General features: G+C 40.8%; 1 protein-coding gene across 1 annotated transcript; it reads left to right on the top strand.

Annotated features, from left to right (window-relative positions):
• The first annotated feature begins 18,198 nt into the window (after positions 1-18,198).
• On the top strand, positions 18,199-57,255 carry LOC140454622 (hormonally up-regulated neu tumor-associated kinase). Its single transcript, XM_072549520.1, has 9 exons — positions 18,199-18,350; positions 26,283-26,575; positions 29,711-29,766; positions 32,364-32,496; positions 43,523-43,650; positions 47,542-47,677; positions 48,932-49,109; positions 55,119-55,353; positions 56,290-57,255. The coding sequence occupies exons 1-9, from the start codon at positions 18,216-18,218 to the stop codon at positions 57,036-57,038; spliced, it is 2,043 nt and encodes a 680-aa protein (XP_072405621.1). The 5' UTR covers positions 18,199-18,215; the 3' UTR covers positions 57,039-57,255.
• The last annotated feature ends 14,834 nt before the right edge of the window (positions 57,256-72,089 follow it).

Raw genomic sequence — 72,089 nt, 5'->3', positions numbered from 1 at the left:
GTATCCCATAGCCTAACTACTCACTATGTGAAAAAGCTGTGCCTTACATCACAGCTGCAAACATTTACTCCACTTGCTATGAGGAAAAAGCTACAGGATTCCACAGTTTGGAAAAAAAAACAAAAGTAAACTTTAGCTAAACAATAACAGAACAGAAATAGAACCTACCTTACATGTAAAACATATATTCTAACTTCCAGAATTAGCATATGATTAAACACAGCTGAGAGTGTGGTGCTGGAAAAGCACAGCAGGGCAGGCAGCATTCAAAGAGCAGGAGAATCGATGTTTCGGGCGAGATAAAATTTCCTTCTCCTCAGTTGTTCCCCGATCTGCTGTGCTTTTCCAGTACCACACTCTCAACTCTGATCTCCAGCATCTGCAGTCCTCACTTTCTCTGATATGATTAAACACACCACAGTGCAGATCAATTAGCAAGTGTGATCACAACAAGTTCCACAGACAGCCCAACAACATGCCCCAGACTTCAATGGCACAGGGAGTCATGAAAAATCGTTCAATTTAAAAGATTACAATTCTTCATTGTTGCTGATTTGGCCTTGAAACTCCCTCTCAAGATCCATTCTATCATACTCTGTCAGGGCAACCAGAATAGATTTGTAAAGACAAGTCATGATTAATAAATTGTATGGGGCTCTTTGAGGACACAAAGAACAAAAGAACTAGGAGCAGGTGTAGGCAATTCAGCCCCTTGAGCTTTCTCCAACATTTTATATGATCATGACTGATCTCATCTTAGTTTCATTTCCAATTTCCTGCCCACTCTCCATAACCCTTCAACCTGTTACTAAGTAAAAATCTGTCTATCCCCTCCTTAAATTTACTCAATGTCCCAGCATCCATTGCATTCTGGGGAAGTGAATTCCAGCTTCACGACCCTGTGAGAGAATTCATTTCTGTTTTTTTATATCTGCTACTCCTTATCCTAAAACTATGACCTCTCCTTCTAGATTGCCCGACATGAGGAAATATCCTTTCTACATCTCCGTTGTCAACTCCCTTCAGCGTCATTTATACCTCAAGTAGATCCCCTGTCGCTGTTCTAAACTCCAGAGAGTATAGGTGTAAAGAATTGTTTTGCATTTGTGCATTTTCAAAACAGTTTTAGTAAAGTAGCATTTCTGACAGTTATCAGTAAAATAAATATTAAAGGGAAATATTTTAACTTATTGAAAACTTATCCACTTAAACAGTTAAAATTGGTGTCAAGAAAAATATGGCCTTGCATGTTGCAACTGTAGCATGTGACACCATTAAGGTTGGTGGTGACTACATCTGCATTAGGTTTCTGCATCTTGGGAACTTTTGGATCTGAGTTGATTGGCTGGAGTCCAGGCTCCTGTGGTGCATTCGGGTTGGTGCAAGCTATTTGATCATTTTGTTCCAAGAGACAGTCACATCCCTTAGGCCAAGTCATTCTGACTTGTCCCCTGCCCCTTGCAATTGTCCAACAGTTTTTATGTGCTTGTAGTTTGTGTGGACAAGTGCAGGGACTACAGGGTTGATAGCCAAATTTCAACAGTGCAGAGCAGGGAGTTATTCAGGTCAAGTAGTAAAAACAATTGCAATAATAGAAGAAACTATCATTTGGGGATACTGTTCCCTGCCACCAAGAGTAGTAAAGGCTGTGTTGTCTGCCCCTCCATTACCTTCAGATTCTGCTGTGTAATTTGTATATTTCATTTTTAAGAGAAACATAAAGTATTTGTTCAATATCCCTGCCACTTCCTTAAACACAATGAGGAAACCATATGGAGTGTTGGTCTGAATTTCAAATGGTCCTGGATACAAGAATACAGCAGTCTTACAACAATTGCACAGGGCTTTGGTGAGATCACATCTGGAATACTGTGTGTAATTTTGGTCTCCATTGCTAGGGATGATACATTTGTACTGGGGCCTGTGGATCAAAGGATGGATGCTAGGAAGATATGGTTGCCCCATGAGAAAACACAGTAAGTAGTGTACTAATTGTCTGGAGTTTAAACAAATGTGGGAGTGATCCCATTGAAACATTCAAGAAGAGGTGTTTCAGGGTAGGTGTGGAGAGGTTTTTTACTTCTGAATGGGGAATCAAGAATAAGGAGGCACAGTGTCAGGTTAAGGGTCAATCATTTGGGACTGAGATAAGAAGAGATTTCTTCACATTGATAACCTTTGGAATTGTCAACTCCAGAGGGTTGTGAAGATGTTACTATTGAATCTCTTTGAGGCTGAGATAGACAGTTTTGGTTTTGGTCTCCAAGTTTATCAAGAGATATGTGGAGTGGAAGCCAAAGGTCGGCATGATCATATTGAAGAGCAGAACTAGCTCGTTCCGTTGTTTGGTGTTCCCTGCACAACTCCTTATGGCTGGATGGAAGAAGATCAAGGAAAAGATAGCAGACTGAAATAACTGCACAAAGGCTGGTGTCCCATCACCAAATGATCCTTTATTTACTAGTGCGCAGTACACTGGCTGTGGTCAGTCAGCTTGGACTCAGTTCTCAACTGAGGAGATTCGAATCCCCTGGTTATCTTGGTCAGCTGGGGCTTTCCTGAGTGGCCCAGGTTAACAATCCCAATCAACAACCTCCTAGTTAAGGAGGTCCACCTGGTCCCAATCACTACCTCCCAGCCAACTTTGCATACAAGTCCTACAGTATAATGCTTGTTTTCTTAATATTGATTTTCATACCTATACCTAGTTGCTCATTTCATTAAATAGGTGCACTATTCCCCTTCCTGGAATTGGCAAGGAAGGTAATGCAAGGGACCCAGAAGAGAAACTCACTCTCCTCTCATTACCTCAGCAATTAAAAGTTGGGAAAGAAGGAGTAGTGAGGACCTTCTCAAGGCACCTGAATGTCTGCAAAAAAAAGCTCACGGTGCAGGGAATAACGTGTTGTATGGATAGAAGATTGGCTGGCAAACAGGAAACAGATGGTAGGCAGCAACTGTTCTTTTTTCAGATTGCCAGCATGTAACAAGTGGTCTGACACATGGGTCAATGCTGGGGCTTCAACTGATTATTGTTTATTTATCTGACTTCTATGAAGGGATGGAAGCTATGGATTACAAACTTTCTGATGACACAAAAATAAGCAGGAACATAATTTTAAGGTGGGGGCTATTGTCCAATGGTGTTTTTGATAGGCAACGAATCAAGGAAATTAGTTAATATTCTGGGATCCCAGGTTCAAATCCCACCATGGCAGATGGTGGAATTTAAATTCAATAAAGAGCCTAGAATTGAGAATCTAATGATGATCAAGGAAACTATTGTCAGTTGTCAGAAAAAACCCATCTGGATCATTAATGGTCTGTAGGGAAAGAAATCTCTCATCCTTACAATGTCTGGACTCCATGTTATTCCAGACCCATGGCAACGTGGTTGCCTCTTAACTGCTTTCTGGGCAATTAGGGATGGACAATAAATGCTGATGTAGCCAGAGACACCCACATCCTATGAGTGAATAAAATAAAGGTGTGAAGAGTTAGGTTCAATGAGAGGCAATGATCTAACAAGTGGAGTATTATGTGAAAAAATGGGAAATTGTCCATTTTGGTAGGAAGAATAAAAAAGAGATATATTGTCTAAGTGGTAAGAGACAGCAGATCTCTGAAATATAGAGAGATCTGGATGTGCAATTACACCGGGTGCTGATCAGACCACATCTGGAGTACAGTGTTCAAAATCAGTTTTCCTATTTAAGGAATGGTACAAACACACTGGAAGCAGTTGAGAGAAAATTTAATACCTGGAATGGGCAGGAAGGTTGGTCATGCTAGGTTTGTATCCCATAGAGTTTAGAAGAGATAGAGGCAACTTCATTGAAACACATAGGAGTCTGAGATATCTTGAGAGGTTCGATGTGGACAGGAGTATTTAAAATTAGGCATCATTGGTTAAAAATAAGGTTGATGATTTAAAACAGATATGAGGCAAAAAGAAAATTCCCACGAAGGGTCATTAGTCATTGGAACATTCTTCCTAAGCTGGTAGTGGAAGCAGAGTCTTTGACTGTTTTTAAGGCAGAAGTGGATAGATTCTTGATAAACAGTGAGGTGAAAGATTATCAGACATAGACAAGCATGTGGACTTGAGGTAGTAATTAGGTTCCTTGTGATTTTATTAAATGTTAGAGAAACAGGTTTGAAAGGCCAAAATATCCTGCTCCTTGTGCATTTGTTCATCTTTGGAGATAGTGCAGAAAATTAGCATCGAGGTAAATGGCATCAGACATGATCTTGTTGAAGGGCCAAATGGCCTACTCTGACTCCTTTTTCCTATGTTCCATTTCTTATGCGACAATACAAATTGCATTAACTGCAAATGACAAGATCATTACAAATTGTGAAATTACAGCTACACTACAAATTTGAGAATCTATAAAGAATTAACAAATATCATTTCCCCTTTGAATTATAATTTTCTGTTGCAAGTCAGTAACCCGAAGCACTATTTGAACATTTGGGCTAAACACGTGGACATTGGCAATAAGTGCTGGGAGTTTTAATTCTTTAATTCATAGATGCGATAGCGAGTAAAATTGCTGATTTCTGTCATCAGTAAATGAAACCACAAGTTCCCATGGAATTAGAAGTGATTGGAGTACACAAAACATCCTGACATCCAACAGAAGCAATATTTCCAAAACCCTTCAGCAATTTAAACAGTCAGATGGTCATAACTGGGATGAATATTTACGCTGTTTGCTTATACATACTGGCAGCTTGTTAGGCATATTGTTATAGTTGTTGTGGTTCAGTTCGCCGAGCTGGGAATTTGCCTTGCAAACGTTTCGTCCCCTGTCTAGGTGACATCCTCAGTGCTTGGGAGCCTCCTGTGAAGCGCTTCTGTGCTGTTTCCTCCGGCATTTATAGTGGTCTGTCTCTGCCGCTTCCGGTTGTCAGTTCGAGCTGTCCGCTGTAGTGGCCGGTATATTGGGTCCAGGTCGATGTGTTTGTTGAGAGAGTCTGTGGATGAGTGCCATGCCTCTAGGAATTCTTCTCCCAAACTTTGAATATTGTTATAGGCACTTTCCTCCACAATCTTTACTTTCCCTTGTCATATGAAATGGTGCAGTGCAATAATTTCTCTGCAAATTTGAGAACTTTGGTATTGTATTTTATCTTTATGTCAGTAGGTCTGTCTACTTTTAAGAAATGGGCTCATAGTATCATCACTGTTTTGAAGTGTGTGAGCTGAGGATATCTTATTCTGGGATCACTTGAGGCACAACATGACATAATGCTGTGAAATCGTAAAGTAATAATGGTTAGCGGTAATGAATCTGTTGGATTCTTCAATGCTACACTATCTACATTCAGGTTCTTATGGGAAGATAACATAAGCATTTGGCAAAGTTATCGTGTTGGAAGATAAACCTTTTCATGGTTAGCAGTGAATATGCAGATACTTTGAAAATTAATTGAAGACATCAGAGTACTCAAATAATCAGTAGTTTCAGGCAATCATACAGACCTAGCAATATGACAGTGAACAATAAAACCAGAGCTAATTTACTTTTGACTAGAATATAATTCTTGCAAGATATAGGGGATTTCTACTCTGAGGGAGCTGGATCAGTGTCAAGGATTCTCTAGGTCTGAACAGAAGGTGACTTAGAGATAGGATACAGGCCTCTGTGCAGTTATTTCAATTTGCTTTTGATTTATCTTTCCAAAAGTAAAAAAGGCAGCAATTACAACAACATTAAAAATAGGGATTTCTAGGTGTGCTTTACTGAAAGACAATAAACGCAATCAAAGCTGTAAGGCTATAGGTCTGTACTGAAGCGCAGTGAGCACTCTGGTTCCCTCATTTTTTAAGAAATAGCTGAAAGACTGCTGACCTGATTTTAAAAAGAGCCCTGCAAGCTCACTTTCAAAGCTTCCTTCCAAGTGTGGTCTAACCAGGGTTCTATAGAAGTGCAACATAACCTCATGGCTCTTAAACTCAATCCCCCTGCTAATGAAAGCCAACACACCATACGTCTTCTTAACAACCCTATCAACTTGGGTGGAAACTTTGAGGGATTTATGGACATGGACCCCAAGATCCATTTGTTCATCCACACTGCAAAGAATCCTGCTTTTAACCTTGCATTTTTATTCAAATTCAAACTTCCAAAATAAATCACTTCACACTTTCCCATGTTGAACTCCATTTGCCACTTCTCAGTCCAGCTCTGAATCCTGTCAATGATCCATTGCAACCTGCAACAACCCTCCACTAACCTTTGTGTCATCGGCAAACTTACTAATCCACACTTGCACTTTCATTCCAAGTCATTTATAAAAATCAAAAAGAGCAGAGGTCCCAGAATTGATCCCTGTGGAAAATCACGAGTCACTGAGCTCCAGGCTGAATACTTTCTATCTACTACCACCCTCTGTCTGCTATGGGCCAGTCAATTCTGTATCTAGATAGCCAAGTTTCCCTCTATCCGATGGCCTCTTACTTTCTAAATGAGCCTATCATGGGGAACCTTATCAAATGTCTTTCTAAAATCCATGTATAGAGCAACCTCAATTATCCAAATGACACAGGCGGGGAGTATTTTGTTCAGATAATCAAATGTTTGGATAATACAATTTACCCAAGCACTGGGACCTTGAGATCTTGGTCAGATAATCTGAAATTTGGATAATCCAGATTGCCCTGTATGCCACATCCACTGTTCTACCTTCATCAATGTGTTTTGTCACATGCTCAAAGAATTCAATAAGGGTTGTAAGGCATGACCTGCCCCTCACACAGCCATGCTGACTATCTCTAATCAAACTATGGTTTTCCAAGTCATCATAAATCCTGTCTCTCAGAGTCCTCTCCAATAATTTTCCCACCATAAATGTAAGACTGACTGGTCTGTAATTCCCAGGATTATCCCTATTCCCTTTCTTGAACAAGGGAATAACATTTGCATGATCATCTGGTACTACTCCAGTGGACTGTGAGGATGCAAAGATCATCACCAAAGATGCAGCAATCTCTCCCCTCACTTCATGTAGTAACCTTGGGTATATCCCAGCTGGCCCAGGGGATTTATGTGTCCTTATGTTTTTCAAAATTTTCAGCATATCCTCCTTCTTAACATCAACCTGTTCAAGCATATCGGCCTGTTTCACGCTGTTCTCACAAATGTCAAGGTCCCTATCAGTAGTGAACACTGAGCAAATTATTCATTAAGGATGTCCCCTACTTCCTCCTACTCCAGGCACAAGTTTTCTCCACTATCCCTACTCTTACTCTGGCGATCCCTTTGTTCCTCATGTAAGTGTAGAATGCCTTGGGGTTTTCCTTAATCCTACCCACCAAGGCTTTTTCATGGCCCCTTCTCGCTCTCCTAAGTCCAATCTGCAGTTCCTTCCTGGCTACCTTGTAACTGTCTAGAGCCCTATCTCACCCTTGCTTTCTCAACCTTAAGTAAGCTTCCCTCTTTCTTTTGACCAGGTATTCCATATCTCTTGTCATCCAAGATTCCTTCAACGTATCATCCTTTCCTTGCCTCAGTGGACCAAATCTGTCCAGCACTATCAGCAAGTGCTCCCTAAACAACCTTCACATTTCTTTCATGCATGTCCCTGAGAACATCTGTTCCCAATTTATGCTCCACAGTTCCTGCCTAATAGCATTGTAATTGCCCCTCCCCCAATTAAATACTTTCCGATACCATCTGCTCCTATCCCTCTCCATGTCTATAATAATGGTCAGGGAGTAGTGCTCACTATCACCAAAATGCTCTCCCGCCGAGAGATCTGACACCTGACCTGGTTTGTTGCCAAGCACCAAATCCAATATGGCCTCCCCTCTAATTGGCCTATCAACATATTGAGTCAGGAATCCTTCCTGGACACCCCTGACAAAGTCTGCTCCATCCAAACTATTTGCACTAAGAAGGTTCCACTCACTATTAGGAAAGTTGAAGTCACCCATGACAACAATCCTGTAACTTCTGCACCTTTCCAAAATCTGACTCCCAATCACCTCCTCTGTCTCTGTTGCTATTGGGGGTCTATAGAAAACTCCCAAGGAAGTGACTGTTCCTTTCCTGTTTCAGATTCCACCCATAATGACTCAGCAGACAAACCCTCCTCGATGATCTCCCTTTCTGCAGCTGTACTACTATCCCTGATTAGCAATGCCACTCCTCCACCGCTTTTACCTTCCTCACTATTCCTTTTGAAACATCTAAACCCCAGAACATCCAACAACCGTTCCTACCCGTGATACCCAAGTCTCCATAATGGCCACAACATCATAGATCCAAGTACAGATCCATGCTCTAAGTTCATCACTCTTATTTCTGACACTTCTTGCCTTAAAATAGACACACTTCAACCCATCACACTGACTACAACTTTGCCTTATCAACTATCTATCCTTCCTCACAGACTCTCTGCATGCTGTATCTGCCTGTTCACCAGCTACCCCAACCTCAGATCCATGGCTCCACTACCCTCACTCTGGCCATCCTCTTGTTCCTAAATGTAGAATGCCTTGGGGCTTTCCTTCATCCTACCCACCCGGGCTTTTTCATGCCACCTTCTAGCTCTTCAAAGTCCATTCTTCAGTTGCTTTTTGGCCACCTTGTAACCCTCAAGAGCCCTATCTGATCCTTGCTTCCTCAACAACGATTATGGCCCAGTTGTGATCATGACACCAGACCCTGTCAGTCTGGTATGAGTCTGCCATCCAGTTCAGTGCAGTCTCAGTCTGAAGGAATGCACAGCAACACAGCAAGAAGTTGAATCACCTACTCCATTCTACCAGCATAAGTGCCACCATCTTTTCTCTAAGTTTTTTTTCTTTTTCTTTTTTTCCTTATCGTTTCTTTTTCTTTTTCTTTATTTCCCCCACCTCCCCCACACTACCATTTAACAGTGGTAGTGCTTATTCTAAGTTTTTTTAAAAAATCATTCATGGCACATGAACATCACTGGTGAGACCTGTATTTATTGCCCATCTCCAATTTTTCCCAGAGGATAGTTAAGAGTCAACCACATTGCTACGAGGAGCACAATGCACAAAGAAAGTGAAGAAGAACACTCCGACTGTAATGACTGTGCGATGATATATGAATAAATGAAAGAATGAATAATTTTACTGTCACCTGTATTTTCCAGTGAAAAACAAACTAAAATACAGAGAAAATGTCCGACTGCCACCATGATTCTGTCGCTGTTTTGAATAGTTTAAGAATAATTTTAAAATTTTTTTAAAAAGCTCAAAGACATTCCATAGCCCTACCACTACAACTTTGTAGTCACCAGCGCCGGACCAAACTAATATTGAAGTTGCCAATTCTCAGGCGCCATCTTTCACTGCTGGGCCTACTTTGCCAATGTCACCTACGCCAATGTCACAGCTGATACCAGGTCCTGGCTTACCCTCTGCCAGCCACCTCTTTGACGCTGCTGCCAAATTCCCGCTCCCAGCTTACCAGCCGTCTCCCACGCTCTGCCAGATTCCCGCTCCAGCATCACCAGCTGGCTCCCACCGTCTGCCAGAGTCCTGCTCCAGGCTCACCAGCCGGCTCCCACCCTCTGCCAGATTCCCGCTCCAGCATCACCAGCCGGCTCCCACCCTCTGCCAGATTCCCGCTCCAGCATCACCAGCCGGTTCCCACCCTCTGCCAGATTCCCGCTCCAGCATCACCAGCCGGCTCCCACCCTCTACCAGATTCCCGCTCCAGCATCACCAGCCGGCTCCCACCCTCTACCAGATTCCCGCTCCAGCAGCGCTAGCCGGCTCCCATCCTCTGCCAGAGTCCTGTTCCAGCATCACCAGCCGGCTCCCACCGTCTGCCAGAGTCCCGCTCCAGGCTCACCAGCCGGCTCAGTACTGTCTGCCAGAGTCCCGTTCCAGACTCACCAGTCGGCCCAATACCATCGCCGAAGTCCTGTCCTGTGCTCACCAGCTGCCTCAATGAAGACTCTGGACGTCAATGAAGCTGCCTTCCTACGACGTGACACCTTTCTCAGGCAATGCATCATCGCTAATGCTGCCACGACCAAGCTCTCTTAGAATGTAAGGAGAAGCAAAAACTAAAGAAGACATAAAATAAAAAGCCGATGGAAAAAGCACAGGTGCCCGGACACTGCCCACTCCATCGCTGCCATCTTGAAAACGTTATGTGACGAAACAAAACACTAAGGCAGCCAAGTTGTCAACCAAGTGCAGCAGAGAACAACGTGTACCTCTGCAGATGGATATATAATCACAAGATCAGGAAAAGTTGTCAAATGTCCAAAACATTAGCATTAACTTTGAAATGATATTGTAAATTCTCTTTTCCCAGTTTGTATAATTATCAAATTAACAATGTGTACTTATAGATAACCATTTATTTGCTTGGAATAATATTTTGTCTTTGGGAAATAGAGAACATTATGTTCGGACATCAGTATGCCAATATAGCTTCAAGAGACATTGTCACCATGATATCACTGTATGCGACTATAAAGGTTCCGCATTCCATCTTACCCAGGGTTCACTCGAAGCATGATACTGCTCTGTTGTAATCTAATGTTTGTATGTAATATTTAACTGTAATTTTTGTCTATTGGATTCTTCAGTACCACAATATCTACACCCAATCTTTAATGTTACAAGAGGCATTATAAGCATTGCTGCATCTACTAAAATACACTACTGGAGGAAAAGTCACAATAACCAGTTGATAGTGCAGGAATGTATTAACTGGCATTCATAGAAAATCAAAACAGGGAATATCACAACTACTATTCATAATTTAAAACAATTAATATAACATGTATATTTTCCAAAGTCTTACAGTTATTGCTAAAAATCACACATCACCATGTGGCAGGTACTCATGCGACTCAGCCAACATTGTCTACCTCATACGCTGCAGGCAAGGATGCCCTGAGGCATAGTACCTTGGCGAAACCAAGCAGAGGCTAGGAAAACAGACAAATAGATAACACATAACAATCAACAGACAAGAGTGTTCCCTCCCAGTCGGAGAACACTTCAGCGGTCCGGGCATTTTGACCTCGGACCTTCGGGTGACCATCCTCCAAGGCGGACTTTGGGACAGGCAACAACGAAAAGTGGCCGGGCAGAGGCTGATTGCCAAGTTCAGTACCCATAGGGAGGGCCTCAACTGGGACCTTGGGTTCTTGTCACACTATAGGTGACTCCACTGCACTATACACACACACATACACACACACACACACACACATGCAGACCCTCTCTCATACACTCACACATACACTCCCACACACACACTCACACAGACTTATACCTCTTTACATTCACACTCACACACATACACACACTCTCCCACAAACACTCATAACCCCCTCCCCCCAAACACACACAGACACACACATACACACGCGCACACACACACACTCATACAGACCCTCTCTTATACACTCACACATGCACTCCTACACACACACTCACGCAAACTTATACTCCTTCACACTCACACTCACACATACACACAGTCTCTCACAGACACTTATAACCCCCAGCCCCACACACACAGACATACACATATACACACAACCAACATGGTCATTCTAAAAGATCTCCAAATCATTCTGAAAGATGAGAGACTTAACAAACAATCCAGGTCTTTTTCAATATATAATTTTAGTTACATTGCACTGTAAACCTTTGCTATAAATTCTGTGTCTTACAATCTTAATCTCTACAACCACCTGATGAAGGAGCAGCGCTCTGAAATCTAGTGCTTTCAAATAAACCTGTTGGACTATAACCTGGTGTTGTGTGATTTTTAAGTTTGTAAACCCCAGTCCAACACCAGCATCTCCACACTATGTTATTGCAATAGGTACTAAACAATACCTCAGAATAAAACTGTCGAATTTATTTATAAACTGTCCAAATTTTCTGTTGATGAAATGCTGACTATCATTCAACAAATGTGTATTGTTCAAGCCATAATACTTAATCACTTGGCTTAGAAGCCATTATGAATTATTATGAACTAGAGAGGGCACTGATCACTGGTGTCTATGATAATTAGTGTAATGACAAGCAGGCTAGTAGGCTTCTCCGGATCATTATGTACCTTTGTAGATGTTTGAATTAAGTAGTTAAAAAATAGGAAGGTCAGTTATTTATTAAATTAAGTTCCTAAATCAGTTCCACAAACGTAGGGCCCATGAATCCTGGGCTCGAGAGAATTTTGCATTTTTTTTCTGGCATGCTGTCTGCTCTAATCTTTCAACAGGAATCAGTTGTTTGGTTATTTGGTTTGGTGGCTGTTTGGTTATCAACAGTGAGGTCATCATGTAGGTCCTGCCTTCTTGACCTTGCCTGTGGTGTGGTGACCCTCAGGTTAAACTCACTACCACTTGTCTCTCTCTAATGAGAGAGCAGCCCTATGGTCAACTGGGACTTTGGTGACTACTACAATCTTCCAAAATCCTTCAGAAAATATATCTCTTGGATTTTGTTTTACATCTCCTTCGTTATCTTTGTCTATCACTGTTCAGTTCTTATTAATAATTTTGAAAAACAACATTTCAGATTTATGAAGGACATGGGGACATTTTAATTACTTCAAATTTGCTGCTGGTATTCTTTTTGTGAACAATGGAAATATAATATGAAGCGATAGTATTTTTGAAGAGCAATATTCGTTAATACTGACTCAGCAAGCAGCAATTGTATTAAGAGTGAACGTATGTTAGTTCAAAATTCTCCACTGGTTTAAGAGTGTTACTAATATTTTAGTGAGTGGTACTTACTCGATTACAAAAGCAACTCCATCCCCAAATGCCTCTTCAACAACACTGAACCCAATTTATGTCTCTCAAATTGTTTGATCTTTCCACAGTGCAAAAACAAGCAAAGAAATTAAAGCAACAACTGACAATCAAAAGAGCACATCAACGTATCTTGAAACATGCAAACTGAAATAATATTGGCAGTCCTTTTTACATATTATTTCAGACATCTAATGTAAAGACATAAATTTAATGGCAAAATCAATCCACAGTTCGTGAGCATGCTGCACCAACAGTCAGACTGACAGCTTTGCACCATAAAAGCTTTAACAGTCTCCTCTATTTTAATGCCCAGTTAATGTTCTTATAAATCCCAATCTTCAGAATTTTAACACTGCTGTTAATCTGTTTCTGTCTGATGGGTTCATGACAGACTCTGTTTAGACAATGTAGACACAAATTTACACAAACCTGTCAACAGTGCCTTAACATCAATCCACTAAAGTAATTCAATCTAATCCACTCGAGCGCTAGTTCCTGTTGAAGCTAACCTTTAATCATCTCTCAGATATTCAGTAATGCCGACATTAGATACTATCAGTTTGTAATAATTTTGTGGAATGACACTTACTGTGTAAGTTCTGTCAATTGGTATAATTATCGTTCCCACTTGCTAAAATTTAAAAAAAATCACACAATACCAGGTTATAGTCCAACAGGTTTCTTTGGAAGCACTAGCTTTTTGAGTGCTGCTCCTTCATCAGGAAGTTAGTGCTTCCAAATAAACCTGTTGGACTGTTACCTGGTGTTGTGTGATTTTTAACTTTGTCCACCCCAGTACAACACCGGCATCTCCAAATCATGGCTAAAATTTTAAGCAGAATAATTTTAGTTTATTCTGATGAAGGTTTGCCTCTGTATATTATTAGCCTTCATTCATTTTTCAGAAATTGATCAACCTACCAGCACAGTCCAAATTTTCATTCATATTTTGTTGACACAGAGAAAAATGGAAATGACACTAAACTTACCATAAAGCAAAAGTATGTGCTCTGGTGAAAAAATTTATATGAATCTTAAATCTTAATCTTAGAGTCAATGAATTTTGCATTAACTAGAAATCATGTGGTGAAACAAGATAATAATCCATATTGCGTTATTTTACCATCACCCTTCAGCAGCACAATGAATGAGACAATAAAATTTTTAAAAAACATACATGTTGTGTAGGGTGTTCTGTAAAAGTTCATATTCATGGTACATTAACTCCATGCATTTTGTTGATATCACACTCAGCCTGTGGGTGGAGACAATAAGTCATGCTCCAGCTTTTGAAGGGAGTAGATGTATCTCAGCTCACTAATATGCTTTACCAGTGTAGTTGTACTTATTGCTACTTAAGCACAGTGCCTCTTGTATCGATACTGTATGGTGGTGCATCCTCTACTATGAATCTCTCAATAGACCCAAGACAAAACAGAGTAAAAAGAAGACTGGTGACAGCGAGCTACCTCATACAATCCTTACCCAGTACCACATATTGCTAAAGATAGAAAATACCACAAGATACAAGGAGTAGTTGCCTGAGTAAATCACAATGTAAATGTAAAAACATACAAATCAGGAGCAAGAATTGGTGACTTGGTCTCTCGAGCCCATTCTGTCCTTCAGTAAGATCATTGCTGACCTTATTGTACACATTCACATTGCTCTTTTCCCCCAGGTGATGATATGATGCTTTCAGAGGTGTTTTTTGTCTATTTTTAATGAGTGTTGAATACAGCAGTAACGAGCGGTCTGTTTCAAGCCAATAACGTAAACAGCTTGTGAGGCCTTGGTTTTTTTTTTAAATTGGAACAAAAGAAGTAGCATAAATGGTTGGAGTAAGGCTCTCACAGAACCATGGTTTAGTTTCACTTTCAGTAATTACTGGGCTTTTCGAACTGGCTGTTGAAGCTATATTTCTCTCTGTTATAGCTAAAAGCTGGATTCCTCTCCACCCGAATTTTCTCTTCATGTTCTTTCCTCCTGGACTGGAGAAATGTTGCATGTGAGACAATCTATTTTCCTGAATTTGCCTTTGCTAGGAGTGTGTTTATGGAATGTTACTTTATCGGAACAGTTATCGTTTAGTAGTTAAATAATCTACTTTTCTGTTAAATTTTCCAATTCTTCTTTCTTTTGTTTGTATTTTAACTGTAGGTTGAGAATAAAATGTGTTTTGCTTAAAGCCGAGTGGTGTAACTAATCTGTAACACAGCAACTTACACTTCTCTTTAAATAAGATAAAACTTAGGGAATAGCTGCCTCCTTGATGTAATTGAGGGGGTGTTGGTCTGGTCCATGAAAAATTGGAGCTCTTGTCAGAGTCAAAATCTCAAAATCCAGGTTCAGTTTTGGTTATTGGACTCAAAGTCAGTGAGTGGTGAGCGTTGGTATTTCTTTCAGGTGTTGTTTTTCTGTTTGTTTAAAAAAGATGTGCCTTGTGTAGTAATGGCTCTTTAAATTACTAAGAGTTTTCTGGGGGTGGAAGAGGTTACTTTGGGAGTTTTACAGCAAGTGAGCAAGGCAAAGCTTTTGGAATTGGCAGACAAGTTGACATCGGAGTTACCTGCATCTGTGAGGAAAGGGGAAATAATTGTGGCAATAACTCTACATTTACAATTGCCAGGAATGTAATTGGAATATTTGGAAATGGCTAAAATTCGATTGCAGGTGAAGCAGCTTGAACATGAAAAAGGAAATGAAACAGTTTAAATTACAATTGAAAGCAGAAGAAAAACAGAGAAAGAGAGAGAGAAGAAAGGGAGAGAGTTTTTGAACTTCAGAGGTTACAACTGAAAACTGAAAGTCGACTTAAAATGGTGGCGGTAGAGGTGAAATGTAGGAATAGTGATGAGGACAGTGATGGAGAGCAACCCTTTTGTAGCAAAAGTAGTGGTGGGGATTTATTTAAATATGTCCAAGCGTTGCTTAAGTTCAACAAGAAGGATGTAGAAGCCTTTATCATTTCATTAGAGAAAGTGCCTAAACAAATGAAATTGCTGGTGACCATGCCAGTATTGTTGATCCAAACAAAGTTGGTAGGTAAAGCTTGTGAGGTATTTGCATCCTTATCAAAGGAGATATCTGTGGAGTATGAGTTGATGAAAAAGGCCATCTTAAGTGCATATCAGCCCATGCCAGAGGCCTCTAGACAATGTTTTCGGAATCTAAAGAGGGAACATGGTCAAATGTACATAGAGTTTGAAATGACCAAACAAAATAATTTTAATAGGTGGATAAGGACATTGAAATAGATCACATAAATGATACTCTTAGAGAGACAATTATTTTGGAAGAGTTCAAAAAGTCACTCCTGAAGTAGTGAGAGCTCATATGGAAGAGCAGTGAGGTAAGACTGCAAGTTTTGCAGCTGAAATGGCAGATGAGTTGGTTCATAAGTCAAAGTTTGGCTTCTGACATCAATTTCCATCTATGAGGGAAAGAAACTGGGGAAAACAGAATTCTTCAGGTGGTAAAGGAAAAGTAGATCTCATTGAAGATAGTTAAGGTAGTTTACCTCAGGTTAAAAAGGAAACCCATGAGGAGGAAAGCAAAGTAAAAAATAACTCAGGTTCTTTCACTGCAATAAAGTAGGCCACATGGAGTTGCAGTTAGAGTCATAGAGTCAAAAAGAACTGTACAGCATGGGAACAAACTCTTTGGTCCAACTTGTCCATCTTGACAAGATATCCAAAATTAATCAAGGCCCATTTGCCAGCACTTGACCCATATCTGTCAAAACCCCTCTCTTCAAATACCCATCCAAATGTTTTTTAAATGTTGTAATTGTTCCAGCTTCCACCACTTCCTGTGGCAGCTCATTCCATAAATACACCATCCTCTGTGTGATAAACTAGTCCCTTAGCTCCTTTTTAAATCTTTCCACTATCACCTTAAACCTATGCCCTCTAGTTTTGGACTTCCTTTATCGATCAATTCATTGAGTATAGGCATTAGGAGGTCATGTTGTGGCTGTACATGACATTGGTTAGGCCACTTTGGATTACTGCAGTCAATTCTGGTCTCCCTGCTATGGGAGAGATGGAGAAGTTGACCTTTTGGGTATAACCCTTCTTTGATTACACCCGACTTCTCCACCCCCTGATGCTGCCTGGCTTGCTGTGTTCTTCCAGCCTCCTGTTTGTCTCCCTTGGATAGGGAGAATAGCCAAGCTCTGCTGGTGGTTTAGAAAAAGCACTGGGAAGACAGATGTGGGAAAACAGGATAAGCCAGTGTGTAGTGTTGAAGTGGTAAAGGGGATCCCAGTGGAAGTTAAAGAGCGGCACGGTGGCACAGTGGTTAGCACTGCTGCCTCACAGCGTCAGAGACCCGGGTTCAGTTCCCGCCTCAGGCGACTGACTGTGTGGAGTTTGCACGTTCTCCCCGTGTCTGCGTGGGTTTCCTCCGGGTGCTCCGGTTTCCTCCCACAGTCCAAAAGATGTGCAGGGTCAGGTGAATTGGCCATGCTAAATTGCCCATAGTGTTAGGTAAGGGGTAAATGTAGGGGAATGGGTGGGCGGCGGGTCGGTGTGGGCTTGTTGGGCCGAAGGGCCTGTTTCCACACTGTAAGTCTAATCTAATCTAAAAAAAAAGAATGCACAGCCTGAGCAGATCATTTTAAAGAATTGCCCTGTGTTGGGAAGGTTTACTCATGTGTACCAGGAGGGGTAATTTTAAGAGATAGGGGAGCAAGTCAATCTTTGATGGTGAGAGGTGTGGAGATACATAATACAGAAGAGGTACTGCCAGGGTAATATGTGGAACTCACAGTGAGAAGAGCGGGGTTCATTCGAGAAAGGAGCTAAACAAAAGGTCACCACGCCTGTACTGTCGATCCAAACAAAGTTGGTGGGTAAAGCAAGTCAGGTATTTGCATTCACTGTCAGAGATCTCTCTGGGGTATGAGGAAGTGGGAATCAATACTTTTGCAATCATCCCAATCATTGGTAAAGTGGGCTCTCCCAGGTCTCTTTAAGTGAGTTACTTCAAAGCGAATGGTCACCATCAATAGCCAGTTCAGTCACTGCACAACTGTCCCCACTCCACAGCCGATCATCCGAAATCTGTGCGTGTCACAAGGATGATCTCCACACGGGGATTGAATATCGGATGTGGATGGCCCGGGAGGATGTCAGCCTGGTTAATTATCTATGTCAGCGTTTTGCCTGAGGGGTCTAGTGTGCCTGGAGGGAAATCATTAACGGATCTGACAGAGAGGAAGCCGAGTGATGATGGGCTCGGAGCTCTGTGTCCGGGCGATGCTGCTCACCAAGCGAAGCTCGCTGCAGTGAAGTGTCGGGGTAAGGGGGCGGCTCACCCTGCCCAGCCCAAGGCCAGCCATGCCTGCTCTCGCTCGGGAACACACCAGGACACAGGAGGGAGAAGGGCAGCCCGCCCAACTCGGCAAGGACTCGCAAGTGCCCGAGTGTTTCATGAGCTTGCCTCAGGATCTGATGAGAAGCTTCTCTCACACCAAACGGGTCGGCGGTTACCTGGTGGGGAAGATGATTAACAAAGGCTCCTTTGCCAAAGTGATGGAGGGACTGCATATTCCAACAGGAGAGAAGGTAAATAAAAAAAAAACACCCGCATCCTGCTCTCAATGGGATGAAACAGTTACGTGCCGACAGGATTTTAAATTCATCTCCCAGGGCAAATTGCTCCAATAGAAAGCAGGTTAAAATATAATAAAAACAGACGAACCCAACACAGAAGGGTAAAACGAATGAGCCCAGATGAAAATTGCTTCAGATCTGAAGTCAAGCTGGCTGCCTCCGCTAGAGTTTATCAATGGTTACTATTCTCAGTCCGATTCAACTCAAATTCATTTGCCTTTCATTCTGCCCCTTATTCCAATTACATTGAAGTATTATCCCAGAACTAAGTGCAGGTGTAACACTCAATGATTGTGTGTCTGTACTGATCCCGGTCTGCCTCAGTGAGCCAGGGACGGTCTGAAATTGCATGCGGGGCATCAGAGTGATCCCTACTCGCGTTCCAAGCTATTCCGCGCGTTTCCCCTAACTGTTTGACAAGGGACACCATGTTTCCACAGGCTGAGAGTTTGCTTTCCCTTCTTAAGCTGAACGATGCGGAGGGGTCGGTGTTGGACTGGGTTGTAGAAAGGCCGAAATTAGACGACACCAGATTATAGTAGAGACGTCTATACATTCGGTGTCTGTGCTTCTCTCTCACTTCACCCAAGGAAGGGGCTAGGTACCGAAAGCTTGTGATTTCGAATAAACCTGTTGGACTATAACCTGGTGTTGTGTGACTCCTGACCCAGTGTACGAATACCAGGCTGTGTCAGTTTGACCCTGTTACTCCAGCTTTTGGTTTAGCCCCTTTCTGTACGGTTTCCCACATCAGGATCCAGGTCCTCTGGAGTCTGGATCATTGAAAAGTAAGGGCATGGTCCTACAATACAGCCAGGGTCCCACAGAAGTCCCAACACAATTGCCTCTTTGGGAGTTTTCTGGGAAGTTTGAATTTCTGACAAGCAATTCCCCTGTTCCCCAGGGGCCTACAAGTCAGAGTCAGAGATTTAAAAATATTCTGACATACTAACCTGGATTGTTATCTGGGAAATGTCAGACATACAAATCGTACGTCCACCCTCTGGATAACTACACAACTACCCAAAAGCAATCAGTTTGATAATCCAGACCATCTCTCCCCATCACCGAACCAGTGCTGACCCCACCTCACATTTTCCACACTGCACCTTATCCACCCACCCACCCATCCACCCACACCACTCTGCCTTTTGACTCAATCCTGATGAAGGGCTTTTGCCTGAAACTTCGATTTTCCTGCTCCTCGAATGCTGCCTGACCTGTTGTGTTTTTCCAGCACCACTCGAATCTCGAATCTATTGACTCATTCCTTGACTTACCCATTGACTAACCATCAATGTTTCACCCATTCATTAATATTCACCGTGGACATTTAAACTTATCTATGGGAGCTAGTGTAGTTAAAAAGGAAATTTTTTTTTCATTCTCCGTCACCCCAGCCCCATGTTGCTTCCGCTACTTTCCTACAATGGAGCTCTTAGTCAGTTTTGATCAACATTTCCGATGAAGCCAGGTATTGCTGAGCAACATCAAGGTGCAGAAAGGTAAGACCACAGCAGCATTCCAATGGTGACGGCTGCTCCATGGAAGTTCCAGCCCATGTTTTTTTTTAAATAGAATTAATATTTTGACTTGTGTTTTAGGTGTTAAAACAAGAACACCAGTTTGGGGTGTATGACGTCCAATACTCAAAATCATCTGGGAATAATATTGGCAGTCTTTTATGTCCCTTCAGTGATCAGTGGGTTGCTATTTAAAACAACCTTGGAGTCTATAGAAGAAACTCAAAGGTTGTCTGTAAGATCAACTTCACAGTAACCGAGAAGGAGCATGAGTATTCCTCCTGGATCCACATTAACACAGTGGATCATTGACTCCCATCAATGAAGATGGACGAGGGAGATCCAGTAGATGTAGTGTATCTGTACGTTCAGAAAGCTTTTGATAAAGTCCCACATAGGAGTTTAGTGAGCAAAATTAGGGCACATGGTATTGGGGGCAAAGTACTAACTTGGATTGAAAGTTGGTTGGCTGATAGGAAACAAAGAGTAGTGATAAACGGCTCCATTTCAGAATGGCAGGTAGTGACCAGTGGGGTACCGCAGGGATCAGTGCTGGGACCGCAGCTTTTTACAATATGTATTAATGATATAGAATATGGTATTAGTAACAACATTAGCAAATTTGCTGATGATACTAAGCTGGGTGGCAGGGTGAAATGTGAGGAGGATGTTAGGAGATTACAGGGTGACCTGGACAGGTTAGGTGAGAGGTCAGATGCATGGCAGATGCAGTTTAATGTGGATAAATGTATGGTATCCACTTTGGTGGCAAGAACAGGAAGGCAGATTACTACCTAAATGGAATCAATTTAGGTAAAGGGGCAGTACAAAGAGATCTGGGTGTTCTTGTGCACCAGTCAATGAAGGTAAGCATGCAGGTACAGCAGGTAGTGAAGAAGGCTAATAGCATGCTGGCCTTCATAACAAGAGGGATTGAGTATAGAAGCGAAGAGGTTCTTCGGCAGCTGTACAGGGCCCTGGTGAGACCACACCTGGAGTACTGTGTGCAGTTCTGGTCTCCAAATTTGAGGAAAGACATTCTGGCTATTGAGGGAGTGCAGCGTAGGTTCACGAGGTCAATTCCTGGAATGGCAGGACTACCTTACTCTGAAAGACTGGAGCAACTGGGCTTGTATACCCTTGAGTTTAGAAGACTGAGAGGGGATCTGATCGAGACATATAAGATTATTAAAGGATTGGACACTCTGGCACCAGGAAACATGTTTCCGCTGATGGGTGAGTGCCGAACCAGGCGACACAGCTTAAAAATATGGGGTAGATCATTTAGGACAGAGATGAGGAGAAACCTCTTCACCCAGAGAGTGGTGGCTGTGTGGAATGCTCTGCCCCAGAGGGCAGTGGAGGCCCAGTCTCTGGATTCATTTAAGAAAGAGTTGGATAGAGCTCTCAAGGATAGTGGAATCAAGGGCTATGGAGATAAGGCAAGAACAGGATACTGATTAAGGATGATCAACCATGATCATATTGAATGGTGGTGCAGGCTCGAAGGGCAGAATGGCCTACTCCTGCACCTATTGTCTATTGTCTATTGTCTAATTCACCATTCCTTGTCCCAATTATGCTCCCAGCTCCCTCAATCTGCCGTAGACCTTGATGAACAACTTTGTTCTTTCTTGTGACAGCTCTTTTAGAGTCATGCAGTACAGAAACAGACCCTTCAGTCAAACTCATCCGTGCTAACCAAACATCCCAATCTGACCCAGTCCCATTTACCAGCATTTGGCCCAGTTTCCGCTAAACCATTCTTGTTCATAAACCCATCCAGATAGCTGTTGAATGCTGTAATTGTACTTGCTAGTCTTCTTCTCAGGGTGTGATTGGTGCCAGCAGGAATTGATTGGTTCTCAAGCAAGAGAAGTGTTATTGCATGATTGACACACCCATCAGTTGAAGTGCATCAATTGCTTGTTTCAGTCAGTTCGCACCTAAGAACACGCACAAAACACATTCCAGGCTTTCTTACCTTCCACTTTTCAGTCTATCATATCGATTAAAAACTTCTACTGACAAGCTCCATTGCTAGAAATATTGCACTTTATTAAATAAAATGTAATGTCAGGTCCTGCTCGCTCCTTAGAAAGAGAGATGACTGGCGGTGAGTTTATCCTGGGTAGCAGCATGCTCCAAGTGAAGGAAGAGGTTGAGAAGGAAAATTCTTCAAATCAGCTCAGCCAGTCCAGGAATTGAATCCATTGTGTTGGCATCACCCTGGTAGGTGACTAGTCCAGACCTCTCCACGCTTCAGTGTCCCAGACCTTATAAAACACCTGTGGAGTCAAAGTGGAAAAGGCAATATTCTACTGGGGGTGTTAGTCTGAAACATTTATCATTATATTTTACTGCATTTACCAACGTGAAATATAATGAATTATTTAAATTACCATTTATTCAGTACAAAGTTAAAAATCGCACAACACCAGGTTATTGTCCAACAGGTTTATTTGGAAGCACTGCTTACGGAGCACCTCTCCTTCATCGGGTGGTTGTGGAGAATAAGATCGATAGGCACAGAATTTATAGCAAAAGTTTACAGTGTGACGTAACTGAAATTATACATTGAAAAAGACCCGGATTGTTTGTTAAGTCTCTCATCTTTTTGAATGAACATGTTTGTTTCAGTTCTTTCAAATGTAAATTGCAGAACTTTTTAAAAGTTACATTTTCAAGTGAACTTTAACAGTAGGTATTATGTCAGCCCAGATAATACATTTAAGGTGTGAGGTGCCTTGAGTGAGACTGTGCCATAATGTCCAGACTGATTCTAATCTAAAAAACAGATTTACAGAATCTTACATGGATTCATGCAGTTTTTGAGCAAACTAAAATATAATTCTGCAAGTACAAATTCACCCCACAAACTTATATATATGTGTGTGTGTGCGTGTGGATGTGTGTGTGTGGGGGCCTTATGAGTCTGAGAGAGTGTGTGTTATGTGTGTGAGTGTTAATGTAAAGGGGTATAAGTCTGAGAAAGGTGCATGTGGGAGTGTATGTGCGAGTATGAGAGAGAGCTTGTGTATGAGAGAGGGTCTGCATGAGTGTATGGGTCTGTCGGAGTGTGTGTGTCTATAGGAGTGTATGTTTGAGTGTAGGAGTGTCTGTGTGTGTATAGTGCAATGATGGTCACCTGTAGTGTGACATGAATCCAAGGTCCCGGTCGAGGCCATCCCCATGTGTACCAAACTTAGTTACCAGCCTCTACTCGGCCACGTTGCATTATTGCCTGTCCCGAAGTCTATCTTGGAAGACGGTCACCCAAAGGTCCGTAGTCAAATGTCCCAGACCTCTGAAGTGTTCTCCAACTGAGAGGGAACACTCCTGTCTGTTGATTGTTGTACAGTGTCCATTCATTCGTTGCCATAGCCTCTGCTCTGTCTCACCAATGTACCATGCCTCAGGGCATCCTTACCTGCAGCATATGAGATAGACAACGTTGGCTGAGTTGCATGAGTACCTGCAATGTACATGATGGGAGGCAATGGTGGTATCCATGTAGTAGTAGTAATGGTTTTTTAATCTGATTCGTAAATGATAAAATTTATTTGCTTATACACAAAAGCTTATAGATTCATGCTTTCAATAAATAACTGGGTAGCTGAAATTCTTTTTAAACATTAGTGATCTCCACAAAGATTATAGTAGCTTTTACCTGGCAAACACTAACCTTACCAAATTACCAGCTTGACATCAATGGACAGATTTTTTTCACTGGAAATTCCTAACTTTGTACTATAACTTGACCAAGATTCTGAGAGATAGATTATTTCAGTAGTTTCTGTGATCCTGTCTAACAACCAGCAATAATCCATCTCCTGTTTGCACTTATTTTCCATTTATCATTCACACTGAATTTAAATTCCTCACCTATGGCTCAGAAAAGCTAAAGTTTTACTCTTGAGCCACAGAGAAAAAAATACTCTGGACCTCTGCCAGCTCATCCAAGTGCAGCTCATCCAAAGTCCTCTCCTTCCACACATATTACTTAATGTATCACTCCTCCCAGGCTACGCTTGTCAGTTGCCTTAAAAAGGGAATTAGTTTCTTTCTCATTCTTCTCAGAGCTGGCAAACTGGATATAGTCAGTTGTTTGGCAACCAAAACTTGCTGGAGGAATTGAAATGAAATGTTGGCTTCTAAATTGTTCAAGTTGCATGTAGACAAATAGTTAATATATGATTCAGTCCTATGATTAGTAAAATACTCAATTTTCCACAATTTACCATGTGAACCTACCCTTCAGTTCCCATTATCGCATATCTTGCCTAACTGGTTTCCCACTACATATACTTACTCCATTTTTCTCACACGATCTCTGGCCCTTCCTTTCTGATACCCATCCTTTGTTCCTGGATGGAGCCAATGCTTGCAATGTTGCTGCTTTGGACTATCCATCAATATTCCCTGTTGATATGTTGGCATTTAGGCCTTTCTAACCTTGCCCAAACAAATACCCATGCTGGTTCTTAGAGGTGCTGACACTCATTATTGGACTTCAAGCACTTGGCCTTGAGTTATCTAATTACTTGTCCATTCTTTGCTCTTAAGTCTTCATCGCACTTCCCAGAGGATTACCACTTTTACTGGCACAGCATCGTCATTACATTTCAGGCCACCATCTGATTCCACTTCAGCGGACGTATCACTTCGGTTTAGCCACCTTCTATTTTAAGTTGCTTACCATACTTCTACTTTGCAATTGACAACATATGCATGTGATTTTTTTTTTAGAAAGGCTGTTTCCTAAAACAGTAAACATATAAAAATATATAAAAGAGTGCAAGAAGCTGAAGCGATTATAGACGGCTTAGAGACTGAGGATGAAGAAATAATAATAGGAAACCAGGAAACAGCAGAGTTGAATAAGTACTTCACATCAGTCAAGACAGCAGAGGACAATAATAGCATCTCAAAATTGCAAAATATTTAAGGGGCAAAAGGGGGAGAGGAAGTCAGTATAATAACTATCATTGGAGAAGAAAGTAATGCTGGGAAAACTAATAGGGCTAAAGACTGATAGGTCACCTGGAATTGATGGAATGTATCTATAATAACAAAGAAAGTAGCTACTGAGATAATGGTTGAATTGGTAGTAGTTTTCCAAGAGTTCTTAGATTCTAACCAGTTCGCTTAATGTCTGCTATCGGGAAAATGTTGGAATCTATTCTAAAGGATGTAAGAGCAGAGCATTTAGAATTGCATAATATCATCAAGCAGAGTCAGCATGGCTTTATGAGAGGAAATTATGCCTGACAAATTTACGAGAATTCTTTGAGGAGGTAACAAGCAGGATCGATAAAGAGAAGCATGTAATATGGTTGAATTTTCGGAAGGTGCTCGATAGGTATCATAAAAAAAAGGGACACATCAAAGCTCCTCACAACCTGAAGATGTGAACACTCAGCAGGAAATTCAAAAATATCAAAGATCTCTGACTTGTTAATACAGTTTTGAAAGCAAAGGAGAAGATAGCACATCAAGATAATCTTCATAATAAAACTAATAGACTGGGCTCGATGTTGCTGAGGATGTAATGACTCATGGCAGGTAGACAACACAAGACATCATCAGTTTGTAAATTCAAGGTTGCAGGAAAAAGGTTCTTTCTAATGATGCGCAGGTAAAACACTCCTTCAGATAGAGCGAGCCAAACACTGTTGCATCAAAGCATCTCCACATCACTCAACAGATTACCTTTGCAGTGTAGTGACAATACTATATTGATTTGAATGAGTAATTAATCTATTTTAGCCAATTTCTTCAAAAGAGGATGATTAATCCATGGAATACATTGCTGCAGAGAGCTGGAAAGGCCAAGTCATTGAATGTATTTAAGATAGGTTCTTAATTGCTAAGGTGATCAAAGGTTATGGAGAGAAAGCAGGACAATAGGAAAATGGTGGAGCAGATTTAATGAGCCAAATAGTCTAATTCTGCACCTATACATTTTGGTCTTATGATCTAATCTGAATAAGCAAAAAATAAAAATGCTGATCAAATGAGCCCTTTGCTCTTCTATGCCATAGTGCCATTGCTTCAATTCAAATGGCATCTTTGGTTCATTGTATTATACAAGGGATGATACCAACAAGAATGGGACCCTAATTAAATATTATAATGAGATTTTAACATACAGTTAGCATGAGACCTGGACACTTATACTGAGAAGCTGGATCCAACATGATGGGAGGTTGACATTTGGTAAAAAATAAACATACATCACCACCTTACTGAATGAACCTTAGACATCTTTTTAATAGCCTTGGAATAGCTTGGGATAGAATAATCATATTGCTCCCAACATCTGTACGTGTTCATTAATTGAATTTACTTAACTTATCAGGTAGCCATCAAAGTGATTGACAAGAAGAAAGCAAAGCAGGACACCTATGTGCATAAGAACATGAAGAGGGAGCCCCGCATCCACCAAATGGTCAAGCACCCAAACATTGTTCAGCTATTTGAAACCCTGGAGACGGAGAACTCCTACTACATGGCAATGGAGTTATGCCAGGGAGGAGACCTGATGGACAGAATCTGTGAGAAGAAGAAGCTAGAAGAAAGAGAAGTGAGAAAATACACCAGACAGATCTTGTCAGCGGTGGAACATCTCCATCGTCACACAATAGTACACAGGTAGAACTGGAATTGTTGCCTGTCCATCAGCAGGGTCAGATACTGCACCTCATGTATCTATTCTGTCTCAGTTGTGGAGCTATTTAGACTTTACACACCAAGCTGTTTATTGATTCTGTCCCACCTTAGGGAAGTTTGGGAGGGTGCTGTGCACCAGTATTTTAAATGGTAATGAGACGGCCCTCTTGAATTTCAGACACAGCTGCTAAGAGTGTAGAATCAGAAAATAATCCTCAAGTATTAATATAGGACACTCGTAGTAAACTGTCGATGGAATTTCTTTCTGACTAAATCAAGTAAACAGTGAGAATGAAACATATACTCAATTTAGGAACGACATGAATATAAATGGCTCAAATCCAGCTGTTAGGTTAAGTTATTATCCACCAGTGGGATGTGTATAGACTTTGAGTAGTTTTTGTCAGTGCAGATTCTATGGGACAAAGGGCCTCTTTTGTACCGTATGATTCTATGAATCAAGGCACCCTGCCACAACTTTGAACACCCGTGTTTTTGTTCCTTGATTTAACATCTGTGATTGGCAGTAACCTGAGCAGAACAAGTGTGGAGATAGATAATTACCCAATTAGCATTAATTTGCTTTATTGCAAGTGTTGTAGTTTGAATAATGTTGATACTATAAAGCTTTATTCCCTGTGTTGAGATGTACCGGCAGAGGTCAGTTTATTTGTTATCAATCGTGAAGATGACAGAGTCTGTTGATGTTGAGGACAGGTTCTAAAACAAGTCAATAAAGAAAGATGGTGGTTGGTTCTATTTGTCCAATGTTGATAATCACAAAGGACAGTGGCTAAATCAATCATCATAATTTATCATACAGTGGAAATCAGTCATGAATGTTTTCTCATTCCGTAAGCACAAAAGATGTCAGGGAAAATCAGATTTCCAACTCTTGGCAAATGTTGCTTCAATCCTGGAATTCACAAAACTGAACAACATAATGTCAACTGCAGATAATCAGGCAATGGCAGCAAGCTGACTGAAGACGAGCTACTCATCAAAGCTCCTGTCAAAACTGATTGCTTGTGAATAGGACCTGTTCAAGTACCACATCAGAGACTCATTCAGAAAGAGAAGCAGATGGCAGGCAGATAGTATAGTGGCAATGTCAACGGACAATGAATCCAGAGGCTCAGGCTAATGGTCTGCAGGTACAGCTTCAAAATCCCAACTCAGCAGCTGGTGGAGTTTAGCTCAGTTAACATATTTGGAATTAGTATCAGTAATGATGGCCATGAAATATTGCCAACCATCTTAAAATCCCATCCAGCTCATTCCTTAATGTCCTTTAGGGAAGGAATTTTTCCGTCGTTACTTGGTCTGGCTTCCAGACTCACTATCATGGACTGACTCTCAGCTGCTGTCTGAAATGGCCAGTTCAGGAGAGATCAGGAGTGGGAAGAAAGGACTGGCCTTGCTAACAATGGCCACATCCTGTGAAAGAATAAAGAGAAAAAGTGGAAACAGATAGCATTAAAGGGATGATGAACACTTGAGTATGTAATTGGCTAAAAGAGATGGGACGCAGAGCTGAATGACAAACAAATGTTTTTATGACAGAGAGAAGTTTATGGTTGGGGAGACAGTTATCCAGTGATCAGAATGAGAACAATTGCTTTTATCAATGACATAAATGTGGAAACATGGCGTACAATTTTAAATTTTACGGGTGATCCAAGAACTGACAACGTGGGAATCGTAACCGGGATATGATCAGACTTCAGGGGACATAGATAGATTAATGAAATGGACAGATACATGGCAGATGTAACTCAATGCACTAAGTGTGAAGCAATGTACTATGGGAGGAGCAAAATTTAGAAATTGTATGATCTGAATGGTGCAGTTTCAAGGTGGTGCAAAAACTGGGGAAATGCATGCTACTAAATCCTTGGAGATGGCAGGGCAAATTGATAAGGCAGTTGAGAAAGCCAGTTAGATATGTTATTTTGTAAACAGGAACACTGAATACATGTATAAAGAAATTACAAACATACATCACTGCTGGTCAGCTGGAGTATCACCTACAATTCTGGCACCTACACTTCAGGATAGTTTTCAAAGTCTCCGAAAGAGTTGAGTGTAGGCTCACCAGGATTATATCATGGATAAAGGATTTCAGTAGTATGCAGAGGTTAAAGGAACTGTTTTCCTTAGACCAGAGAAGATTAATGGGAACCTTAAAGGGATATTTAAAACAATGAAGAAATCTAATCGAACAAGAGAGGAAAAAATGTTTCCTTTGACAAATGGGGCTGTAAACAAAATCATGAATTTCAAGTCATTGGCAATAGAGGGGAAACAAAGATAAATGTTTTCACACAGAGCATTTGCAATGGATTTATTATCAAGGGAATTGAGAAACGTCTGCCTTACGGCTGTTAAAGAGCTGGAATAGGCCTCCTTCTGTATTGTAAGATTCTGTGAGTCTAGGCATATCACCATCCAGTTCAAAGCCTTGAACATCCATAAATGGCATCAAGCAGAAACCTCTTTTGTTTTTATTTAGGGGACTTATACTGTTTCCCTTATTATTGCACGCTTAATATAACCTCAATACTCAAGTTCACCTTTACATTAGTTTGTATTCAACATTATTGATGCAATTATTGTGCTTTACAGAAACCCAGAAGTTTAGAAGTTTAAAGCTCACCATTGCATACTGTGAGGATTGGTTTATTAAGTATATAGCTTAATTTACAGCCAGTACTCAAAAAATGGCTTAAAAATTTATTGCTAGGATTGGAGGGTTTGAGCTATAGGGAGAGGCTGAACAGGCTGGAGCTATTTTCCCCGGAACGTCGGAGGCTGAGAGGTGACATTATAGAGGTTTATATAAACATGAGGGGCATGGATAGGGTAAATTGCTAAAGTCTTGTCCCCAGAGTAGGGAGTCCAAAACTAGAGGACACAGGTTTGGGGTGAGAGGGGAAAGATTTAAAAGGGGCAACTTTCTCTCTGGGTTTCGGCTCCTTTTTGCAACTCAGAGGAATCCAGAGACAAAAACTCTAAACAGCATTGGGTAGTTGTTCAGACAAGCTCAGTTTAAATCTGAAATAAATGTCAACTGGAATAATTGCATTTAAATCAATTGTTTCCTGTTGTTTTCTCAAGGGATTTGAAAATCGAAAACTTTCTCCTTGATGAAAATAATAACATCAAAATTGTTGGTAAGTGTAACAAAAGTAATAATTAGAAACTAATTGTACCAAGTGTGCACTCGAAAGATGTTGTTTAACTGAAAATGTTTTCTAGTTAAGGATTTAGAAGGATGTTGCCAGGGTTGGACGGTTTGAGTTATAGGTAGAGGCTGAATAGGCTGGGGCTGTTTTCCCTGGAGCGTCAGAGGCTGAGGGGTGACCTTATAGAGGTTTATAAAATCATGAGAGGCATGGAGAAAGTGAGTAGTCAAGATCTTTTGCCCCGGGTAGGGAGTCCAAAACTAGCAGGCATTGGTTTAGAATGAGAGGGGAAAGATTTAAAAGGGCCGTAATGGGCATGTTTTTCACACAGAAGGTTGTATGTGTATGGAATGAGCTCCCAGAGGAAGTGGTGGAGGCTGGTACAATTACAACTTTTAAAAGTCACCTGGATGGGTAGATGAATAGGAAGGGTTCAGAGAGATATGAGACAAATGCTGGTAAATGAGACTAGATTAATTTAGGTTATCCAGTCAGCATGGACAAATTAGACCGAATGCTCTACTTCCATGCTGTACATTTCTATGACTCCATGACTCTGATTAGAAATCATATATTCCTTCTAGTTGCAGCCCATTAATATAGTTGAATAAGGATTCAATCCAAAGACAATGTGGCATTAAGCAATGCATAAAATGTACACTATCACCTCAGCTGAATATTGAATACCATATCCAATTGATTTTAATAGAAATAATATCAGGAGAGATGTTCAACCATTGCCAGTTCACATCTGGTGGAGTACAAACCATACCCAATCAATCTGTGCTTGCAGAACATTGTGTTAAACCGTAGATGTGATTAGCCAACACTCCCAAGCTTTGCCCCAAAATCACACTAACATATAATTTGAGATTATTAGTTGGGTTTGCAATGTGGCTCATTTATTCTTTGCTAGAAGCTACATGTTCTCATATGCAGGGACCAGGTCCTCTGTGCTTCATTCAATGAAACAAAAGTTTGGGAGACATTGGTCTCTGATGCATGTTCATTGGCAATGGCTTGATCAGTGAAGATGAAAAATTGCCATGGTCCTGTTCACTCATTAGAGATGACTACTAGTAATCTAAGGGTCATCATGCCTCTATTAAGGGAGAGTAGGAGTGTCTTTCCTCAGCCAGTGTAGAAATTGAACTTATACTGTTGGCACCACTCTGAATTGCAAATCAACCATCCAGCAAACTAAGCTCACTGACCTCTAGTTAGAGTTCACATGCCAGTCAATACCTTGTTTCTTATACAGCATTGCTATGCCCATTGAAATTTGTTGTTTTATTTGGTAGAGTATTCTAATAAGTACAAGCTAAAATGATCTGACAGCATTTATAGAACATAGAACAGTACAGCACTGTACAGGACCTTCGACCCTTGATGAAGTGTCCTTTTATCCTACTCTAAGATCAAATTAATCTATATACCCTATATTTTACTATCATCCACGTGTCTATCCAAGAGTTGCTTAAATGTCCCTAATTTCTCATTGATTAGCAAAGGTCAAGTTCTGTATTACCAAGCAGAAAATTGAAGTTTGTTCCAAAGGTGGTGATAATGAGTACAATTCCTTTATAATAATACTTTATTGGCTTTTATTGCAAGGTGAATGCAGTCTAAAAACAGGGAAGTGTTTTTTAAACCATGTGGTGTATTGGTGACAGCATCCCTGTAGTATGGTGTATTGAGTTGGTTTCCTTCCTTAATGAGGGTTATTCTTGCACTGGCTGCAGTTCAGAAAGGTGTATTAGGTTGATTCCCAGGTTGAAGGGGCTGCCTAATGAGGAAGCATTAAACAGATTGGGCCCATACTCACTGAAGTTTATTAATATGAGGAATGTTCTTATTAATGTACAGAGGATTCTGAGAGGGTTTGACAGGATAAATGCTCCAAAGATATTTCTCCTCATGGTGGCACTGAGAACTTGGGGACACTGTTTAGAAAAAAAAGTTTTTCCCAATTATTAAACCAAAGAGAATCTTCTTCTCTCAGAGAATCAATAGTATTTGGAATTCTCAAGCCCAGAGAGCAGTGGAGGCCTGTGTCAATGAAGATATTCAAGCTAAGTTTCATTTTTTATCTGTAAGGAAGTTAAAGGTTATAGGGGACAAACAGACAGACAGGAAACTGGACCTGAGGACATTAATACATTAGTCATGATCTCATTGAATGGCGGACTAAGCTTGTGGGCTACTTCTGCTTTGCTTTTTAATGTTTCTTTTGTCTTTTAATCAAATGAATGGAAGTCATTATGCTGTTCATATGTCATTCAGGGGTGTACTGTGGTTGGTAACAAAAACAGTTAGAAGATTACTCCGGCTCATTTACTGTTCTCAATCTCCCACCTAAACTAAAGTCTTGCATAATGTAAATTAGAGAGTGGAACAAATTGCTTGTAAAGATTGACACTGATAGATGCCTGGTACCTGTAGAACTGAACTTTAGCAAAACAACCTTCCAACATTTAAGATAGAAGGGGGATCAAAATGGTCATGAGGTACTGAATGAATACCTATTGAAGTCGGAGCTAACTTGTTTTGTATTCATTGCCTGTTTTGTTTATTTCTCAATGTAGATTTTGGGCTGAGTAACACCCTGAAGAATGACAGCCAGGAGTTGTTGAACACACAGTGTGGGAGTCCTGCCTACGCTGCTCCAGAGCTGCTTGCCCATCAGAAGTATGGTCCCAAGGTGGATGTCTGGTCAATGTAAGGATTGCATCATGTGCATCAGATAAAAATTAAACTTATATTGAATGGGAATGTCTATATATATATCTATATATGTGCTTATTGCAATTAATACAATTTAATATATCTAGTTGCTCAAAAAACTTGTACAGATTTATGGATTTGCACTTTCAAAGGGATTGAAAATCAAAAGCTGGGCTGAGTATTAGGTCCCACCGGCCATTAGGAGACTATTTAAAATCATTACTGATCAGTCAGTAAAAGACCAAGGAGCCACCTTACTGTCCAGTCAGAGCCATTGGGCAAGCTCCTATTGCTGGGGCCAATGGAAGGTTCTCCACAATCTTCAATGATTAGTAACCCCATTGGAGGTAGAAGCTGCTGGCCTGAATAAGACATCTACAAGGATGAAAGTATTTGTCTCTCTGGATCTGCAAATGTTTTCCTTTAAATAATTATCAATTTCTTTTTTGAAAGCCACAATTGAATATATCTCCACCACAGCCTCTGACTGTGAGTAAAAACATTTTTTCTCCATTTCCCATTGGATGTTTTGTCAATCACCTTAAAACAGTACAGGCAGAAGTAGGTACTGCAGATGCTGGAGATTAGAGTCAAGATTAGAGTAGTGCTGGAAAAGCACAGCAGGTCAGGTAACATCCGAGGAGCAGGAAAAATTGACATTTCAGGCAAAAGCCCTTCATCAGGAATAGAAAATAGTACACTCTGTTTCTCGACCATTCCACCATTAAGCACAATGTGTCCCTATTTACTTTGTCCAGATTTCTCATAATTTTGGACTACATTGATCAAATCTCTTCTCTATTTGCTCAAACATTCCCCACTTCACTAAGTCTCAGAAATATTTTCTGCACACTCTCCAATGTCTTCCTAAACAGTGGTTCTCAGAATTGGACACAATACTCCTGATGAAAACAAACTGGTGGATTATCAATGTTCATGATTATGCCCTTGCTTTTATACCCTCTACCTTCTGAGGTCTCTAATCCTGATTCGTTCCTGATCCATTCCTCTAGCCCTTCTGTGTGCTCTTGAAATTGCTGTTTTATCTCCTCATAGTTCACTATACTTCTACGTTGTGTGTTATCTGAAAATGTTTAAATTGTATCCAGCAATTCCTCTAAATGCTGAAGCATGTACAAAGGCAGTAAGACCTACACAATGTCCAGGCTTGGGTTCATAAGAAGTAGGGAACTTTTATAATATACAATCTCTTAGCTCGCCGGAGGTCTGGTGGCCCTCAGGCTGAATCACCACCAGTCACTTCTCTCTGATAAGAGAGCAGCCCCTATGGTCTGGCAAGACTATGGTGACACAGCAAGTATCATGAGAAGAATTTGGTCAAAAGTTGGAATTCTGAGGTCAGGAACAAGACCTAAGTCAGCTATTATACTGGCATAAACGCAAAATGCTGCAGACATTAGAAAACTGAAATAAAAACAGGAAGTGCTGCAAGAACTGAGCAGGTCTGACAGCATCTGTGAAGAGAGAAACAGAATTAGGACTTCTGATACAACAGTTCTTCCACATCTCCAACAACACCCAAGAAACTCAACACTGTCCTGGACAAAGTAATCCACTTGGTCAGCAAATATCTAAGATTCACTCCATCCACCACTGAAGGACGGTGACAGCAATGGATGTACCATCTTCAAGATACATAGCAATAACTCACTAAGGATCCTCAGACAGCACCTTCCAAACTTGTGACCTCTATATCCTAGATGGACAAGGCAACATATACTTAAAAACACCATTACCTCAAGGCCTCCTCCAGGTTATGTACCATCTTGAACTGGAAACAATTGCCATTCCTTCACATGCGCTTCACATGTGATTCAGAATCCTAGAACTCCCTACCTAACAACATTGTGTATGTGCCGACACCAAATAGACTACAATGGTTCAAGAAGTCAGCAAACACCATCACTGACTCAGAACAATTGGTGATAGGTAATAAATGCTAGCCTAGCCAGCAAAGCCCACATCCCACAAATGAATTTTAAAAACACCTAATTTTAAGGCATTAATACTGATTAAGAAAAGCCAAGTTTCTGCCATTGATCATTGGAGAACCTCATTATAAAATTTCTTCAATTCAGGAACTAAACATTTGCCACTTCCCTCTGTTTTCCTTTCATTCCCTTCAGTCTGTATTGCCACTGTCTCTTTTATTCATGTGCTTAAACTTTGCTTCAGGCTTGTTGTGCAGCACTTGAGAATGGCTCTCAACCTCTTTGTTGTCTCTTCACAAACCTGTATCACATTAGATCACCACAATTTTCCTTTTTAACAAATCTGTGGAGTTTTCCGTAATTAATCCACATTTGTCTGACTGAAAGATCATTTTGTCCAGGTTGTTTGACATTGCAGACCTGATCTTTTCCAGTTGTCTGCATGGGTAAACAAAAGGAGTAGGTATTTGAGCAAAGTCCAACTCAGCCAAGAAGGAAAGCACTTGTCTCAGGTTCACGTTTGTGACTCACTTTTTATACCAAAGAAGAAACAGCAATTCTTCAGTTTGGACAGAACATACCCATTGTGTTCAAAACTTTTCTCACATTTCCAGTTGAAATTTATGGCAATATGGTGAAATTCAAAGAATCTTAAAGAACATATTCTGAATGCTTTGAAGTAAGATGAGATTTTGAAGGTCATTTGCCGTTCCTGATCACTGAACTGACTTACCCCCTATGAAGAAACAAAAAAAAATTGACTCATAGAGTTTATTTGTACGGTGACTGCAAATGTGTTGTGTCTTAAAGGAAAAGTATCCTATGCAATCTCTCTGAAGCTTAGGCATAATACAACAAAGCAGGTTATAGTTATGTACCAATTTCTCCTGTTCCCAAGCTAGTCAGAGGCAACATCTGCCAAATGCTACACATGAGACTTGCTGTGTCACCATAGTCTTACTTGACCATAGGGGCTGCTCTCTTGTTAGAAAGAGAAGTGACTGGTGGTGATTTAACCTGAGGACCACCAGACCTCAGGCAAGGGAAGAGGTTGAGAAGGAGTAACCTCAAACTGGCAATGAAGAATTGAACCCATGCTATTGGCATTACACTCCTCTGGAAGCCAACAATTCAGCCAACTGAGCTAAACTGATTCCCTCATGATACTTAAGAAGATTAAAAATAGAACTAGGAATTGATCAAACAGCCTCTTGAACCCTCCTTTCAATTCATTCACTCCATAGCAGAACAGTTACATCTATTTTTCTTTCCTGCCCAATCCTTATATTGCTTAATTCTGTTACGGATAAAAATAAAGTATTGAAATTATTCATTGACTCAGCACCACATTTCTGCCAAAATTTACAACTGTCTGAGTGAAGGGGGTTCTCCTCATCTCCATCCTAAGTGACTGCCCCCTTAACCAGAGATTGTCATTTCATGGCATAAGGCTCCAGGATCCACTCTAGGGATTGAACACAAAAATGAAGGCTGGCATTCCAGTGCAGTACTGAGGTAGTGTTGAAATTTCTTAATCAGTGGAACACTGCTGTTTATGAGAGTGTGCTATAGGCTTCTGTGTAGCATATATTACAGCAGTGACATCATAGCAGAGTGGGGAGGTAACGGCCTAATGATATTATTACTAGACTATTAATCCAGAGACTCAGGTATGTCCGAGGGACCTGGATTTGAATTCTGCCATGACAGATGGTGAAATTTGAATTCAATAATCTGGAATTAGGACTCAACGATGATCATGAGTACAGTGTCGATTGTCAGGAAAATCCAACTGGAGTTCATCCCTTTAGGGAAGGAAACTGCCATCCTTATCTGCTATGGTCTGCATGTGACTTCAGACCCATGGTAAAGTGGTTGACTCTTAATTGGCCTCTGTTGTCCCAGCCAGCAACACTCACATCCCATGAATGAACAAAAACATTGGCTGTGAAACATTTTAAAGCATCCAGTCATCATGATAGGTGTTCTAAAAATGTTATAATGGAAAGGGGAAGCATTGTGAGCATGTCAATCAATTAGAAATTCAAAGGCTAAGCCTAATGTGCCAGAGCCACGGGTTCAAATCCCACTATAGCAGCTGGTGGAATTCAAATTCACATAGTAATAAAATGTGGAATTAAAAGCTAATCTGAATAATGGTGCCATAAAGCTATCATTGATTGTTGAAAAAGCCATTTTATTCAATATTAAGGAAGGAAATCTGCTGTCCTTATCTGGTATGGCCTCCATATAATGAGACCCACGGTAATAATATTGACTTTTAATTGTCCTTTAAAATGAACAATAAGCTACTCAGTTCAAGAGCAGTTAAGTATGGACAACAAATGCTAGTAATGCCCAGATTTCATGAAAAAGAATGAAATAAAAGTTGCGGCCTTGGTAATTAATGATGCGTTTAATATAAATACAGTTTGCTTCTTTTCACGTTTCCACTTCTGGATCTCCCCAACCTAACATCATTGAGATAGTTATTTGGAAACCTTCTCTTATCCCTTTGTCAGAAATGCTCTCAAAGCTCTGCCACCTGGAGAAGTTTACATTCCTAATGGGGAGCCGTATTCAACAGGAGAGCAGAACGCCAAACCAATTGGGATACTGATGTGTTCATTGTGGAGCTCTCACATGTTAAAATAAAATTAATAATCCAAATAAATATGAGGGACACAAATCAGATACATTGACATCCAAGCTCCACTCCATGACCTAGCCTCATACTGATCAAGGTTTCCCAACAAGATGGCAGGTGACTAAATACTACTCTTTGCTGGCAACCATTCAGCATAGTCTTAAAAATGATGACTCTGTAAGATTTGCAGACCTCTGTGTCTGCTGTCTCTACTTGAAAGATTGAATACATTCAGAAAGTCTTGAAAGTGGCAAAACTAACCATTTTATTAAAGACAAATGACAAAGCTATATTTTAGAACTGGGATCACCACAATCTATAAGTTCTTCTCCAAGCCAAACATGATCATGACTAGGAACACTATCACTATTCCTTCACTGCCAATCAGTCAAATTCCTGAAAGTCCCCTCCTAACAACACTGTGGGACATTACCACATCCAAGGATTGCAAGGGTTCGAGAGGCTCACAACCATGTTCTCCAGGGTAATTAGGGATGGGTAATAAATGCAGACCCTACCAGCAACACTAATATCCCCAGGAATAAATAAATACTGACCCTGCCAGCAACACCCACATCCCCAGGAATAAATAAATATTGACCCTGCCAGTAACACCCACGTTCCCAGGAATAAATAAATACTGACCCTGCCAGCAGCACCCACATCCTCAGGAATAAATAAATACTGAACCTGCCAGCAATACACACATCCCAGGAATAAATAAATACAGGCCCTACCAGTAACACACACATTACCAGGAATTAGTAAATACTGACCCTGCCAGCAGCACCCACATCCTCAGGAATAAATAAATACTGAACCTGCCAGCAATACACACATCCCAGGAATAAATAAATACAGGCTCTACCAGTAACACCCACATCTCCAGGAATAAATAAATACTGGCCCTGCCAGTAACACCCACATTCCCAGGAATAAATAAATACTGACCCTGCCAGCAACACACACATCCCCAGGACACATCCCCAGGAATAAATAAATATTGACCCGGCCAGTAACACCCACGTTCCCAGGAATAAATAAATACTGACCCTGCCAGCAACACCCACATTCCCAGGAATAAATAAATACTGACCCTGCCAGCAACACCCACATCCCCAGGAATAAATAAATACTAACCTTACCAGTAAAACACACATCCTCAGGAATAAATAAGTACTGGCCCTGCCAGTAACACCCACATCCCCAGGAATAAGTAAATACTGAGCCTGCCAGCAACACCTATATCCCCAGGAATAAATAAATATTGGCCCTGCCAGTAACACCCACATCCCCAGCAATAAATAAATACTGGCCTGGCCAGCCACACCCACATCCCAGGGATAAATAAATACTGACCCTGCCAGTAACACCCACATTCCCAGCAATAAATAAATACTGACCCTGCCAGCAACACACACATCCTCAGGAATAAATAAATACTGGCCCTGCCAGTAACACTCACCTCCCCAGCAATAAATAAATACTGACCCTGCCAGCAACACCCACATCCCCAGGAATAAATAAATATTGACCCGGCCAGCCACACCCACATCCAAAGAATAAATAAATACTGACCCTGCCAGTCACACCCACATCCCCAGGAATAAATAAATATTGACCCTGCCAGCAACACACACATCCTCAGGAATAAATAAATACTGGCCCTGCCAGTAACACTCACCTCCCCAGCAATAAATAAATACTGACCCTGCCAGCCACACCCACATCCCCAGGAATAAATAAATACTGGCCCTGCCATCAACACCCAGATCCCAGCAATAATTAAATACTGACCCTGCCAGTAACACCCACATCTCCAGGAATAAATACTGACCCTGCCTGTAACAGCCATATCCCACGGAATAAATAAGTTATAACCCTACCAGCAACACCCACATCCCCAGGCATAAATAAATACTGACCTTACCAGCAACACCCACATCCCCAGGAATAAATAAATACTGACCCTGCCAGTAACACCCACATCCCCAGGAATAAATAAATACTGGCCCTGCCAGCAACACCCACATCCCCAGGAATAAATAAATACTGACCCTGCCAGTAACACCCACATCCCCAGGAATAAATAAATTATGGCCCTGCCAGTAACACATACATCCCCAGGAATAAATACTGACCCTGCCAGTAACACCCACATCTCCAGGAATAAATACTGACCCTGCCTGTAACAGCCATATCCCACGGAATAAATAAGTTATAACCCTACCAGCAACACCCACATCCCCAGGCATAAATAAATACTGACCTTACCAGCAACACCCACATCCCAAGAATAAATAAATACTGACCCTACCAGTCACACCCACATCCCCAGGAATAAATAAATTATGGCCCTGCCAGTAACACATACATCCCCAGGAATAAATAAATACTGGCCCTGCCAGTAACACATACATCCCCAGGATTAAAAAAATACTGACCCTGCCATCAATACCCACATCCCAGGAATAAATAAATACTGGCCCTGCCAGTAACACCCACATCCCAGGAATAAATAAATACTAACCCTACCAGTGACACCCACATCCCCAGGAATAAATAAATACTGACCCTACCAGTAAAACCCACATCCTCAGGATTAAATATATACTGACCCTGCCAGTACACCCACATCTCCAGGAATAAATACTGGCCCTGCCAGTAACAGACACATCCCAGGATTAAATGAATACTGACCCTACCAGTGAAACACACATCCCCAGAAATAAGTAAATACTGGCCCTGCCAGTAACACCAACATCCCTAGGAATAAATAAATACTGACCCGGCCAGTAACACCCACATCCCCAGAAATAAATAAATACTGGCCCTGCCAGTAACACCCACATTCCAGGAATAAATAAATACTGGCCCTGCCAGTAACACACACATCCCCAGGAATAAATAAAAAAAATCTTGAAGGTCACATTGGTGAATTGATTAAAAGCTACATTAGCCAATATTTCCCTAATTCTAACAATTCATTAATGTTTCCTAGTATCTATTAACAGTTTCATAATATTTATTAACCTATATCTAAAGTCAAAATCAGGTATTAATAATCAATATATAAACTAGTATATTGTGCATTAGTCAACATCAATTTATTAGTTAAACTTCAAAAGACAAACCAAAAAGTGAGAATAAATGACATTAAACCTCATTGCATGTTTTCTCCGAGAGTAACGATTTATTCAAATAGATTTCAGCTTTGATTTCTTTTCCCCTTATCTCCAACAAAAATTCAATCTTGATTATTGAAGAAGTTAAAATTTGATCGGATGAGTTGCTCTGATAGCTCATGTGAACATATCTAAAGGTGTAATGCAGAAATTGGAACCCTGAGAGCATTAATCTCCTTTAGCTAAAGTCTCATGGTCCCAGCTATAACGCAAAGACATTAAAGGAAAAAAAAATGTGTAACATAAACTATGTGGAAAGAGATGAAAAAAACTATGGTCTTTTAAGTGTCAGAGAGAAACATCATATTTGTTCTGTACATCTAAATTAATTGGTAGTGAAACTACCTCTCATGCTGTTAATCAATGATAATCAATGAAGTATAAAACAAATAATGAAAACTAAATAATACTTTCCTTTTAGTTTTATCTGAAGTGGCTGATATTGATTATGGAAATATTTTTAAGGAAATATTTTTGTCAAATCCTTTGACAATTTACATTGCAACTAATATCTATTGTATAATGAGCTCTGTTGTAGTCAAATTTCAGAAGTCAAAGACATTTCCTATTGCTTTGCACTTTCTCTCTTTGTCTTTTCTGTCTTCCTGCCATTGCCCTTCTCCAGTTCTTTGACCTTCACTGCGTTTTGTGTGAATCGTAGCAGATACCCAGTGGAGTCTTTGACTGTGGAGTTACATTTTTGTCTCTGTGGGTTAAAACTCTGCTCCAGACAGAGCTGATTATCGGAAAGCAGAGCTCACATCCTGACTTCTGAGCTGATATCCAGCGCAGTACTCATATGCGAAACATATGGGTGGCCCAATCTCATCTGTCTTCATATAGGAGTCAATAATAACCTTCCAACATTGAGAACTACCATCCTACTAATAGAGATTGCAAACTTTCTGATGCATTATCATTCCATGAATATTTCTATTCGCATTATTCTCTAAGGATAGGGTGTGGTTTTGCAGAAACAACAAATGGATATCTGATTTAAAGAAAGTTTCGCCCTGATGTTACTCATGTAAGATGACGAGAAGGTAGATAACAAAGAAAATTTACAGCCCAAGAACAGGCCCTTCGGCCCTCCAAGCCTGTGCTGATCCAAATTCACTGTCTAAACCTATCACCCAATTCCTAAGGATCTGTATCCCTCTGCTCCCCACCTACTCATGCATCTGTTCAGATGCATCTTAGAGGAATCTACCATGCTTGCCTCTACTACCTCTGCTGGCAACACGATTCAGGCACCTACCACCCTCGGTGTAAAGTATCCCGCTTAACCTTTCTCCTGTCACCTTGAACGCATGACCTCTCGTTTTTGAATCCCTCACCCTGGGAAAAAGCTTATCTCTATCCACCCTGTCTATATCCTTCATGATTTTGTAGACGTCAATCAGGTCCCCCCTCAATCTCTTTTTTTCTAATGAAAACAATCCTAATCCATTCAACCTCTCTTCATAGCCAGCACTTCCCATGCCAGGCATAAACCTCCTCATAAACCTCCTCTGCACCCTCTCCAAAGCCTCCACATCCTTTTGATAATGTGGTGACCAGAACTGTACACAGTATTCTAAATGCGGCCAAACCAAAGTCTTGTACAATTTTACCATGACCTGCCAGCTCTTATACTCAATACCCTGTCCGATGAAGGCAAACATACCATATGCCTTCTTGACCACCGTATCCACCTGTGCAGCCACCTTCACGGTACAATGGACCTGAACTCCCAGATCTCTCTCCTCATCAACTTTTCCTAAGGGTCTTCTGTTTACAGTATAGTTCGCTCTAGAATTAGACCTTCCAAAATGCATCACCTCACATTCGCCTGGATTGAACTCCATCTGCCACTGCTCTGCCCAACTCTCCAGTCTATCTATATTCTCCTGTACTCTTTGACAGTCCCTTATGCTTTCTGCTACTCCACCAATCCTCATGTCATCTGCAAACTTACTGATCATACCAACAGTGCCCTCTTCCAGATCATTTATGTTTTTCACAAACAACAGTGGCCCCAATACTGACCCCTGTGGAACACCACTGGTCACCTTTCTCCATTTTGAAAAACTCCCTTCAACTACTACTCTCTGCCTCCTGTTGCTCAACCAGTTCTTTATCCACCTAGCTAGAACACCCTGTACACCATATGACTTCACTTTCTCCATTTGTCTACCATGGGGAACCTTATCAAATGCCTTACTAAAGTCCATGTAAATGACATCTACAGCCCTTCCTTCATCTATCAACTTGGTGACTTCCTCAAAGAACTCTATTAAGTTGGAAAGGCATGATCTCCCCTGCACAAACCCATGTTGCCTATCACTGATAAGCCTGTTCTTTTCCAAATATAAATAGATTCCATCCCTCAGTACCTTCTCCAACTACTTTCCTGTCACTGACCTCAGACTCACTGGTCCATAGTTGGCCTGGAATATCCCTACTATCCTTCTTGTACAGGGGGACAACGTTAGCAGCTCTCCAGTCCTCTGACACTTAACCTGTGTTTAAGGGGAAAGAGGGTTGAGCCAGTGGTAGGGGCAGTGGATTGTCATGTGAGATCAGAAGAGGAGTATCCACTTTATTACCCAACCTTTTATTCCTCTATGAGTCCCCTCATGCCTGGTCAGCTTGTCAGTTTTTGAGTCTTCTCTTTACCTGTGCATTCCAACTCCTTTAGCTATTCGTGGCCTTTTATTCCTTTCAGGTACTGCCTACAATCACGAAGAACTTCATAAGTAATTTTAATGTTGTGTGACTGTTTCCAGTTTCTCCATATCCTATTCTTTTTGAAAAAAGCAGATCAAATCTTGTATGAAGGAGGGTAATAAAAGCTGGCCAAGACCCATCCAGGAATGAATGAGGACCCAAAACCTTTACTGGGCTGTTTGCTCCACAGAAGCTGCCAGAGTTAGTAAAATTTATCCCTGTGTTTCCAACTTCCAACATCAGTCTGTATTTAATAAGAGAAAGAATTTCTTCTGCCTGATTTCCTCGTGATCTTGATGGCATCGTAAATATTGTCAGTGATGTTTGTTGCTTTACTTCTCATCATTGTCTGAAAATATTGGTCATTTCTTTGGTAGTATTTAACAAGTAAGATTTTGTTATAGTTAACAAATAAAGTTAAGTTATTGGCCACTCCTTATGTGAGAAGCAACAAATAAGGTGCAGCTATGTTTGTGTGCTTTGATTGAACAGTACTTCTCACACTACATGTGGTCTTGTCTTTACAGTGGGGTCAGTATGTTTGCAATGCTCACTGGCACATTACCATTCACTGTGGAGCCATTTAACATCAAGCAGCTGCACCAGAAGATGGTAAACGGAGAGATTAGTTCAATCCCACCAGAGATCTCCTCAGGTATCAAATGTGTCGAATGTCCGGAATGAAGCACTGTAGTCATGTTTTTGCAGTGATAATCCATCACAACAAAATGGCTCTGGTGTAGGTGAGACCCGTGATGCCAGCTGGCTGTGACAGGAAATACCACAAATGTTACTGTGTCAGGATGTGACTGTGTCACTGGTATCTCCAGGCTGGGTCCGAGAGGTTTCAAGGAACCTGGGAGTGATGAGGTGGCTGGGAGAAGGAAAGGGAAGGACGCTGGAGATGACTCCCCTCCCTGATGCTACCTTGTCACCAACACTTCCTATGCACTGTGCCACATTGAACAGGTCATACCTGGAGGCCATGCTCGGAGGCTGGGTTGCTGGGTCTGTTGTCTCACCACCTCCTGCCACCTCGTCCCCTCCCATCGCCACCTCCTCACTATCCATTGACAATAGGTGGAGTGGAGCCACTGCTTAGGTGTCACTCCTGCAGCCTCCCTCCAAGCTTCCCAATCCAACTCCCATCCCTCCCACTCAATGCAGGATATGATTCAGGCTCCATTGCACCACTCCACCCCCCCAGGCCCACTCTCCCCGAATGCAGGATATATCTTCTTTTGTACCACACACTTCCAGCTGCACTATCACCAAGACAGGTTCTTGTTTTCTGTCACTTCTGAATGATGCCAGGTTCCTTTTCATGCGGGCAAGCCCTTTGTGGCACCAAAGGGTGCCGTTGGCACCACTCACAGCCCAATGTTACGCCAAAGGTGCATAAAGGCTCAGTTACGAAGGGCTAGATTTTCACAGCCCTGTGGTGGCTTAAAGGCGAGGGTAACTACGTCACACTGGCTTCCTGGTGCATTCCTGCCACAAAAGACTTTCCCAGGAGGTGGATAGCCTGCCAAAATCACAGAGGCAGGCAGCAAGGTGAGATCATTAACGATTCAATTAAGAGTGCTTTATAGGACTTACCCCCATTATGCATGGAGATAACCATTGCCAAAGCAGAGCCAGAAAAGTCCATCAGAACCGAAGGCTCCACACCTCAAAATGGGAGCCATGGCCAGGAAAGGTAATCACTGCTGGGCAAATGTTGCACCAGGATAGGTTCTCTCTGCTCAGGAGCTGCAAATCCATCTGACCAGGTCAAGAGCATTGAGACGCCTCCTGCCAGTGTGTACATGATAACAATTTGGAGTCTGACGTGGGAAAAGCACGTCACCAGCCTCTCTGCTGACAAGTGTGGGGTCTGGATCTCCACTTAATCCTGATAACAGGCGGCTCGTGCAAAATCCAACCCACACTTTCCAATGCGTATGCAAGTTCTTTGTTTAAGTGCCACCTCTCTCCTGTATATTGCTGGTACTTACTTGGCACAATATCTGAAGGCCTTGGATGAAGTTGTCAATGAGAAGCCTCAATAGTGAAATACTCAGCTGTGATACTTTTCTTTGCTGTCTTAGTTGATCATTGCTAATGGATGTGATATGTTTGCTCTTACTGTTTAAGCTGGGGACCCTGATTAATCACGATCTTTGATAAAGATCAGAGTGATGCTGAAAAAACATAGCAGGTCAGGCAGCACCCAAGCAGCAGGAAAAATCAATGTTTTGGGCAAACATCCAGCATCTGCAGTACCCACTTCTGCCTACAATTTCTGACCACCCTGCCAAAGTCGCCTAAACAAAAATAGAAAGCATTGTTGTCTGTAGTATCAAATATTTTCTCACTGTGAGCTGTGGTGTAATCACACTTCCTGTTCACTCTCTAAACTCTTTAATTTGAAAAAGAAAATTTAACATTTTATTTGAAAGACAATGCATTCATAGAGTCAAAGAGTCATAGAAATGTACAGAATGGAAACAGACCCTTCGCTCCAACCTGTCCATGCCGACCTGATATCCCAACCCAATCTAGTCCCGCCTGCCAGCACCCGGCCCATATCCTCCAAAACCTTCCTTTTCATATACCCATCTAATTGCCTTTTAAATGTTGCAATTGTACCAGCCTCCACCACTTCCTCTGGCAGCTCATTCCAAACACATACCACCCTCTGTGTGAAAAAGTTGCCCTGTAGGTCTCTTTTATATCTTTCCTCTCTCACCTAAACCTTTGCCCTCTAGTTCTGGACTTCCCTACCCCAGGGAAGAGGCTTTGTCTATTTATCCTATCCATGACCCTCATGATTTTATAAACCTCTATAAGGTCACCCCCCAATCTCCGACACTTCATGGAATGCAGCTCCAGCCTGTTCAGCCTCTCCCAATAGCTCAAATCCTCCAGCCCTGGCAACATCCTTGTAAATCTTTTCTGAACCCTTTCATGTTTCACAACATCTTTCCGATAGGAAGGAGACCAGAATTGCATTCAGCAAGAGCACTGCAGTGTTCGCTAAGATATTGATCTCAATTTAGAATGAAGTTTGAGTCAGGAGCCAGGGTGCTATTTAAACAATGGAGTTGAGATGTTATGTGGCTTGGGGTGGAACTTGGAGGTGGCATTCCCATCTACTGTCCTTGTCCTTCTAGATGGGAGAGATTGTGGGTTTGCAAGATTCAGTTGAAGGAGCCTTCATGACTTGTTGCAGTGCATCTTATAGCCATTAGCTGCCACTATATGTTGGTGGTGAAGGGATTGAACATTAAAGATGGTGGATGGAGTTCCAGTCAAGTGAGCTACTTTTTCCTGGCTGGTATCGAGCTTCTTGAGTGTGGTTGGAGTTGCTCTCATTCAGGCAAGTGAGGATTATTCCAGCACACTCTTGACTTGTGCTTCGTAGTTGGTAGACAGACTTTGGGCAGTCAGGGGATTCATAAGTTCATAAGATATAGGAGCAGAATTAGGCCATTCAGCCCATCGATCTGCTTTGCCATTTGATCATGGCTGATATGCTCCTCACCCCCATTTTCCTTCTCTCCATATCCCTTCAACCCATTACCAATTAAAAATCTGTCAAACTCCTACTTCAATGTACTCACTGTCCCAGCATCCACCACACATTGGGGAAGTGGATTCTAGATTTGCAACCCTTTCGGAGAAGTAGATTCTCCTCAACTCTGGTTTAGATTTGTTACCCTTTATTCTAAGACTATGACCTGTCATCCTGGAATGCTCTATAAAAGGAAGCATCTGCACCATGTCTATTTTATCCACACCCTTTATCATCTTGAATACCTCAATTTGATCTCCCCTCATTCTTCTAAATTCTGGAGAATGTAGGTCTAAACTGATCAATCTCTCTTCATACAACAAACCCCTTATCTCTGGGATCAATCTAGTGAACCTCCTATGAACTGCCTTCAATGTCATTACATCTTTCTTCAAATAAGGGGACCAAACTGTGCACAATACTCCAGGTATGGTCTCACCAATACATTGTATAGCTGCAACAACACATCCTGACCCTTATACTCTATTTCTTTAATTATAAGAGCCAACATTCCATTCACTCCCTTCAGGATTCCTAGCCTCTGACTTGTGCTTGTTGCCATAGCATTTGTATTGCTAGTTCAGCTCAGTTTCCAGTCAATGGTAATGTGCAGCTGATGAATTTAGTACACATTTACCCATAATTTTAAATATTTTTGGAGAGGGGTAAGTGTAAATTGTTTTCTGTCATGCTCGAAGGAAGATTAGGTATGATATATGTCTCAGGCCTTCTTATTAAGCGAAAGCAGGATGATTTTATCTACAAAACTATAAGCAAACAGGTCTTCTTTCCACCATGGTCTTGGAGTATAAATGAAGGCAGATACAAACAGGTGGAATTCTAATCATTATTTGTTGAAGACTTAGTGTTTTGGCTGAGACCTAGTGGAAGCCCTCAAGTTTTACCATAAACATGATGCATAGCCTCCATCTATTTGTCATATCAGTCACCCCGGGAATGTAGCTCATACCTCTGTGCTTTTCTCAACAGGGGCTGTACACTTTATGCTTTCCTTGCTTGAGCCTGACCCAACCAAACGACCCACAGTCAGAGAAGCAATGGAAGAAAAGTGGTTAAATGAAGGCTTCATTCGAAGACCACTCCAATCGGTTGTTTACAAAAACAGGTACTTACGAAAAGTGAACTGTGGAACCTCTGAAACTTTGTAAAATAAATGTGTTACAAATAAGATTATGAAAAAAAACAGTCATGTTGCTTCAGGAAGGATTTTGTTCTCAAATCCAATCTGTTCATACGCTAAGCATCAAAGACGCATGTGGGATGTATTGAGGCGTCGAAAAATATTTCAGCAAACAAACTCTTCCCAACTTCTTCAAAGTTAAAAATCACACAATACAAGGTTATAGTCCAACAGGGTTATTTGGAAATACAAGCTTTCGGAGCACTGCTGCTTTGTCAGGTAGCCGGTGGGGTAGGAGCATCGGACAAAATTTATAGCAAAAGATCAGTGTCATACAACTGATCAAACCTAGATTGTATTTCTTCATTGTACTCTACTACTTCCAAATAACCTTTTGGACGGTTGTGTGATTTTTAACTTTGTCCACCCCAATCCAACACTGGCACCTCACAACTTCTTCAAGCTTTTCCATACTAAGTAAGTTCTAAGTATCATTTCATTTTATGACAGATTTTCTATTGAAGATATGCAACATAGTTAAATGTATCGCATTTAACTTACACCACTGGATGTTTCTAGAGCTGCATGTGAGGGGAGATGGAGGCACTGGGATAAAAGGGGAAAATGTTTGACTTTCATCCACAATTAGTGAGGAGGGGCAGCATATGTTGAAGCTGATGATGTTAAACATCCACTATCTTGAGGTGGATTCCTTATTTCCATAGAAAAGTGTATTGGTTGCTATACTCCCATTCCCTCCATGAAAGTCCACTTACATTCTTTACTTCATTTTTAAAGGGAAGATGCTTTTGGTGCTAAGGTCCAGTCTACAAAGATTAACTTTTTTAAAAAACAAGGAAATTTTAATGGAGCCCTTCAAGAGTACTTTAAACCCCTCAGTGTCCAGAAAATTGACTCCAATAATTTTGCACTAAAGACATTGTTCTTTAATTACTGAACTTATGTTGAACCTACATAACATCTCTTACAAGTATCTAATTGTGGTAATTTATTTTTCTTCAGAATCATATTATCACTTACTTTATTTCAAATAATAAGAGCAGTAACTTACTGATAGAAAAATAGGACAAAATTGTTTCAAAGTTAGGAAAGAACTACCAGCATTTGATTTTATTTAACCTACAGAAATTCAAGTATGTTTGGTATAATGCAGGAAAATCAAGATTTACTGACATCCTGGCAATAACCTCATTGTGTGATAATGTCTTTATTTTCTAGACTGCGTTCAGATGAATTGAACTCAATGGTTTTAAACTTTATGGCTGAGAAAACAGGCTTTGGGCTTAAAGAGATTACTAACACATTGATCAATAACAGGCCGTCCCCCAACATGGCAACTTATTATTTGTTACTGAAAAAACTGGCTCGATACCAAAAAGGAATAAAAAACAAAAAGGTACAAAATGTCACTTACTTTTTTATTTTGCAGCTCTTTCTAGAATGTTAGATTAATCCTCTTTATTGAAAAATAGTGTCTGTTTCTTCTAATCTGTTTGTGATTTATTATCCACAATTTTTGTTCTTTTCTTCACTGCATAGAAAATTGTGTCAAGAGTATGGAATTTATCAACTAAAACTGTATGCATTGATCAGGCAGAAAACATTTCCCCCAGCAAAAGGCCAACTCAGCAGGAAAATTGATATTCCTTATCTCCTAGAAACATAGAAACATAGGAGAAATAGGCCACTTGACCTATTGACCCAGCTCCACCGTTCAAGATGATCAAGGCTCATGCGCTACCTCAATGTCATATCCTGCTCTCTTCCAAATATCTTTTAACGCCTTTAGCTTCTAAAATTCTATTTCTTCCTTAAGTATATTCAGCAACGTACCACCATAGTGGAGGTGGAGGTGTCCACAGGTTCGCCATCTTCTAAGTGAAGAAATTTCTCCTTTATTTCTCCTTTACTATGGTGCCCTATCGCCTGACTTGAGACCATAGCCCATTGTTCTGGAAGCCCTAGCCAGGAGAAACAACATTCCTGCATCCTGCCTACCTCTTAGTTTTAGAAGGTCTTTACTGCTTATTTGAGGTAGAGACACGCCAGGTCTGGGAATGAATACTACTATACTATAGCCAACAGGTGTCGGTACCAAACAGATATAGCCTGCTTGGGCCTTCACAATGTAGGTGTGTGAGAGAATGGTTCCTCTTATATGAGAGTATAGAGTAGGGGTCACCCAGTTAAAGCAAAGATGAGGCAAATGTTTTCTCAAGGAGGGTCATGAGTTTTTGGAACTCTCTTCCCAATAAGTTGGTGGAAGCAGACTTTGAATACTTTTCAGTGGAGGTGGAATATTCTTGGCAAAGTTATCAGGAGTGGGCAGGAATGCAGATTTAAACTTAAAGTCAGACCAGTCGTGATCTTTATTAAACCGAGGAGCAGACTCAAGGAGTTGAATGGCCTACTCCTGTTTCTGTTTGTAACAGGCCTACCCTGTTCCCATATGTAACTCTGAATATTTTGAGAGATTAACACTGTGAACTAGAGGTAAGTCCCGTGGTACATTATTGCCAGGACCTCCTTTACCCTACACTAGCCACTCAGGCTGTGTGTCAGAGAGTGACAGAAAGCTGCATGATTCAGAGACTGCCTGTCAAAACTTGATAGTGGGCAGGACGGGTTACTGGAATTGTCCCATGAAGTGTGACTTGTGGTGTTGGCATCAACATTTGAGGTGTTTAATGAAGAACTGTGATGTTCTGTGAAGAAAAGACCGTTTTGGTCTGCCTCCAATTGTCTTTCACTGTGAAGAGGCTAGGCTTGTGGACACAGGAAACAGATGTTTCTGTGGGACATGAGAAGACTATAGAAAGAATAAATAGTTTTGGAATGTGTTTTGGCTCTTCTCAATCATACAACTGAATTAAAATTGCCACATCTTAATATCATCATTGGGACCCAAAATGCCAATGTAAAATTCTAGTGGTCCAGATTTAGGCAGGTGCCTGTTCCCACTGCTTGACTGAGCAGATTAAAGTCAAGAAAAGTCCACTCCACGATGGGTATGTAGCCTTTGTAATTTTAATTGCCTCCTGCCTAGCAGCATCTGGTGGACAGTGAGGATTACAGCTGTGCTCATAAGGAAACAACTCTGAAGCTTCCTTAAAATTAACACATGTATATCATCACCATGATACAGCACTGAGCTTCAAATTCCCCAGACAGGTCTCACTGTGTTCTTATGGAAAAACCAGCTAACTTATTTTGCATTGTGGGTGATCCTGTGCTGTGGGTGAGTGCCTACTGAGAACCAGGGTTACAACGCTTGAACGCATTCCATTTTGGATCCTTTACAGTCATAACCTGATACAGGATCCTCTGATGAGATCAGTGATATGTCATCTGCTGTGCAATTTGGCACTTGGGCAATTGTTGACTCATTTGTGCTATGATATCTCCAGCTAAACCTGAGTAAATGTCAAAAGGGTAAATGAAGATCTCTAAATAATAGAATAATGATAACTATAAACCTGAATGTATTCATGTCCTTTCAGTTTCTTCCCTGAAACTCCTTAGACTAAAGCTTTAGCTGATTTAGCTGGTATATTTTTTCTGAGCCTTCCACAAAAGTTTAAAAAGATGAGTAGCAGACTCATTCATAGTACCTCTCCCTATATCTCCCCATTTCCAAAGTGCAACTTCAATATACATGAAAACAAGTTGTTAGTGAGATTAAATTAGCAGAGGTAGATGATAGTTCTGTTAAGTGTGCTAAAACAAACTAAGCTGATATGTAAAATGTTGACAATCATTAAGATTTAGTTAATGAACATTCTAGAGACATCTATCAATTGATAGACATCAGGTTAATTCGGTCCTCATATTTAAATTAAGTCACAAGCAGAATTATGCAACTTGAGACCCACCATTTAAAGTAATAGAATTAGTAGTTTTGTAGTAAATTTGAGAATTACCTGTACAACAATGAAGGTAACAACAGTCAGCATGGATTCAGAATGATAAGACCCTCTCTGAGCAATCTTAACCCAGTTATTCTGTGAAAGCTTTCGAATCTGGAGTATCTAAACCATAAAACAGTCTTGCTAAAGTTCCACAGGAAAGGCTTTTACTCTAAGCTGCAGAATTCAGGATAAATTTAACAAACGAATGAGAAAATGGCTGAAAGGAGTTCCGACAGAAGGAGTAATGTATTGAGTGGCCCAGTTAGATGTCAGTATTGGGACAATGAATGCTTCCAATTATGTGAAATTCAGAGACTCAGTGCAAAGTGGTCAAATGTGCAGGTGATCCCAAACTAGATGCAGTGATGAAATTGCAGGCAGAACAAAAAAAAAGACTTGAGTCAGGTGAAGTGGACAGAACAATGGCAGATACAAATGGGTAAAGAAAGCTAAACTTGCTTAACAAAAATACAGGACCCATATTCTACCTTAATAAAATGCCAAATTAGGCCCGAGGGGCTGAATGGTGTATTTCAGTTATAGACTCATAGAGAGATGTACAGCACGGAAGCAGACCCTCAGGTCCAACTCGTCCATGCTGACCAGATATCCTAACCTAATCTAGTCCCATTTGCCAGGACCTAGCCCATATCCCTATAAACCCTTTCTATTCATATACCCAACTATATGCCTTTTAAATGCTATAATTATACCAGGCTCCACCACTTCCTTTGGCAATTCATTCTATACACGCACCATCCTCTGCGTGGAAAAATTGCCCCTTACATCCCTTTTATATCTTTCTCCTCTCACCTTGAACCTATGCCCTCTAGTTCTGGACTCCCCCACCCCAGGGAAAAGTCCTTGTCTGTTTATCCTATCCATGCCCCTCATAAGCCTCTATAAGGTTACCCCTCAGTCTCCAATGCTCTACTGAAAATAGCCCCAGCCTATTCAGCCTCTCCCTATAGCTGAAATCCTCCAACCTTAGCAACATTCTTATGAATTTTTTCTGAATCTTTTCAAGTTTCACAACATCCTTCTGATAGGAAGGAGACCAGAACTGCATGCAATATTCCAAAAGTGGCCTAACCAATGTCTTGTACAGCTGCAACATGACCTCCTAACTCCTATACTCAATGCTCTGACCAATAAAGGAAAGTATACCAAAAGCCTTCTTCACTATCCTATCTAACTGCATCTCTACTTCCAAGGAACTATGAACCTGCATTCCAAGGTCTCTTTGTTCCCCAACACTCCACAGGATGTTACTATTAACTGTATAAATCCTGTCCTGATTTGCTTGTCCAAAATGGAGCACCTCACATTTATCTGAACTTCATCTGCCACTCCTCAGCCCTTTGGCCCATCTGATCAAGATCTCATTGTAATGTGAGGTAACCTTCTTTGCTGTACACTACACCTTCAATTTTGGTGTCATCTGCAAACTTACTAATTATACCTAGTATGTTAACATCCAAATCATTTATATAAATGACAAAACGTAGTGAATCCAGCACTGATCTTTGTGGCACACCATTGGCCACAGGCTTCCAATCTGAAAAGCAGCCCTCCACCATTACCCTCTGTCTTCCACCTTTGAGCCCATTCTGTATCCAATTGCTGTGTTTCGCTGAATGGTTATTATAATTAAGGATGAAGCAGAAAAAAAACTGAGGAAGATTATTGACTAAACACTCATTAAATCAAACTGAAAAAAATCCTCAAAGCTGCAGGATGTTAAACAATTTCTATACAGCATTAGAACATGTCAGATGCCAACAGAGGTAATCATTAAACTTCATTCATAGATTCCCTACTGTGTGAAAACAGGCACTTCAGCCCAACAAGTTCACACTGACCCTAAAAGAGTAACCCACTCAGATCCATTCCTCTACCCTACATTTACCCCCTGACTAATGCACCTAACCTACACATCACTGAACTATGGGCAACTTAGCATGGCCAATTCACCTAACCTGCACAACTTTGGATTGTGGGAGGAAAATGAGAGCACCCAGAGGAAATCTGCGCAGACATGAGGAGAACGTGCAAACTCCACACAAACAGTCACCCAAGGCTGGAATCAAACTCAGGTTCCTGGCGCTGTGAGGTAGCAGTGTTAACCACTGAGTCACCATGCCACTCCCTATTTAAAGGCAAGCAACACAACATTCAAACAGCTGTGACAGTGCAGCAAAAATAAGTCTGGTCCCAGTTAACGAGAATCAGTGCTATATGGGAAGGCTTAGAAATTTTGGACACTATTTTTACTATTCCTGTGGTGGTAAGAGAGGTGACAAGTGAGGAAAGAGTTCATTGAGAACTGGAACAAAACTCAGCCCCACTCTCCACTTCCTGAATTAATTAACCATGAGCAATCTTCTCAATCCTGCAGCAATTGGCTTTGGAAGAAGGCTCATGGGACTTGAATTGTTAACTCTGTTTCTTTCTCCACAGATGCTACTGGACTTGCTGAGTTTCTCCAGCCATTTCTGTTCCTCTGTATTTTAGATCTCCAGCATCCTCAGTTCTTTGCTCCTTTAAGAAAGGTGACGAATTTTCCGACTGGGAAACCATGTTGACCTGCTTATATGGGGATAATTGGAGGCAGGGATGGAAAGCAAGGACATGGCATCTGTCCTTGACTCTGCTGCCACACACCCCCGTCCCCTGACTTTCTCTCTTCCTATGAACCACATCCTGTGACAAGAAGATATAAAAGATTCACCTTCTTATTGCTGGATCCCCCAAGGAGTAGGTTTGAAGTGGTAGACTTTAGGACCTAGAAGTTGTCATTCTCTGATTGGACAGTAATGTATGGTGATCTAGACCATGACTTGTGATTCACTGATAAACTCACCCAGACTCAGCTCTTAATGAGCTGAATGGCAGGTGAGTGGGCAGGTATTCTTAGTGACGGGGTAGCAATGTTAGTTAGAACACACTCGCTCCAACACTTTGCCAAACAAAATGGGAAAACTATACCCTTTGACTTTTTATTCTGGGAAGGAGATGGCTAAGGTATGCCCAGAAGAAAATAAACAGTAAAACTAGTGAATAAGATGTATTGGCACAATTCATCTTGTGTATTTCAAAGTAGAGCTGCGGTACAGCTTGTACCTTTAAAAACAAGTAGTGTTTGTTTTAAACTAGTTTTCCCCTCTGAGACAGGGTCAATTTTCAAAAGGGCAGACTGGGTCACCTCCCCAGTGCTCTGAGATATGGGTCTAATTTTGATGATTGGGTCTCATTTATAGACTGTCTATATGGTCCCAATGGAGAGTGAATAGGATTTCTCATGAGTCTCTCTCTCTGCCTATTAGGGAAAAAAATAATAATTTTTAAGGCAAGGAGCTGAATACCCTAGAGCACCATGGTCTCCTCCCCACCTTGGATAAATTATCTGGGAGGCGCTTAACCCCTCTTGCAGCAATCTAATACTAGAAGCAAGGCAAAGCAAGTTGTTTTGTACACAATTTTTTTTCCATTCGTAGAGAGAAAATGCAATGATGAAGCAAAGCAAACAGTCAGCTGTGAGAAGTCCAGATCAAAATCTTCCATCAGCGTCACATGGCAATAAGCACACTGCTGAGCAGGCACATGAGGAGAATGATCGAGAATCTGAGACAAAGGAGCAGCAGAACACACATATCCCTGCTATGGAAGAGGTTATTAAAGAAGAGGAGATTGCAATTTCTCTTGAAAAACAGGACCACTGCTTCCCAGAAGGTATAACTGGAACCTTATGATGAGCATATTTTTGTTGTGAACGAAAATGGAATTTTTAATGACACTTGAATTTGAGGTGTTTGTGCCACTTCATTAAATTGAATTGGTTGAATATTGCAGAAGTGTAATCTGACTTGATTATTTATGAATTATCCTCGTGCCAACTTATGCCAACCCATGTGTCTCACCCATCTTATTTTGTCAATCCCTGTAGTACTCACCATGGGCAAACCTCAGGATCTGTGCTGCCATAAATAATGTGGATGTCAGTATTTAAAACAATTGCATTTGAAAAAAGGAAGATAATACATAGAATTTTGTTCAACCAATCTCTTATAGAAACATTTGTGTTCTGAATTGTTTGATAGCTTTGACAGTTCTGCGATAGTATTAGTAGCTTTGACAATTTTGACAATCATTTGCACACTTTTACAGTTCCTTGTCAACTTTGACAGTTCCAATGGTTTTATGCACTTTTGGGCATATATTAGATTACTATCTGTAATCCGCATGAATACCTGGCCCCCTCTAAAAGTCACTCAACCCTCCCCTCCACCACCACCACTCCCACTACCACCAATGATATCTGATGCAAAAACTTGATTTAAATGGGGACATGCAGCCATTGGAATGACTATTTGTCTCCAGGAAAAACACAACGCCTGGGATGACCACAAACATAACCCTGCATATATTGGTAATGATGTATGCAAAAACATGACTTCCGGTGCTCAGAATTCTTCCACATTCTTGTTGAGATAGTTTGGCTATCCATCTAGATCTAAGTCTCAGTCACATTGGAGTACCTTTCTCAATGAAATGAGCTTTAGTTCACTTTCTGAGGTCTTGACAGAAGAGTTATCAAGATGAAAATTAATTTCCATTAAGATCTACTTAACAACTCAAAAAGTGTAAAACATTTTCTATCACTTGCAGTTTCTAATTTTGCCAGTCGGGAAATGGTGTACCTTGGGCCTCCCAAGTCTTCATCTAGAGGGCTATCTGACCAAGCAAGTTCTGAGTTTCAAGGCAAATCAGAAGAAACCTGTGGAGCAGTTAAAAAACAAGACTTCCAAAAACAAAAGCAGGGTGGTTATTTGCAACCAATAAATCAACAGGAGTTTGAATGGAATCTCAAACAAACAATGGACAGTCCTGGCAAAAAAACACCCAGATCTTTGCTAGAGAGCAAAAGACACAACAGAAGCCCTGCAGCCCATCATGAAACCAGATTTAAAGATCTTCTCCAAGCAACAGAAGACCAATCTACAACAGCAAATTGGAGGCATCAGGAGAAAGATGGACGCAATTTTGCAATAATTGACCCACCCCAGCTATCCCCATTGCCAAAACTCAAGCAAGGTATTTTCAAAGATAAACTCAGTCAAAAAATCAATTGGTTTGGAACACCATATCATGGGACAAATGTGTCATCACCCTTTTTGGTCAATAGTGGGAGACATGCTTTTTTACCACCTTCTCGTCAACAGACGTTGATATTCAAAAGTCTGGGTCAGTCCAAGGAGAGGACACAAGCTTCTCTCACCAGCAACATATTCAAAAGAGACTGCATTCAGCTCAGGGCACCGCAGAAACAAACAGATTTAAATCTACCAGTGTTAACACCAGCATTACAGTCAAAGTCAGACAAGAAAGGTGAAATATTAAGACTAGACTTTGTTTAAGCAATATGACAAAATAAGGATAAATGGGCAAGAAAATTCTGATTGTTGACTATTTGTAGTGAGATTTTAAATGTGTTCTCTTTCAAAGTTTAATATTCCCAAAATAAGGCAAACCTTCCTGTGTTTCTTCGAGCAGATCGACAAAAGATTATAAAAGTGATGAGATGACCTGTGTAATGAACGGACACAGTTTTTGATCTACTGAGAAATACAGAGAAGTTACACAAACAAATCAGCCAGTTCTATTGGTATCTTTCATTGCATTTGAGCAGATTATCCAAATTGCCCTTGCTTCTGTATCCCTTTGTAGTCTTTTCCTTCATACATCTATCCAATATATTTTGGATGCTTTTCTTACATTTCTTTGGATGTCAACACTGTTGATAAGGCTGGAATTTATTGGTCATGCTCTTTGCTCTTGACAGCGTATTGTTGGGACTTCTTCAGCTATAATTTATGTGGTTAGTTGTTAGGGAGGGACTTCCAAAATGTTATCCAGTAACAATGTAGGAATAGTGATATATGTCCATACTAGGATAGCGCATTAGGGAACTTGGAAGTGATGGTATTCCCATGAAACTCCTACCTGGATCAACATAGTTTGCATTTTCTTCTGCTACAAACCCCAACACTGGAAGTGAATTTCACAATCTCCAAGTTAGCTATGTAAAGAATTTTCCCATGCTTACTGCTGAAAATCTCTAACATTTAATTTTGCATTCTTTATTCCAGACTGCCCAACTACTGTAGCACACTCTGCTGCTATCCTTTCTGTTCCAATCTTTCATGATTCTGAATACTTCTACCGTGTTGCCACTTTATATATGTCCTCATAAAGAAAATAAATTGTTTCACATTATCTTCATACTTATATTTCTTCATAACCAGCAGCATCCTGTTGTATCCTCCATAAAATAACTTCCCTATTGGGCAGAGATCCTCTTAATATTTTCAGTATAATATCATTACCACTTGGATTTTTGTATCTCTTGAAAAAAAAGTAGAGTTCTATTTGACTTTTTTAAAGTAGACTTGATGTGTTGCCTTTAATGTTATTTCAACCCTGCTTGATCAAATCCTCCACTATTCAAAAACACCAAGTCTACTTGCATTTCAAGTAGATAGTAGCCACTATTACAATCTTTTTATTAAACTATATCATTTTATATTCACTGACATCAAATTCAGTCTGTTACTGTGATATTTCAGCCTAGATCCCCTCTTGTCAATGCCCATTTGCAGCTTCATTTGGTCTTGTAAAGAAATGATTATATCTCTTGTTTGGATAACAGTTACAATTTTCAACACTGTGTCTTGTTCGACTAATACCAAAATCATTAACATATGAGTTAGGCAGACTTTCCCAAAGTTACTGAGCAAGTGTAAAACATTCCCTTTACTGAATGTTGATAAAACTCATTGAGGAGTTGATGTGGCAGTCCTCCACTGCTTTAATTATGACACTTATTAATTAGTTTTAAGTACGCAACTAAGGACTGTTAACCAAATATGTTAGATGTCTGTTCACTATTCTCACCAGCAGTAACTTCCAGCCTTGACTGCCCTTGAGTTGCTTCACATAGGGTTCAGTCAGTTTCCTGTAGAAACCTTAATCAGTACTTAGCATGCTGAAGAAAAATGTTTTGAAGTATTTGTTAAAAAGACCAAGGCAGTGCAAACTTTAGTCTACTGTATACAGAATAATGCACAGTAAAGAACACCTTTTATCTCATCTTCCCCAGTCATGTTCAAAACATTCATTAGTGACAGTCTTGCAGGCACCAGTATCTCACCTAAATGTGCAGTTCTGTACGCACAGACCCCAAACCAGAGTTATATGCTCATAAAGGCTACCTCAGCTAAGCACAAGGCAGAGCCCAGGGGCATTCTGGGACTATGTGACTTTCACCCATGTAATGATCCATGGTTATAATATTGAATATACCGATAGTTTATAAAACATTGTTCACAAATGTCAGTGGTTCCATTATTAGAAAAGGAGTTTACATTAGGTGACTGAAGTTAGCAAAGGTTACAAAATTATAGTATATGAAAGGCTCACAGTAACCACACAAAGTGAAACACAATGATCGCAGTGTCATTCTGTTAATTCTTACCATTCCAATGTGATCGTTAAAATGCTTAAGCACTTTTTATCTCCAGAAATATTTATTGTAGTCTACGTTTATTTAATCACTCAACAAGAGTGCCAAAGCAATTTGTGGCTATTGTAGACTTTGTACGTGTATAATCAATATAATTTTTTAATAGGTCAAATTGTATACATTTTATCTGAAATAACAATTTATAATCTATAAAGCATGTTGAAGTACGCCACACCTGTGAGTGGAATGTTTCAATAAAGTTCCTTTCCTGTTTGCTCAGGATTCCATGTTTGGTACAATATTTTATTTAACTGAATAAACAAGCAGAACAATTGAATATTTGGCATAAATTTATGCATTTCCTGTGCCTGTGAGATGATTCAGATTTTTGTAATTTAAAATTGCTGATTATTCACAAGTAAAAGCTATTCATACTGACTGTAGTATGTATTTGCTGCTATTCTACTATTTACATGTCTTGACTGTATATCTTTATTAATTTTATAATAGATAGAGAAAGAAAATTACTGAGCCCTAATATTCCTTTTCTGATCCTGTCAGTAATTTTTAAGCTTTTTTTTTGTAGTTCAGGAACCATGTTCTCAATTTGAATTCTGATGGTATTCCTTGTTCTGATTCATAAATTGAAAGAACAATTAAGGTGGGTCGATACAATTTAGGACTTTTCAGTCATCTTTGTTTCACATGTCAATCACAGCACTCAAAACCAATGAGTAACAGTTACTATGGAAATAATCAATAAGGACAGGGAATATTAATGAATACGCCAAAGCCTATCTTGATCTAAAGCTAAAACAGAAGTTGCTGGAAAAACTCAATACTGGGGAAAAGAAAGCAGAGTTAATATTTTGGGGCCAGTCACCCTTCCTCAGAACTGACAGTTACTCGGAAATGTTGTTATATATGCTGAAGACAGGGAGGATTGGATTGTGTAAAGGAGAAATGACAGATGAAACCAAAGCCCAGAGGGAGAGAAAGACATTCAGGCAGACAATGGATTGGATAATGGTCAGCCAGGGAAGGAGAAAAGTTGATAATGGGGACCACATTTAGCTGTACTGAAAGCTGTCCATGTCAGGACAGGGCCTGGGATTGGGGTGGTGGTGAGTAACCAAAATGGAAGAAGGTCTTCACATCCTAAAATTAATGAACTCAATATTGAGTCCTGAAGGCTGCATGGTCTCCAGGTGAAATATGTGATGCTGTTCTTCCAGCTTCCACTGGAGCACTGCAGTGAACCTTCAATAGAAACATTGGCCAGGGAAGACAGTGGTGCGCTGAAATGGTAGACATCTGGAAGCAAATAGAACTTGTCTAGATCTACTTGGCTTTATTTCCGCCAGCATCAGAATAGAGACCTATCATTCAAATCTAAATAATCAGGACAGTAACATAGTTATATATAGTTAACAGCCTTTGTCATATCATAGACAATGCATACATTATTGAAAAAAGTACATATAAACCACTTTTACATGTGGAAGATGTGTTTAGGGCAATGAGGAGAGAGGAGCTAAAAAAGGCAGGTCTTGCATGTCCTATTTTCTTTGTGGAAAGGGGATGGGCTGCTGGGGGTGTTCATTGATGAGGGACCATGTTTTGAAGGACAGATCCTCCGAGAATACTGGAAAGGATGGAAGAAGAAGTTGTTTTTGGTGGTGACATCATGCTTGGGATAGCAGAAACCAAAAAAGATGATCCATTAAATACAGACCCTGGTGGGGCTGAAGATGAGGACAAGATTAATATGATTTTGAGAAAGAAAGGAAGAATGTGAGCAGCTGACTACCTTGTCAACCAAGGTTAATGATGCTGGGTTGACAGCGGGAATTATTAATTGAAGAAGATGGAAGTTATGTTAAAATCACTGCTGTGGAAGTTTGCATTGTCACTAGAGATGTGAGGGAGACAAGAAAAATGATTTGAAACCTCAGAGTTTAAGGAATTGTAGTCAAGGTAGCACTGAGAGTCAGTGGGCTAGTACAAAGGTGTTTTACACTGTGGGGGAATCAACTGCAGATTGGGTGATCACTTTATGGAACACCTTGCATTTAGACTGCAGGCATGACTGCAAGCTTTTGGTTGGGTATCATTCTAACTCTCCACCTTGCTGTTGTGCTGACTTCAGCCTTCAGCCTACCACAATGTTTCAGTAAGCTCACCTCAAGGTTGAAGAACAGCATCTGATCTTGCAATGAGGCATTTTACAGACTGAACGTTAAGTTCCACTGTTGCAAATGTAAATTCTATTTTTTATTTGTCTGTTTTTGCTTCCTATCATTGAGCAGATTTGGTTTCGACTTTATTCCCTTGTTTTTGTTTTCAAATTCATTTTCATTCACGCTTCTTTTAAACTCATTGGCCTAAATCTCACTAGAAATCAACTAAGTGCTATTTACATCAAGCTTCATGGAATGTTTGTCTCCATGAGGTCCAGCATGTTTTCTGACATGATTGCTGTATACATGCCTTACTAACTGGGCACCACATTCCTATGGCACCCGCTAATCTGATGCTAGCCCTATTCACCCACTAGCCGTACGTGGAAGTGCTCAGCATTTTCAGGATAAGAGTCAAGATTAGAGTTGTGCTGGAAAAGCACAGCAGGTCAGGCAGGATCCAAGGAGCAGGAAAACCGATGTTTTGGGCAAAAGCCCTTCATCAGGTTTCGGGCAAAAGCCCTTTACCCAGCATGTGAATGTATTCTTAACATGCCGCAACTTTGTGATGCACTTGCTGTTTTCCCTGCTGCAGGTACAATGACATTAGCATGGTCTTCACAGCCAAGAGGATAGTGACACTAGATATTGGCTCTTTCACTTCTGAGGAAGCACCATTAATGCTGCCTCTTGCACCTTCCAGAACTCAGATACTGACACCTCGGTGGGTGTTTTAGCGACATTAGAGTTGGAAGGTCCTGCTGATGGGTTCACCACTCCCATGACTCTGCAGATAGCCAAAGACGAGGAGATCAGGCACTTGCTCGAGCCCAGGCAGGAGATGATACCGTGATGTCCACAATCCGTGACCTAGCTGGCACGCGTAAGCAGATACAGGAGCAGCTGGCAGCTTTGTCAAGGGCACAGGGTATACTAGCACAAAAGTTGCAGGACCACAGAAATGCAGTTGGGACCCTGCTGCCTCAGACATGTGAGTATATATCTCTCTCCATGGACAGGTTAGCGGCTGTCATAGCCAGGTTCAGTGGTCTCAGAGTCTGCTGGGTATACACACAGACCTGCACTCCATCATTCTAGCCATTGGTGTCCATCACCAACAGCAAGGCAACAGGCATATGATTGATCTTGACCTCAGGCCCGGTGCCCCTTCCTCACAAGGAGACCGGACAGTGCCAGTGGACACCCAAGGAGAGGATGAACTACATACAGGCTCTCGAGGTGTCCTCCCAGGACACTCCAGCTATGGCCAGGCCTTCAGTCCGCCCAACCTGCCACCATCTGCCCTGGGTGAGTTCAAGTCAAGGAGAGAGGCCAAACCTTCTATGCCTGGACCTTCTAATCACAAACATCCCCAGAGTGGCCCAGCCAAACTTCAAGGCCAACCACAATCACTCTACCTCAGCTGAGGAACATAGGGTTGCACCGAGACATAGTGGGAGGGAAAGAAAGTAGATTGTCTGAGGGCAGATGGTTGGCATGAGTGACCCATCATTGTAAACACATTATCACATTTACAAATATATGTTCAATACTCATCATCAGTTATGAGCAAATGCCTGCTTAACCACAGTTACACTGAAGGTACACAGCCGAGCCATCCATAATGCTACACAATGTTTCATAGTCCGAGATGTGAAGTTGTGGCTGTGTAACATTGTTAGCCTTTAAATGACCAAACATCACTTAAAATTGAAGTTCCCCCCTCCACAGAAAAAAACACTTGCTTTTCTCACTCAAGGTTTGGTAGCTCCATTCTGTCATCTACAGCACAATGGGGGAAAAGAAAATAGTGGTTGCTCTTTGGACTGTGAACCTCAGGCTCCATCTCTTACAGTTGGTAACCCCCAAATGTAATTATTTCCCTTCTTGATAGCTCCCCCTGACAATCCCATTAGCTTTAAACTTTCTCATGTTCCCACCCAACCCATCTGTCTAAATGTTTATCTCCCCATTTTAACCCCAACCCCAGACATATGAAGTCGATGTGATAGGTGCTTGCTGGACATCTCACATGATTTTCCTAACTTACATGCCATTGTTCAGAAATTGGGATGATTGCATCTAACACTTTATTTTATTCAACCTACTATCTTCCATCACTAACCGTAGCCTCAAAACATATAATATCTCATGTCTTTAACCCTAACATGGATTTTTTTTTTGTTCTTTTTCTATGCTCCCTAATTTCACTTGCTTAAAATTTATGATGTTTCCAACTTTTCAGCATTCTGATGAAACATCATTGTCCTGAAACATAGATCTCCATAGATTCTGCCTGAGCTGCTGAGTATTCCCTGCAATTTCTGTTTTTATGTCTAATTTCCAGCATCTGTCGTATCTTAATCTTGCAAAGTTTTAAGTTTTGATCTTTTGGATGTTCATTTAGCAGCAAGTATTTGTCTAACTATTTTGGACAACTTTGAAATAAAGGCAGAAGATTCTGGTACTGACAAGAAAACGTGAATGGACAATGACAGTTCCACATTTCACTCAAAATAAAAAGAAAATGAGAAAGCATTTTTAAAAATATTGTGTGAACGCAGTGTCCTGATGTTGGAATGGTGAAGTCTCTAAGGCAGATATTCATATTAAATGTGGACATGAGAACTTATAATGGGAAAAATACTGCACAAATGTGTGGTGGATATTCTTCAATGGAATGTCAAGTGTCACGAAAAGCTAATATGTTACATGTTAAAGTATAAGCAATTTAATGTGCTGTGGATCAAAATGGTAATCAGTTATAAAAATATACACTTATTCATCACAGAATTACACAGTAAAGGATAGGCCGTTCTGCCCATCGTGTCTGAACTGCCCCAAAATACACTGTTTTCTATACTAGTCCCACTTTCCTGCAAGCCACTCATAGCCACAGCAAAAAGTAAATTAGTTCTCAAATATGCTCAAAAAGGTGTAATTCACAGACACACTGTGGAAACAAATACACAGCAACATATCTAACATGGATGTCAGTGCATTGATGTCCTTGATTTGTAACAGACATTGTTCTTATTACAGAAAAATGGCCATTAAAATTAATATTTTAACAGCAAACTAAGTCTTGATGAAGCTCTATGAAAGCTATGTAAATAATTAACAGGCAACTCTGATATTGGATAGCATTTCATCCACAGACACCTGAGCCTGCTAAATTGGTGAAAAGAGATTGAACTCAATGAATGCAGACTACAGAAGCTTCATGTTACTACTGTGAGCAAAGATATCAACAAACATCGAACAATGCCTGAAAATGAAGACCTAAATAGAACATCGATAGAATATCAATCAATGAGAAAGATGTGCTCAGGATTGTTCAAGATTTAAAATGAAGCCAAGGAATTGGGAATAAGGAACTGGAGGAACTGATCTTTTTTTGGTGTTGCTGTGGAGTCAGTTGGATTTTGTGTGCTATTTATCCAATGAGGTGATCCACTCTGTTTTAAGTACAATTAAGGATGGCTCTTTTCTTGAAATCAATGTTGACAAATGTAATATTAATATATCACTATTAATCAGCCAGATTTGTGAAATAAAACTAAACAATTTTTGAATTAGAGTATTCATATGGTAGAAAGAAAAGTGTTAAAAGTCAGCAAATCTCCTTTAGTTAACAAAAAATAAGTTGTTTATTGCAAAATAGCTGATTGTTCACCAAAGGATTAAAATGTGTACTGTGTCCAATTACTCTTCTTGAAAAATAATCTAAATCTCTGGAGAGTATTTTCTTATCAATACTTTTGTCAAGTAACTGTAAAATAGAAAAGAAAATCATTCACAAAGTGTCCAAATGTTAATATGCAACTGAAGTCCCTTCCATGCATACTTTTACAACTTGGTTTTCTTCCTGGATCATTTGGAGCTGATTTAATTTTCTTTTCTTTCTGAAGGCAGAGGTGTAGATTTAGACTTCTCCTTTAAGGCCACTCCCCTTGCATTCATAAGGTTTTCCAGTGGTTTCCAACACACACACCCTTGATGAGATGGGTTTCTAAGAGAGAGGCTGTTGGGCTGGGACAGGCTCTCTCTGAACCGTATGTGTTGAAAGCCAATGTACTTTACATCCGCAAATAGATCATGTGACCTCTCTCTGAAAGTAAAGACTCAAAGAACTGTGAATGCTACAAATCAGAAACAAAAACAAGTTGCTGGAAAATCTCAGCCAGTCTGGCAGCATCTGTAAAGAGAAATCAGAGGGTGGTGAATCTCAGTGGGCTATTGAGGCTGCTTAATTAATTATATTCAAGACTGAGATAGATTTTTAATCAGGAAGGGAATCTAAGGTTATGGAGAAAAGGAAGGAAAGTGGATTTGAGGATTATCAGAGCAGCCATGATCTCATTGAATGGCAGATCAGGCTTAATGGGCTGAATGGCCTACTCTTATGGTATTACGCAAGCTGCTTGACTGGACTTACTGATTGTACAACACTTTCAGAGAGAGAGAGAAACAAAAGTTGCTGGAAAAGCTCAGCAGGTCTGGCAGCATCTGTGAAGAGAATTCAGAAGAAGGGTCACCGGACCCGAAGCATTAACTCTGATTTCTCTTTATAGGAGAACGAAGAGTTGAAGGGCAATTGTATTAGTAAGAACATTGTATGGGAGAAACCAATAGGGCTGCAATTTGATAGGTCTCTGTAACTTGATATTCTACCTGCCTCCACCGGAGTTTGTTTAGAAAAATTAAAACACCTGGGATAGTAGGTAGTGTGCTGGCAAAGAATAAGGACTGGCTAATAGACAAAAATCCTGATATCACTTTAAGGGATTGTCCATCTGCACCTCAGTTGTGTATTGTCCCTTTAATTTTTGGACACAGCACGACAGGGTTCTAAATTTCCTGCTTATGGCTCTGCCACACAAGAGCATTAGCTCAACAAGTGCTTACAGAGAAAGCATCCACAAAACGCAATCCAGTGGCCTGTGATTAATGCTCCTGGAGATCCATAGGACTTTCAAGGTGAGTCAACGAAGGTATATATATGTTCTGAAAACAAGAAATACTGGAAATCACAGGAGGATGAAGAGTTATCTAGACTTGAAGTGTTAGCTCGCTGTCTCTCCATGGATGCTGCCTGATGCGCTGTGATTTCCAGCATATTTTTGTTTTCCATACAGATTCTATACAGTATCTGCAATAATTTACTCTAGCCATGTAAATGTGAAGCAGGTGACTGAAGGCATGAGGGACCTGTGTGAGGGACTTCTGTGAAGTTCACTAAATCAGGGAGACTGAAGCAAATTGCATCAAATTCTATTTAAATTATATGCAAGTGGGCAGTTAAATACATCAATGAGATTTCTGCTGCTAACAAGCAGGTTTTCCTGTTTTGTTAGCTTCCTGTCACAGACTTTAATTGTTTACGGTACTCTGCCATGGGGTAGTCTGATGCTCATCCTCCATGCATATGCACAGACCCACGCAGATTGCCCCCTCCAGTGAGCTGTATGAAATCCAGCCTAGGTTAACACTACACATCAGGGACATTGCACCAGAACTGGAAATGATGAATAAGTCACTTAAAAGCAAAGGCTGGGGGTGTGATCAAAAAGAGCCCATCAAGACTGTAAAGGGTATTACTGGAGTAGATTTTTCAATGGTCGGTGTGGAGATGGAGGGCAGACCACAAATACCTGGTGATGGCCAGTGTGCCAGCTACCTCACCATTGTTACTATGAAGGGCTCAGGGCTGGCACAGCATGCAACCTCAATGAGGTGGGCAGAAAATTATGTTTGTTAAGACCTTCCAGACCACCCCTATGTTCCCCAGCCTGACATGGGGCAATATAACTGCCCACAGGCAGGCACCTAGTGGCAGGCTACTAGGTCCAATAGTCCAAGCATTTCCAAGTGCCCACCCTGTCAAGGGAATCCTTCCCCTACTCCATTATTGCCACCCACTATACTGATGGCCTGACTGCAGTACTCATTTTTGTTTCTGTCAGCTTTTGTAAAGTTTGCTACTTCCATGTTGAAGCCTTTTTAGTTAGTGACACATTCAGTCTGCTGTTCTTCTCAAGCTCAAAGGCCTCCAGTTTCCCAATCCCACCCACCCTCATATTTAGACAGGAAACATGTCTCCGTGCTGATTAGGAGTTTCTGGTGACTCTTCAGAAATCCTAAATTTCCCCCAAGGCTGTAGCCAAGACATAGAAACTGTCCCAATCCTTGTTTTCTGCCCTGCAAGGAGATTCTAAACAGAAACATTTTCACTTTTGAAAAGACGCCAATCAATATAAAAAAGTTACCAAGCAATCAAAACTTTTTCACTTAAAAACTGATCAATGTTTGATTCCTGCTACTAGGGAAAGCAATTGACCTGAATAAAATAGATGTATTTGAGCGCAAAATACATAAGCATGCATAAACATATAAAAGAGAAGAGAGTAGCTAAAGTGATTGTTGGTTCCTTAGAGGATGAGATTGATTAGATTAGATTCCCTACTGTGTGGAAACAGGCCCTTCGGCCCAAGAAGTCCATACCAACCCACCAAAGAGCAACCCACCCAGATCGAACTTCCTCTGATTAATGCACCTAACACTATAGCCAATCCTTTGGATTGTGGGAGGAAACTGGAGCACCCGGAGAAAACCCACACTGACACAGGGAGAACGTGCAAACTCCACACAGACAGTCACCCGAGGCTGGAATCGAACCCGGATGCCTGGTGCTGTGAGGTTGCAGTGCTAACCACTGAGCCACCATGCCACCCATAATGAAAATTTTAATGGGAAACAGGGAAATGACATTGATTTTGAACAATGTATCTGTCTCAAAGATAGTAGATGCAAACAGCATCCCAAAAGTAGTACAAAATTAAGTGGCAAACCAAGCGAACAAATGTAAAATAATTGCTTTCATTAGAGAAAGAAAAGCTAAGAAAATTAATGTGACCGAAGACTGACAAGTCCCCTACATCTGATGACTTGCAAACATATGTCTTAAAAGAAATGGCTGCAAAGATTGTAATCATCCAGAATTCTAGAAATAGATGGTGAAACTGCAAACTTAACATCACTTTTCAAGAAAGGAAGGAGATAGAAAGCAGGAAACTACAGGCCAATTGTCTCATCATTGGGAAAATACTGCATTCTACTATTAAGCAAATAGCAGTGCATTCATAAAATAAATATAAAATTTAGCAGAATTAACATAATTTAAAGAAAGGGAAATCATATTTGCAAATGTATTAGAATTTTGTTGATATAGGAAGCAGGGCAATAGAGGGAAACCAGCAGATAAAGTATATTCAGATCTGCAAAAGATATTCAATATCATAAACAGTTACTGCGTAATTGCCTCATGGTGCAAAGGAACTCTGTGGGTTACTATATTAACATGGATAGAGAATTGACTAACTTAGAGGAAAAAGAAATTCAGGACTAACATTGCCAAAAGGTAGCTTGTGGATGGCTGTAGGGATCAGGGTTGGAGCCTAGTTATGGACAATTTTCATGCTTCAGTACATAATGAACTTTCAGTTCAGACATAATGTGGAATGATTGTGATGAGAAAGTCAGGCGAATATGGTGAGAGTGAAATATCAGATTCCTGACTGAGCAAAAGAAATGTATGATTTTCCCCTTGGGGTCTAGATAGAGTTCTGGAACATTCCAATGAGCTGTGACTACTTCATTTCCATGCATTTGCATTTCATTAACTGCTATTCTCCCATGATTCTACTCAGCACCCAATCTCCCCTCAGTCCCCAAGAAGCTAAGAGGCACCAAGTCTGGACATGGAAGCTACCTGGCAACAGGAGCTTGCCACTTGCTTCTCCAGATTTTTGTTTAACTTCACTGTCACCCCCATATCCCCCTGCATTCACCGTGGACACGGTCCTCTTCCATATAATAGGCATCTTCAAACCACCAACTTCACAACATCATTTTGACTGCTTTCAGACACACTCACACCTGCTTTAGCACTTCAGGACTTCACTTCAGAACTCATGGATGCTAATGATTTGTATGTTTCTGCCAGATCAAGTTAACCACGAGGAAATACTAATAGCTCACAAACCACAGAGGGATTTGGGAGGCTTCGGACAAGGACCAAAAAAAATCTGTCATCCACATTCAATAGGTGTTAGGAAAGGCAAAACGAGTAATGCCCTTTATTTCAAAGGGAATTGATTACTGAAGAAAAGTACAGTCTTGCTAAAATACACAGGTTACTTGTTAGACCACCAGCTAAAATGCTGTGAACAGTTTTGAGCCCATTGTCTCAAGGAAGATATGTCAGCGTTGGAGGCAGTCCAGAAAAGGTTCAATAAGTCAATCCCAGGTGTAGAATGATGTTCTTACAAGGACCATTTGGGAAACAAAGTTTTATTTTCAACACCTGGACTATAACATGCCCTTCCATGGATTGAAAATTGCTCAGGTTTCATAACAAGTGGGGTATTTGATTTAATTTATTACTTGTGTTAAAGACAAAAAGACTTTACCTTAATGTCCACTAGACAAAGCTGCAAAGAGCTGGCAGTGGAGGTAGGGCTGTTCACCCTCCACAAAGTAAAGCTACACTTTCCCCTCAAAACCCCCACTTACCAATAACTATTGCTTTCTCTTAGTGTGGCATCTGTTAGTTTTCATACAATTGAGCAGCTTGCTAGACCATCTCAGAGGACAGTTATCAACCACATTGGTCTGGGACTGGAGTCACATGAAACCAGCTTTCCTTCCTCAAAAGAATGAAAAATGACAACATTGCATTGCCATATTAACTGCCCAATGCAAAATACATACTGATAAAAAATCTTTCCTTCAAACAGGACATTTTCACAAGTTTTAAAATCTGCACTGAAATTCCAGAATCAAAACATGCATCATCCAAAATATAATTGACAAAGCAGCTCCAAGATGTACTGTATTCAATTCAGCTTGTTAATTCGTGAGCACATCTATGTTTGAAACTTCCTGTTCTTTTATGGTGACACACTGCTACACCAGCTAACCTGCTGCAAGTCTTGACATGATAGAGGTAAATGTGTGACATCCAGGTTAAATCCAGATTAGTCATTACTCCTTGAACCAAATTTTGGAAAGTCAACTGTCTTGGTTCATTGAGACGCCAATCATTATAATATTATGGACATTAGGTTAGATGTATTAACATTTCCTAATAACCACAATTGTATAAATTAAGGTTATCTGTCTATCTTCCTTATTAAATGTCATCACTGATATTAAAGCCACATTACCATCATAGTAGAGATATTATTTGCTGTGGTGAAAATGGGGAAAGATGTTGAAGTTCTAGATCCTGTGGCTGAATCTAGCATTTTTGATTTTTACGAAATAGGGTGTGTGCGTGTCTGTGTCTAGTGAGGGGAAGTGAGTGGGAGGTGTGTGGTGGTCATGGTGGTGTCAGAGAACAAAGCAATTGGAGATTACACAGTTTTCAAAGGCAGCGGCACAAGGGAGTAAATAGCTGCCTCCTCTCAAACTGAATGCTGAAGTCCCTACTGTCTAGAGTCCTGAATGTAGAGATTACATTGTGTTAGCGCAGATCTATTCTCAGTGGTTTTGATTTGGATAGGCAGGCTATTCCTTTGGAAAGCTGAGATTTCCCTGTGGATATGGTCCCAGGATAGCCTGCGAATGGTGGTCAAGGATCCACTGGAGGAGAGGAATCAGTTTTCCATCAGGGAGGTCAAAAATGCTTCAGAAAAAGAATTAAGGTGCCCTTTGTGATTATTAATTGTGAGGACAATTGTACCTACAAGGTGCAGAAACCTTTGGAAATTGTCCAAGAACTATCAAGAAATGCCAGAGCATGCTAGGCTATCAAGAATATATCAATGACCATCAAGAAGTGCCAAACTCTTAAGACCTGTTGAAAGATTCAGGAAGTGGTAGCAAACTCTTCAAAGAAGTGTTGAATAATCAAGAAATATCAATATATGAAGAACTTATGAAGACTGTCACAAACTGTCAAGGTCTGGCCAGAAGTGTCAAAAGCTGTCTGAGGAATGTCAAGACCTGGATGGAATTGTCAAAAACGTTCAAGACATGACTAGAAGTGTCAAGAAGCATCAAAAACTGCAAAGAGCTGTCAAAGAGATCACACTCTGTTGGAAATTGTCAAAACAGCTGTCAAGAAGTATCAAGATCTGTGAAAAAGTGTAAAGCCTTACCACAAACAGCCAAGAAGTGTCAAACTAGGTCAAGATGTTTTAAGGGGTGTCAAAACAGCCAAGACATGACAAATATATTCTTTTTAAGAATGGAGTTGCAAATGACACTGTAATTATCAGCAATTATTTTATCTGTTTAGTCCTGTGCAGGCTTTCAGAGTAGCGGGGTATGGATGTTAGGGCAGTTGTATGTTCCTCCTGCAGAATGTGGCAGATGAGAGATACAGCACATGTCTCTGCAGATCACATCTGCAGGAAGTGCACCCACCTCCAACTCCTCGGGAACTGGAGCTGGAGATGGATGAACTACAGATCATCTGGGAGGCTAAGGGAGAAATTCAGAGGATGTACAAGTAGGTGGTCACTCCTCAGACACAGGATAAGGACAGCTGGCTTACAGTCAGAAGGAGGAAAGGGAACCAACAGATAGGGCAGGGATCCCCTGAGGCCGTTCCCCTCAGCAATAAGTATACCGTTTTGGATACTGCTGGTGGAGATGGCCTAACAGGGGGAAGCCATAGCTGTCAGGTCTCTGGCACTGAGCGTGGCACTGTGGCTCAGAAGGGAAGGGGGGGAGAATACAAAAGTGCTAGTGATAGGGGA

The sequence above is a fragment of the Chiloscyllium punctatum genome, chromosome 3 (genome assembly GCF_047496795.1).
Source record: "Chiloscyllium punctatum isolate Juve2018m chromosome 3, sChiPun1.3, whole genome shotgun sequence".
In the NCBI taxonomy this organism is placed as follows: Eukaryota; Metazoa; Chordata; class Chondrichthyes; order Orectolobiformes; family Hemiscylliidae; genus Chiloscyllium; species Chiloscyllium punctatum.
This window is presented reverse-complemented; position numbering and strand designations above follow the sequence as displayed.

Excerpts from the sequence above, each read along its gene's own strand:
- LOC140454622 (XM_072549520.1), top strand. The coding sequence starts at position 18,216 with ATGAGCTTGCCTCAGGATCTGATGAGAAGCTTCTCTCACACCAAACGG. Across the intron at positions 26,576-29,710 it reads CGTCACACAATAGTACACAG|GGATTTGAAAATCGAAAACT; the intron begins GTAGAACTGGAA and ends TGTTTTCTCAAG. Across the intron at positions 32,497-43,522 it reads AAGGTGGATGTCTGGTCAAT|TGGGGTCAGTATGTTTGCAA; the intron begins GTAAGGATTGCA and ends TTGTCTTTACAG.